At 37.2% G+C, this 64,920-nt stretch overlaps 1 protein-coding gene and 1 pseudogene across 1 annotated transcript; one reads left to right on the top strand and one right to left on the bottom strand.

Annotated features, from left to right (window-relative positions):
* The first annotated feature begins 7,925 nt into the window (after window positions 1–7,925).
* On the top strand, window positions 7,926–29,881 carry LOC116888724 (putative P2Y purinoceptor 10). The gene is made up of 2 exons (XM_032890015.1): window positions 7,926–8,130; window positions 27,192–29,881. Exon 2 carries the CDS (start codon window positions 27,389–27,391, stop codon window positions 28,445–28,447), a length of 1,059 nt encoding a protein of 352 aa, XP_032745906.1. The 5' UTR covers window positions 7,926–8,130; window positions 27,192–27,388; the 3' UTR covers window positions 28,448–29,881.
* Window positions 29,882–30,924: 1,043 nt separating this feature from the next.
* LOC116887955 lies at window positions 30,925–31,753 on the bottom strand (annotated as a pseudogene).
* Between the last annotated feature and the right edge of the window lie 33,167 nt (window positions 31,754–64,920).

Here is a 64,920-nt window from a genome sequence, read left to right as displayed (position 1 = left end):
AAAAAAAAAAAAACAAAACCAAAAAAAAAAAAAGATCTCCCATGCTCATGGATTGGCAGGATTAATATAGTAAAAATGGCCATTTTACCAAAAGTGATCTACAGATTCAGTGCAATTCCCATCAAAATACCAATCCAATTCTTCAGAGAGTTAGACAGAATAATTTGCAAATTCATCTGGAATAATAAAAATCCCAGGATAGCTAAAACTATCCTCAACAATAAAAGGATTTCCAGGGGAATCACTATCCCTGAACTCAAACAGTATTACAGAGCAATAGTGATAAAAACTGTATGGTATTGGTACAGAAACAGGGAGATAGACCAGTGGAATAGAATTGAAGGCTGAGAAATGAACCCACACACCTATGTTTACTTGATATTTGACAAAGGCACTAAAACTCTCCAGTGGGGGAAAAATAGCATTTTCAACAAATGGTGCTGATTTAACTGGAGGTCAGCATGTGGGAGAATGCAAATTGATCCATTCTTATCGCCCTGTAAAAGCTTAAATAGATGTGAATCAAGGACCTCCACATCAAACCAGATATACTCAAACTAATAGACAAAAAAGTGGGGAAGACTCTCAAACACATAGGCACTGGAGAAAATTTCCTGAACAGAAAACCAATCAATGACTAATGTGCTAAGATCAAGAATCTATAAACAGGACCTCATAAAATTGCAAAGATTCTGTAAGGCAAAGGAAACTGTCATTAGAACAACATGGTATTGATCAGACTGAGAAAAGATCTTCCCAATGCTACATCAGATAGAGAGCAAATATCCAATATATACAAAGAACTCATCACGTTAGACTGCATGGAGACAAATAACCCTATTAAAATGGGGTACACAGCTAAACAAAGAATTCTCAGCTGAGAAATATCAAATGGCTGAGAAGTACCTAAAGAAATGTTCAACATCCTTACTCTTCAGGGAAATACAAATCAAAACAACCCTGAGATTCCACCTTATACCAATCAGAACAACAGATGCTGGCGAGGATGTGGAGAAAGAGGAACACTCCTCCATTGTTGGTGGGATTGCAAGTTGGTACAACCACTGTGGAAATCACTGTGGAGATTCCTCAGAAAATTGTATATAGTACTATCTGAGGACCTAGTTATACGAAATGATGTTCCAACGTATAATAAAGTCACATGCTCCACCCTGATCATAGCAGCATTATTTATAATAGCCAAAACCTTGAAAGAACCCACATTTCCATCAACAAAGGAATGGATACAGAAAGTTTGGTACATTTACACAATGGAGTACTACTCAGTTATTAAAAACAATGACTTCATGAAATTCGCAGGATGGAACTAGAAAATATCATCCTGAGTGAGGTACTGCAATCACATAAAACATACATGGTATGTACTTACGATAAGTGGATATTACCTCAAAACCCTGAACTACCCAAGATTCAGCCCACAGACCACATGAAGCTCAAGAAGGAGGATGATCAAAATGCAGATGCTTCAGTCTTTCTTAGAAGGGGTAACAAAAATATTCATAGGAGGAGATATGGAGACGAAGTTTGGAGCAGAGAATGAAGGAATGGCCATTCAGAGCCTGCCCCATCTGAGGATCCAGCCCATATACACACACCCACCAAATGCAGACAATATTGCTGATGCCAAGAAGTACATGCAGCCAGGAGCCTGATATAACTGTCTCCTGAGAGTCTCTGCCAGAAATTGACAAATAAAGAGGTGAATGGTCTCAGCCAATCTTTGAACTGAGAATAGAGTCCCCATTGGAGGGGTTAGAGAATGGATTGAAGGAGCTGAAGAGGTCTGTAACCCCATAAGAACAACAATAGCAACCAACCAGGGCTCCCAGGGACTAAACTACCATCCAAAGAGGACACATGGACAGACCGATGGCTCCAGCTGCATATGTAGCAGAGGATGGCCTTTTTGGACACTAATGGGAGGAGAAACCCTTGATCTGGCCAAGGCTGGATCCCCTAATGTATATCAGTGAATGTCAGGCAGGGAAGCAGAAGGGGTAGATGGTTGGGTGGGGGAACACACTCATAGAAGAATGGGAAGAGGCAGATGGGATAGGAGTTTTATAGAAGGGAAACCAGGAAAGGGAATAACATTTGAAATGTAAATAAAAAAGTGTCTAATAAAAAATAATAATAATTTATAAAAAAGAACTCAAACTTCATGTCTCATCTTTCTCAAAACTCAATTTTAAATGAATATATGGTCTTGTACACTGATAGTGTAGAAAATAGGGAATACTCAAATTCATTAGCACAGGATCATACTTTCCTTTATTCCTCACTTTGATGTATATATAATTATGTTGATTCTCTGGTACAATACATCCTGATGGCAGCCTCCTCTCCCTTCACTTCTCCCAGTCCCCTGCCTCTGGAAAGTACTTTCTTAACAGTACACTGTTAAGATATTAGGCTTAACAATTAAAAAATGTGGCCCAGGAAGCTAAAATGGTTTTGTACCACAAAGGACATCATCATTCAAGTGAAGAGGGAATTTACAGAATGAGAAAAAAATTATCAGCTGTGCATTTGACAGTGCAGTTACTAGAATATACAATGAACTCAGAAAGCTAAACATCAAGAAAACAAATGATTCTGAGTGAGGTAACCCAGACCCCAAAAGACAAACATCGCATTTTTTCCTCTTGTTTGTCAAAGTTAGCTTTGTATCTTCAGATATGAGTGTTTAATTTGGAATACCCCTAGAGGTCAAAAATTACCAAAGGGTCATAATACAACATAAAACTAAACAGAGTTCTCAAAAGACAAAACACAAATGGCTGAGACACATTTCAAAAAAAATATTCAACAACTTTTGCCATCAATGAAACACAAGTTAAAACTACACTAAGATTTCATCTTGTCTCATACAGAGTGTCTAAAATAAAAAAAAAAAGATGACAAATGCTGGCATGGGTTTGGGTAAAGCGGAACACTTATTTCCTACTTGTGGGAGTAAAACCCGTTGCAGCCACTCTGAAAATCAGTGTGAAGGTTCCTCAAAAATCTAAAGATAGATGTGCTACTTAATCTAGCTATACCGCTTTTGGACATTAGACCCAAACCACTGTATTTTTATAAACACAGGCTCATTACTATTCTGTTCATGATAGCTAGGAAATGGAAGCTACCTAAAAATGTCTCAGCTGATAGATAATAAAAACAGGATATATTTACAGAATGGAGTATTTCTCAGTTTTTAAGAAAAAACACAACCAACAGATTCCCTGGCAACTGAATGAAACAGAAAACAATTGTTTTGAATAAGCTAACCCACACCATGAAAGGGAAATGCCATGCTTTTATCTCTTGTTTCTGGAAGTAAGACACGAATTTTCAAATATGTTTGTTTCATTTGGGATACCTAAGATAAATAAATAAAAAGAATTACCGGTAGGTCATGAAGAGTGCTTTGCCAGGAAAAGAGAAAATTTAGTACTTAAAAGGTTAAGAATAATGGAGACAGAACAGAGGAACAATTAAGTATGTGTTGAATATGGGAGAAGATAGAGAGCAAATACTGGGAGAAATCAATAACACAAATGGCCTTTTGAAAAACTTATGTGAAATTCTACTACTGTAGAATCTTCCTAAATATATACACAGACATATATAAGTGCAATTACCCTAAAATAGAGCAACAGTGTCCCTACGATACTGAAGGCTAAACACAAGAAAACCCCAGTGTTAAGAATGAGGAACCTCTTTTGGAGTATTGACCACTGAGTTCCCATAGGCTTCTAAACATTACTTACTATTGTCAATGCTATTGGTTGTCATCGATAATTTGAACATAAGATCCTATTGATGGGGGCATATACCTATTTATAGAACATGGAGAGATCAAGCTGGTATTGCGTCCGAAGCTGGGATACTTGTAGTCCTTGTAGGTGACATTGAGGCTACCAAAGGACAAAGGTAATCATCAATCTTACCGAGATGTGAACTTGGAGATCTACAGTAGTGATTGACCTGACAAGAGATTCCCAATGGTGTAATAATGCTATGGGTATCATGGGAGTAACAAAACTCAATCTGACAAATTTATTGTGGCCAGAAAACTGTGGCTAGACATAATATAGATGCTAGGAGAAAACCTCTCCTATTATTCTGCTAAATGAGCACAGTATTAAATGAACTATTAGTTACTTATTTTATGTTCATAAGTTAGTATATCTCAATCTTCATCAGAGAAGCTTCTCTTTGCAATAAATGACAGTAAACCCAGAGACCCGCAACTGGTCAAGGTTCATAGAATAAGAGAGTGAAATGTTCAGCCTTAAAGGGAAAATCTTTATCATGTCCTCTCCTCCTAATAGCCAGGGATCATTGTGGAAGATAACACAAGAATACTGCCATAGCCAGAGATGATAGGTGCCTACAAGGAAACAGTGGTTTGTGGATGATCAGGGCAGGTGCACATATGAACTCACATGTGAATATAAGCTCTGGGAGCGTATCCAAGGCTTATGTATTTCCAGAGTTAAGCATAATCTGAGTTGATTTATTTATAAGATATGGTTAATGGAATTATTTTCCTATTTTCTTCCCTAGTTCTCAGGTTTTCTATTGGCAGTGGTATGTATGCATATATAGAGATATATAGATATGTGACATGCAGCTGGAACAAAGATTGGGAGAAAAACCAATTTGTAGTTTAATGGGGATAAAATTGGATAGGATATGGATTTAAAGAATGTGTTATATTTATATGAAGATACATTTATGAAATCATTCAGTATATGTAATTAATATAATCCAATAAAATGTATATTAACTGTTTATCAGATGAAGGACATTTAAGTTGCTCACATTTGCTAGGTTGCTGCATCAATTTGCAACCCCACCAATGAGGTTACCCGTCTTCTTCCATCATGAAATTACATTTAGCTGCAAAAAATGAAGACATAAAATTTATAAATAAATGAATTGAAGAAGGAACAATTATACTGAGTGAAATAACCAGACTCAAAAGACAAATAGAACACAGTCTCTCTTATTTCCGGATACTAGTTCCAACTTTGTAGGTTTCTTTAGACACCAGGAAGTAAAAAAGGAGCATGGTGGAGTGGGGAGAGGATCTTTAGAGAGGATGATAGTAGGTGCTATGAAGAGAGAAATAGGCAAAAATAGAAGAAATCTTAATTGGGGAGAGGGGATGGGAGAGGGAAGATGAAGGGATAAATAACTCTAAGAATATTTGAAGAAGCCATAGGAATGCATTTTTCATGTTCACTTAAAATACATACACAGCCACATAGAAGCAACACACACACACACACACACACACACACACACACACACACACACAATTAAAATGAAGTTACATCTCTTGGGGTGATAATGGTCACTCCATAGACTACCTAATAAAAACATCAGTGCCAGGCATTGAAAAACCTCCCTCAGATTGTTGGTCAATGAAGTCCAAGAGATAACCCCAAAACAGCACCAGCTATTTCCATTGCTCTTGGTTGCTTCCTAGAACTTGAAGATAAGACCATGTTGCTGAATACACCTCAAACTTTGGACACGAAAATTGGAAGTTCTTGTGTTGGAACTGACCTTGGAGCTTCTTCTCCAAATTCAGTCTTTCACAAGATCAAAAGGATGCTATTCAAACTGCCTGAGGAGAAAAGTAATCAATAGCACCACTGAGTGGTAAAGCCTGTGGACCACAACAATGACCTTGTAATCATTCTTGGGTTTTGGAATTTGTTGTGGCTGCGATATGGAAGAGTTTTGAAATTTTTGGTTAGCAAAACAAATGAAGGTTGTAGATAAAGTTTAATGAGCCCCTCTGATTGGAGTTTGAAAAACAAATCTGTTAAGGGATATAGCCAGCGGGTACCTGGTTCATAAGGTTTTGAGAGGCAACAAGGACTCTTATCTATCAAGTACTGGTTATTTGAGGTGTAATTTGAGTGGTATTTTAGTCAGGAATCTAGCTTCATTCTGCCTATCTTCTGAACCCCTGAGTGCATTTTGAATGAAGGGGTAATAGTCTAATTTGCTTAGCATGGTGAAAAGGTGCAGAGGTAGGCGCACATCCGCTGTTGATTTTGGATATAATATAACCAGTCGCTTCTGTCTTAAGTCGTTTGGAATTCCTTGCCTTAGAGCATTGTACATTGAACTGTAGCAAGGACAAAACAAAGCAAAACAAAAACTTTCTTCCATAAGTTGTTTTTATGGGGTATTTTATCATAGCAACAGGAAAGAATTATTCTGGCTTTGATAGCTTTACCTTTTGGGGGTCTTTGTCCAGTTTTTCCTGTTCAGGATTCATGCCTCATAGCAACATCATTCTCACTTCTTTTTCTGCTACAATATAAGAAAATAGAAACTACTATATGCCAAAGGGAAAGGTCCAGAATAAAATACATTTCCAGGGATTCCCATAGCGAATTAGATACTGAAACTTTACAATAATAAAACAAAGGTCGGGGTTGGGGATTTAGCTCAGTGGTAGAGCGCTTGCCTAGCAAGTGCAAGGCCCTGGGTTCGGTCCCCAGCTCCGAAAAAAAGAACCAAAAAATAAATAAATAAATAAAAATAAAACAAAGGTCACTTGGAGGGAACTTTCGCTTTCAAAGCTTTGCTTCATGTTTTTAAAAGAAAGTCTGTAGGTGACTATTACTTAACCATTTCAATGGAGCTATAAGATTACAAAATCCTAAAAGGTTGTATTTGAGATTCTTATCACTCCCTTCTGAAAAATCGTGATGCTCTTCAGGCATTTCATTTTTTTTCCAGTCATGCTTGAAGCTACACTAACAATGTCTCTACAAAATAATTTTAAGAACTTAATATGTTAGTATTGTTTAAGTATATGAAGACACAATTCTTAACCTCAAAGAAGACCACAAATCACGCATTAAGACATCTGTTTTGTGGGATCTTACTAATCACTATCTTTTGGTGGTTTCAAGTTATTCAATTTGGGTGGCCCAAAAAGATTTGTCCTAACTTTCAAAGAAGTTCTTATTATTACTTTTTTTTTAATTTCTAAAACAGACAGTATGGCAAAATGAAGCTACATTCTAATTTGGAAATATTAACCTCATGTAGCCAGCCTGAGAGTCATATGTGACTCAGGCATATGCCTGCATGCACATAGAAAGGGGGAGGGGGAGGAAGACGAAAGATGATGATAGAATAAGATGGGCGTGTGCATAGCAGGAAGCTCAGTGCATTCTTGACAAATTCTCTTTCAAAATACCATAGCAAAGGCACATGACCTTTTATGTCTTTAGATGGAAACATTAGCCATTGTAGTCATGGGATGTAATGATATTTGGAAGCACTGTATCTGTTATAAGTTTAGCAAACTGTGGAGTAGTTAGCTACCTAGTAGCCTTCTGAGTTCTAGGAATGGATTTCTCTAAGAAGTAGATGCCGGAAGATTGAAGCAGAAAGAAACCATGGTAAGGAATAAAATATGATGGGAATATGGGGATCAATATAAAATTGATACTGCCTTCTGTAAAAATAAAATTAGGAATATATATATATATGTGTATATATATATATATATATATATATATATATATATATAAATTGATTTTTTTCAATGGTAAAATAAAATTCCAACAGTTAAACTGGCTTTTTTCATAGCCCACAATTTAAATGTTCAGAGTAGACTGAGACAACGACTGTAATACGTGGCAAATTAAAGTCAGATACTCTGTTCCTGATTGAAGAAGTGTACAAATCATGGAAACTCTGAATTTATCAAAGCCAAAATTTGAATTTACTTTGCCCACAATATCCTCTGAGGCAAAGGCTTTCCCAAACAACTGAGTGATGCTGACGGACAGTTCTACCTCCCATTAGAGGTAAACGATTTTGTTTTTTTTCCTGTTTTGCTGAATAAACTACGTTACTTCCTCTTCTAGCTGTAAAAGCCTGCAGTTCACTACAGGATATCTGGGTAGAAAGGGTAAGGTTCTTGGCTTTCTCTTCATACATTCAAAAATAGAACTAAAAAGCCTCTGTGAATTGAAAACGACAGTGAATTTCTGCTGCTTCCACTGAAAACTCAATTCTGAGTCTGCTAATATCTTACCTTTGGGGGGAAACATTGTTATGAAGAATGGAGACTTCAGTGAGGTAATATCTATTTATAAGTTTAAGTGGTGAAAATGTTCGCTGAAACTGCTGCATGCTTTCTGAGAGGAAATGTGGCTGTCTAGATAGAAAGCTCCTTTCTCTACAATTTAACATGTCACTGACAAAAACCAGGGGTCCAGATTTTTATTAAACATTGCTCCTAACAATTCTATGTTAAAATTGAGATTGTGGTTCATTAAATGCATTTTATTAGTGTGAGCCAACAGGAGAAAATAAACTTACAATTTAAACCCATGGTTTGTATCAACCAAAATTAAAAGCACATTCAAGTAGTAAAAGCATCTAAGTGCCTTAATCTTTTCATAAGATGAGACTTGACATGTTTTCTCGGAGTGGGACATTTTCCATGCATGCATTTTCCGGTGGGATGTGATGGCTTCAAATAGCACAAAAGGATTTTCATCAAGCCCTAGAACTTAGCACAGCTGTTGAGTCTCAATGGGGCTGATTCTCAGCTTACGATGAACATTTCTTTGGATGTATTTTTAATTTGAGAACATGGGAAGCATTTTCAGAAAGCGTTCCAAGCATTTTGCTGTCTTTTTTAGAAGGAATGTCTTCTGTGGTTTTTAAAAAATGTGTTCTTTTTAAAGTCTGCTAATTTTACATGTGGAATTTGATTCTTCTCTATGTAAAATTATCCATAATATGTAAAATTACATACGATTCTATGTGAGATTGTAAGCCTTAGTAAAATGGATTTAATGTGTTTATTAGGAAAAATATAAAAGAAACCTATTTACACTAACATTTTCCTTCCCCTGAGACGAGGAAATCAGTGTAATTTGTACCCATTTAATTTTCTCCGAGTGAAGTGTTGAAGAGAGTAAATTCTCCCCTTAAAAAATTCTCCAAATGAAGTTTATTTTTTTTTTCTATAAAAATTTAGGATAAGTGCTTTATTGTACTACTGGTTTTTTTCCAGTAACAAAATGAAACTAACAGCTGTAGACTACAAGAGCATGACTCACAGGATGGCACTATGTGTATATTATGGTTGCCAAGCGGCACCATACTGTCTGCTATTGAGAGAGCTCTGCCTAATCTCTCTGACCACAAGTATGGGTGGGGCTTTTTTCCTATAGCAAACTTGTTCCAAAGTGACTGATACTTGGGCCAGTATAGGAAATCCAGGCAGCTTAAGAAGCTGCAAAGCTCTGGGAACCTCAAGAAAGGCGAAAATCAGCAGCATTCCCTGGACAGACCCTCTTTAGAAACAGTTTTAGTGGGGTTGTGACAAAAGATGTCCTCATAAGACTTAAAAGTTCTGGGTGGAGTTTTGCCACCAGACGGTTTCCCCTTCCCCCACTCCACCCAGGAAGTTTAATGGGAAGAAAGCTAGGTCATTCAAACGGCTTCTGAGACTAGACGAGGGAAGAAGGAAATTAATCATCCATGTGTCCCCAGCAGCAGACTTTAACACAAAGTTGGAGCTTAGTAGGGACTGGATGTTTGCTGAATTGTAGAACCCTAGGGGAAGGGAGAGGTTTCTGTTGGCTGACTCTGTGCTGATGTCTTACTTTCTGCAGCTGTGGATGTGTGTGTCTAGAAGAGAAAATTATTCACTAGAGCACAGAGACATTTTCCACTTGGGTCAAACTTGTTACTCAAGGAATTGGAAAAAATAAGCCTTTTCCTGATTTCTGAAAAAATTATAATATTTGGAGCTTGGCAACTGCCTAGGCATTATTCTGGAAAGAAAAAAGGGACAACACTTGAACTGGAAGTTTTCTCTCACCTTTAAGGAGAAAAAAATGTCACTGCAAATAAGATAATCCAGAGGTTAATGAATCCTCAAAGTTCTCCTTTCTGAAAACACAAGTGATTCTAATCATGGCGAAAGGTTAAGCTGGTGAAAAATTAGCTAATGAGTTTATAGGCTGAGCTATTCAGTCAGTTGGTAGATTTTTCACAAAATAGGAAGGTCTACATTTTGAAATGTACTAAGTAATTCAAAAGGAGGTAAGGAAGCCAAAAAGAGAGTCATTACAGCATAGAATAAAGAGACATTTTCTGACTTCACACATCCTGCCTACTTATTAACCAAGAGTGTAGTTAAAGTACATAGTTAGGTCACAGGAGCAGAATATATTTATAAATGTGGATACTGTCAATCATGGGGTGAAAAATTTCATGTTTGGAAAGTTCTTTTTTTTTAATTGGATATCTTTTATTTACATTTCAGATGTTATCCCCTTTCCCAGTTTCCGGTCCATAAACCCCCTACTCCATACCCCCTTCTTCTATGAGGGTGTTCCCCCACCCATCCACCCACCCCTTCCTGAGGGGTCCAGCCTTGGCAGGACCAAGGGCTTCTCCTCCCATTGGTGCCCAACAAGGCCATCCTCTGCTACACATGCAGCTGGAGCCATGGGTCCCTCCATGTGTACTCTTGGATGGTTGTTTAGTTCCTGGGAGATCTGGTCGGTTGGTATTGTTGTTCTTATAGGATTTTAAACCACTTTAGCTATTTCAATCCTTTCTATAACTCCTCCTATGGGGATCCCATTTTCAGTTCAAAGGTTGGCTGCGAGCATCTGCCTCTGTATTTGTCATGCTCTGGCAGAGTCTCTCAGGAGACAGCTATATGCCTGTCATTTCTTTTTGTTGTTTTTTAATTTTTCATTCTATATTTCTTTACTTACATTTGAACGGTTATTCCCTTTCCTGGTTTCCTGTCCATAACATGTTTGGAAATTTCAATTTCACTTCTTAAACTTTATTACAAACATATGGCTTAATTTGTTTTTGTAATTCCCATATCTTTTCAATCCTTTATTTTCCTCCTAAAACATTTTTTAATTGACAAATAGTGGTGGATGTTTATAGACTACCATATGATCTTTTGATCACAGACTTACCTTTCTGTGGTAAAAATATTAAAGACATGTTCTTTTAGAAATCTTGTCATATATGATGTTATTTACTGTGATGGCCATGAAATGAAGTACATTGTTATAACATTTTCTTGTTTAACTTGTTACCTTTTGTTTTTTAAGTTTTAATGTTTTGAGACAGGGTTTCTTTTTGGTAGCCTTAGGTGTTCTGAAACTTGCTCTGTAGAAGACCTAGCCTCAAAACTCAGAGATCCTCCTTCCTGAGTGCTATGATAAAAGGCATGTAGAACCAGGCCTGGCTAACTTTCTACACTTTAATTTCCATTCCATTTTCTCTGTCTTCCCTTTGGCCTCTGGCAGTCATTTTCTGTTTTCTGTTCCTAAGAAATCAATTTTTTTTTAATTTCACATATAAGCGAGATTATGGGGCATTCTTTTAACCTGGTGTATTTTACTTAGTATATTGTCTTTCATTTCTAGCCATTTTGTTGCATGTAATATATTATGCACTATTTCCTTGTGCATATATGCTACACTTCTATTCATTTTCTGTCAACTTATTGATTTCATATCTTGACTATTTGTGACGAATCATGAAATTAGCACAAGAGTATTGATAGATCAACATAATGATTTCAATTATTTGGATATATGCTCAATTGGATTGTTACCGGATCATACACTTTTATTTAAGGTTTTTGAAAAAATGAATTTTGTTTCAAAAGTTACATACCGATTCACATTCCTACCAGTAGTGCTCAAGTGTTCCTTTTCTGTATGGCTTCTGTGTGTTGGCTTTGGCCTGAAGGGAGGCTGAGGCATTTCTGTAGGTAAGTCAGAGAACTCAACGTTGTGCTTGACTTAGCATCCAGAATTTCTCACATGAGAGCTGGGTCTCATGGCAGATTCAGTTCAATGGCTGTTAGAGGCTTCTGAAGTCTTTGCAGTTGAACTTTCTCCAGCATGAGGGGGATGTTTACAACAAACAAAAGCCAATTAGAAACCCTTTTCTTAACTTTGGATCACACTCATTGCAATCAACAGCGTAGGAGTGGAGATACAATGATTTCCTCCACATACATTCTGTATAAACCCCGAGACCCACTCTTTGCCAGCCAGTTGAGTCTTAATGAATCTTAACAGGAAATGAAAAAGAAATCTTTTTATTGGCGAATATATTTTGTTTCACAAGAAATTAAAAAAAAATGCTACTGATTGTGTACATTTCACCAAGTTTTCCTTAAAGATAAGATCTTAAGAAACTATAGTATATTATCAAAAGCAGGAAGTTGAGTGTGATATAATACAATGAACTAGACTGTGGAACTTATTTATATTTCATCAGTTCTGGCAAGTACTCATGTATGTGAATTTTATCACATACATTCATGTGTTCAAACAATATCACCATCAATTTGAAAATTCTTCATTAGCACAAACGTTCTCCTTACATCTGAACCCACCCTAGACTATAGTACGTTGATAACTTTTCATAGGCTTTCTACAGCACCATTTTATTTTTGTTTTGAGGATACTATACAAATAGAATGAAGTAATATATACCCTTCTTAGAGGGGGGCATTCTCATTTAGTTATTTCCTTTGAAGCCTATATATTTTGTTTTCTGTATCAATAGATGATTCACTTTTTACTAAACATGCCACCAGGACAGGGCTATAACAAATATTATTTATCTATTTACATATTGATCTACTAAAGTACCTGAGTTGTTTCCATTCTGTTTTGGAGGGAGAATATTATAGTTAAAAGGCAGTGAGCATTTAGTTGCAAGTTTCTTATGCCTATAGTTTGATTTTTCTATGGCACCAACATAGAAGAATTTCTAGGCTTATATAGTCTATGTACTTCTGGTTCTGCTAAAATCTGTCAAATATCTTTGCAGAGCAGTTGTACTTTTCTAAAGAGAATCGACGTATGGGAGATCTACTTGTTCTGCCTTCCTGTAACAATTTCGGTTCCAAATACTTTTGTTTTATACAACCTAGCAAGTATAATATTATATCTCATTGTAGTTTTAAGTTGTATTTCCATATATAATAATGAATGCCCCCTTTCTCTCTCCCCATTCCCCCTATTCCCTCCTCCCTCCTCTTGTCCCTTGTCCTCTCTCTCTCTCTCTCTCTCTCTCTCTCTCTCTCTGTGTGTGTGTGTGTGTGTGTGTGTGTGTGTGTGTGTGTGTGTGTGTAAAGTGTATGTTTAATGGTTGCATTTGGTAAAAACAAACTGTCTCCTTTCTCCATTTTTATAGTTATTGTTTTCTTAAATTGTATTTTTTAACATCAAATACAAATTTCTTTTTAGATTTGTAGCATTCAAGCATTTTTCTTCAAAACTTTGCCTTTCTTCATATCTTCTTAACCTCCTCCTTCATAGAACAGAGTTTTGAATTTTCATGAGGTCAAATTTAATTATTTTATTTTGTTTCTTCCTATACCATCATTTTGTGTAATAACTGAGAAAAAATCACTAACAGATTCTGAGCACTTCTCACATCCAGGTGCTTTGTAGTGTATGGTTTAACAAAGTTTGTAACAATAATGCACTTTTATTCTCCTATGAATATTATATAGTTGTCAAAACACCATTTATTGCAGGGCTACATTTTCTTCACTTCTGTAAAAATAGGGAAGTGTGCTTTTTTATATTTGTCTGTTCTTTTTACTTTAACTTACTTAACCAACTTTTTTTAGTGTTCCAAAATACCATGTTGTCTTGATGGCTGTGGCAATCACAACTGGGTAGGGCGGAGCGAGCTTAGAATTGCAGCTGCTTGGCAGGCTGAAGCAAAAGTTAGGAGTTCAAAGTCCACCTGGATTACAGAGCAAGTTAAAGGTCAGCCTCGTTAACTGAGTGAAACCTTGTCTGGAAATTTAAACTAAAGAAGGTACAAAACCATGTTCAGTGACTGTCCTAAATTTGTCTTTCATAATTATCTTATGTGTTATAGGTTTTTTGCCTCATGATAAAAATTTTCAAATAAGCAGCACCATATTCTACAAAAATATCTGCTGGGGTGTGGGATCCTATTATACTATATATCTGGCTGGGGAGAGTGTACATCTCTCCTGTTGATTCTCTGTGGTGATAAAAACAACTTAGGGGAGGAAAGGGTTAATTTCCGTTTAAAACTCTTAGGTCAACTCAAGTGAAGAAAGTCAGGGTAGGAACTCAGGGCAAAAATCAGCAGAAACTGAGCAGCTGCTTACAGCCTTGCAGTCCATGGCTCACTTAGCTTGCTTTGTCATACAACCCAGGGTCATCTGACCAAAGGTGATAACCACCCACAGTGGACTGATGGAGACATTTTCCCAGTTGAGGTTCCCTCTTTCCAGATGATTCTAGTTTGTGTGAAATTGACAAAAACTAACAAGAACACCATCTAGACCTTTAAATATAATTTTGAAAGTTTTCTGAGAATTTCATGCATGACTTCACTTTATTTGCATCAGCCACCCCACCCTTTCCTTCTCCAACTCCACTACCTCAAACTCTGCTTCAAAACCTCATCTTCTAATACTATTATTGTTATATATGTAATATCTATATTTTACAATTATATAAGATATATAGATATATTATTTTCATAATATATAGAGATAAATACATATAGTGTATTGTAAATACAACTGTTGAGAGATGGCCACTTGGGATTGGGTAATAGTCTTTATAATATTCCAATCCATAAACACGTTACATTTTTTAATATAACCCTGGATGTTACCAGCATTTTGTAGATTTCAATATATACTTCCTGTGTATGTTTTGCTAGATTTATATACAACTATGTAAGGAGTTTTCAGCTGTTATAATATGTATCACATTTATGTCTAGCATTTTTAAAGATTACCATTTTTTTTTACTTGTTCTTTTTTATATCCACAATCAATCACTCACTGACCCCTCCTGGCCAATTACCCCACAATCCCTCCCCCCATCCTCTTTTCTTTCTCCTCTGAGTATTGGAGCCCCTGGGTATCCCCCACCATGGCACTTAAAGTCTTTATGAGGCTAGGCACTGCCTAGATTCCTTCATTTTAACCCTTGAAAGTCACTGTTTTCAAGTAGATAATATGTCTTTTTTGTTTTATATTTGCCCTTTATTTCTTCTTTTCTTTGTTATATTATGCTGGCTAGAGCTTCTGGTAGTATCTTGAATGAGGACACTATATGCAGTTGATTTCGTTGAGATGGTTTCTGAATATTTCCAGGTTTTATAAAGTTTTAATATGACTATGGGATTTTGTCCAGTGCTTTTCCTTCACTAGTTGATATGTTCCTGTGATATTTCTTCCTTCACATATTAATGAAATTGATTAGAATGTTTCATTTTAAAACTTCAAATTAGCCCTTTGTTCATATAGTACATTTCATCTGATCCTTTTTATATATCACTGTGCTTTGCCGCCATCCTGATAACATACATTTTTTTCATCCAGCTTTTATCAATGGGCTTGTGGCTTATTTCTGTAATTTATTCCAATGAATGATACTGTTATTAACATTCACACATGAATTTTATCATTCTCGAAGTTTTAATTCCTTTGGTTGCAATACATGGAGATAGAAATCTTGAGTCATGCAGTAATTCCATGTGTAAGCACTTCCAACCTGTTTTAAAAAGCAGCACCATATTTAATGTTCTAACCAGAAATGGATATACTCTAACTGCTTTCCATGTTCTCTAATGTTTCTTATTCCTGACTTGTCATTTTATTCTAGTGGGTATGAATGGTCAGCTGAAGGCTTTGGCTTTTATTGCTGAATCTAGGACAGGTTTCATATGGTCATCTAACCATTTTGCAATTAGATTTACATTAACTCGATAATTCTACCCAGATATTTGTTCATCAAACCCCCTCAGCACAATACACTTACTGAATTACATATCATCCATCTAAAACATCAGCTGTGACACATAAATTCGGATAGGATCATGCCTCCTGGGGCTTCAACTCTTGAGCAAATTGGATAGTCAATGTCACCTCTAAGTGTTCTTCCTACCAAGAGTATTTTCCTACCAAGAGTATTAAGCTTGCTATAATCTTTGGGGCAAGGGGGGTCTCAGGAGGAGGCTATAATATTGCAGTTGTCCACCTTCATTTGTGTTTACACATCATACAGAACCATTTGAAAACCATACAAGAATTTAGTTCTTCAGTTAATGGACTATATCCTAAAGCATAATGGTCCTGACATAAAATTTGATTTACTTTGCATGGGGTATTTTGGAGTGTTAAATCGGGTATATATATTTGCTTTTGATAATGATTATTGCTATACATTTTTTTTCAAATTTAATGGAAAGACCAGTATACTAGTTTATGATTCCAGCCCAAGTGGCATGGCAAGTCTCTAGAAGGCCAATTAACAATTACAACAATATTTACCTGAAAACGATGACAGTTCTCCCCCCAAATTACAATAATGTGCAATGTGATTCACCTATAAGACATCTCAAAAAGAGCTCCTTATATATAGTATTGTCATCTGTTGACACCGTAAGAATTATTTCTGCTACATTGCAATCTTTATTTGCTGTAGAGGGTGTGGCCTGAAAGCCAATAAACATCAGATGTTTGGGGATCATTTAGTTCATTTATTTTCTTAGTTTATTTAGGGATCATAAGCTGAATAACTTATAGTCATGAACTAGAAGGTAAGAAGTGGATATCAAGGTAAAGTACCATGGGGTCCTAGTGCTGACTCTTTTTTTCTAGCACATACTTAGTAGGTTCTCCACACATCTTTACATGGTGGAAGGCAAATCTCTGAGAACATTTTTACAAAGTTGGCAGATCCATTCATGAGAATTTCACTTAACCACTCTCCTCCAAATCCCACCCTTTAGGGTCATTATGTTGGTGAGTAGGTTCTAACATAAAGATTTTAGGGAACCACAAACAGCACAAACAAAAAAAAATAGCAAAGCCTGAGTAGTTTACCCAAATGTGGAAGAATGGCACCTTTGAAACAGCATGTTATCTGTCACCTTTATTGGGTTATGTCAACATAGTCCATACAAATAAATAATTAGACATTCCACAGAGCTAGAAGACTTGTGATTTTACACAATGTGCCTTACTTATTGATACCTACTAAGACTAGACTTAGGAAGGTTCTTTATAAAACATGCTTCTGTAGCTCATATTAATGTCAGTCAATGTCCAATTTATGGGACAGAACTAGTAGTGGACATAAATTAAAAGATAGACCCCAAAGAATTGCCTATACCACAGTAGGTGTTGATTAGGCAAAGCAGAAATTAATAAGTCAGATTGTCCTTTCGGAACAAGCTGGATTAAATGCATGGGCTGAAATCCAACTGCAGGTTTGTCCAATGGCCATGTGTGTGTGTGTGTGTGTGTGTGTGTGTGTGTGTGTGTATGTATGTATGTAAGCCCTCTAATTGTTACAGTTTCTAAATTGGTTGAAAGGTATTCTATCAGCTTATATAAATGATTTCCATAAAGCATGTGTTCAAACATATTAAAAAATCCTGTTATATGCCTGATTATGTGGAATGGGATCTTCTGGAGATTTTAGAGTGAAAAACCAGAGCTCCAGGAGAGCTTAAGAAATTTATATAATTCAATTGTCCAAATTGTTTTTAAAAAAGCAATGGCGAAAAGTAGAAAGAGAAGAGTTCTCTAACATGGCTATACTCTGAACAGGAATAGAAAAATGAGGCCAAGGACTCCAAGACCATGCTTGCGGGCTAATGTGAACTTTAGATTTAAACAGAACAAGAATCAGAGTCAAAAAGTATTACTAAGCAGTCCTTATGGAGGTAAGACCAATGACCTAGCTCTGTGCCATCTGCTGATGTGAAGCAAAAAGACACACATAAAAGTAAGGCAGAGATTTCAGGTTCATTCCATTTTCAGTAACCTTGTGGGTACAAGTGAGTAGTGGTGTTTTAGCAGAAGCAGCTTCCAATTACTTGTTATACGCACAGCTTTGCGTAAGATAGGGTTCCATCTTTGTGAGGAACAAAGATAAAGTGAAATCAATGAGGCCAAGACCCCAAGAATGGAGCCACTCTCCTTCCCTCCACACATACAGACCTACACACCACCCAGTGGTGGAAACAATAAGGCATGAAAAATATTCAAGAGCCTTTAGCCAACCAGGAAATATAAATCAAAATTGCCACTCTGTTTTGATACACCCAGAATAACTGCCACCAAGGCGGGGGGAGGAATATCGGTATCATGTGTATAGTGGTTTGAAGGAGAAATTTCCCACATAGGATCAGATATTTAAAGAGGTGGTCCCAGTTGGTGACACTGATAGTGGAAGCTATGGAATCTTTACAATGCTGTGGCTCTGTGGGAGGAAATATGCCACTGGGATGGGGTTTGGGCTTTATAGGTTTGTTCCACTTGCAGTTCACTCTCTGTTTTATGTTGTTGACTGAAGATACGACCTTTCAGCTTCCTGTTCCAACTGCCTGCCGTCATGCCTCCTCTTGTCATTATGAGATTCAACTCTGGGATTGTAAGCTAAAGATATCTTAAGTTCTGGGTCATAGTATTTTTATCTCAGAAACAGGAAAGTAACCAACACAACATTAAAGAAAGGAATTCTTTTGTCCTGTTAATTAAAATGTCTATTAGTCTAGCTGTTATGAAAATCATTATGGATATTCTTTAAAACCCCAAAAATAGAACTATCATGTGATTCTGCGATACCACTTACATATCTATTGGAGGAATAAATGATACATGAATATTCATATTTATTTCAGTACTATCCACAATAAGCTATATGTGGAATTAGCCAACCTGTAGATCAATGAAAGAATAAAGGAAGTATTATATAATAGGGGTATTAGTCAAGCATGAAGAAGAAATTTATTTCATTAGAAGGAAAATGGGAAAAAAACCTGGAGGACAGTCTGTTAGACAAAATAAACCAGACTAAGAAACACAAGTATAACATTTCTTCCAATGATTGAAGAATTTAACATTATGTATATATAATGAAAGTAGAAAAGAGACTATTTTCAGCTGGGGTGCCCAGTGGGAAAGAGGAAGAAGAGGGAGAGAGATCACTGTAATAAGCAAATAAATTATGTTCATGCATGAAAATATCCATAAAGAAAACTATTCTTTTGAATAATTACTATGCTCTAAAAAGAAATAGCTGCAACTTATGCTTATTTTTACAGTACTATCTACAATTGAAAAGATCTGGAATCTTCTTAGGATCTCATAAAGGTGCACGTGTGTGTGTGTGTGTGTGTGTGTGTGTGTGTGTGTGTGTGTGTGTGTTCATGCATGCATGATTGAATAACTGAATTGATAGATGAAAGGATGAAGGCAGTGATGGCTACCAACTTCATATTTTCCTGTTCAGTTATTCAGTTGGTCCGTGATCATCAAATTATTATTTCTGCTCCCTAACATTGTATTGGTACTCTTCTAGATCACCCCTTGATCACACACTTCACAAATTCCCCAAACAGTAGAACATCATGTACATGCTTCCAGTTGCCTATATTTCTACACTTTAAAATAGATTCCATTCATCTATGTGATGTCTGTCATTATGCTCCAGCCACATTGCTTTGATTACTATCGTTTCAGATGTGAAAGTCTGCATCTTCTAGGTTTTCTCTCTTATTGTAAGCTCTTTTCAGTTTTGGAGAAAGTTTTTTTTTTACATCATTTTATAAATAAAGCAGCTTTGATTTGACAGGCATTGGAGTTAATTTGTAGACCAACATGGCTCCATTGAAATTATATACTTTTTTATTGGATATTTATTTATTTATTTACATTTCAAATGTTATCTGCTCTCCCAGTTGAGTCTTCAGTTTAATTCAGTCATTAGTGAAGCCTTCAGGGCCTACATTTTTCATTCTGGAAGGATTATTGATTGTGAATTTTGTTTCCTTTATTTCTAGGTCCATTTAAATTTTAAAATGAAAATTTAAAGTAAAATTTAACTGGTTTCTGTAAACCAGTAAATTTAGGCATGTAAACATTGGCATACTGTTGTTAATAGTATTTTTATAACCCTTGTTCTACTCAATCAGTAATGTCTTCTCTTTCAACTCTTGTTATTAGCAAGTTCTGCTATTTTTTCCCTTAATTTATTTTTGCTAATCAAATTACAGGCCTCACAGTATTGCTTATGCATTTAAGGAATCAATTTTGGCTTCATTGTTTTTCTATTATTTCATATTCTTTTTTGCTTATTTACATTGTAATATTGCAAGATTTTTATTTTGTGTTTTTTCTATTGATGCTTATATAATCTAGAAGGTTAGGTCATAGACTTCAAAAATGCTGTCTCTTTTAATATATCTTTTAATGTAAAAATTTTCGTCTAATGACTAATTAAAACATTTTTATATTTTGTGATATTTTTACCATCTATTCCTTTTCAGTTTGTTTGTAAATGTCTTTATATTTGTTAAAGTACTAAATTTCCTTCTCTTAATTCATCTCTCTTCTTTCTATTTTGCCCAACTTTGCCTTGAATTATCGAGCTTTTGTCTTAGCTCATCTTCAAGGAGCTAAAATTAAGGCACATGCTTACCATATTAATAGGTTTGTTTCAATGTTTCAGTGCTGAAAATGAACTGTGGGTCTGGTGTGTTGATAATAATTAGTCATTCATCGTATTCCATTTTACTACTGTATATACCTTTGCCCTGATGTGCCTAATTTGTTTGTATTTGATTTAGGACATTTAGGTGTTAAGGGAATTCTCAAGAATACATTTCATGGTATTATGAAATTATTTATTTAATATTCTATTAACTTGTCATTTGTGTTACATAGACATTTCCTTGTGAATATTTGAATTTATTTTATTTGTTTATGTATCTTTGGCTTTCACCATTGAGTGATTTTTATCAGTTGTTTGCACTTGAATGGCAAGTCCTTCCTTACCTCGAAGAACTTCACTTCAGATTAATATCAGGTCAATTTCATTGAGCTTTATTGGAATTAGAGAGACTTAGAAGTTAAACAAGAGATGGAGACAATGGCTATTCATGTCAGACTAGAACTGAGTGAAGCAGGATAAATAAGTCACTATATATTTTAAAGTTCAGGAAAATAGAATTATGATTTGGTGGTTATGTATGAGGCTAGTCATCGGTAAAATGTTCAAGCTATGTGTTATAGGGATTGAGTCTGTGTCATAATGGCCATATAACATCATGTGATATATATATATACTTCCAAAGGAGTAGGAACTATGTTTCAAAAATACTAAGATACTATGCATATTAAGGAGGTTATGCCATACAATCAATTCCCCAGTCCCTATAAACTTATGTACCTGCTTCCAGTTGTCATGAGAATTAAATCATATAAGGTGTATAAGGTACACTAGTAATTTTCAATAAATTCAGTTGTCATGAAATATGTTACCCACAAAGCTGTAAGTTGGCAGATACATCACCAATCCAAAGAAAATTGAGGTTGACAGGGCTTACAAAGTCATGAGTAGTTTCCTGAGCTAAAAGACATTTAAGCTGAGCTTTGAAATGTATTTATATTTTGTCTTCTCTCATGACTCAGAAGAATTTCACAAAACAAAAGAGAATAAAAAGCTGCATGCATCATGACATTACTATATGCCAGATGCAAACATTGTAAAATTAGTTTCCTTCTTTGAACATATAAACAATGGTGTACATTGTGTAATTTACAGGACTGTAGATAAGATAAATCAAGAAAAACAACTCATAAGCACAGATACTTGTTTTCAAACTAAGATTTGTCTGAAAATAGTAGTAGTTGTACTACTATAGTATATTTATGGTCAAGAAAGAAAAATAAACAAAGCCAGAAAACTGAATTTAAGTTATATTGGCACCAGATAAAAAAGAATTTGAAATAGGTGGTTTTGGGACAAAGTTTATGAGTTTTTCCAAATTCTGGGGGAGGGGGTAGTAGTAAAATCAGAAATAGATTTTACTGTTAAAATGAAAATCAGCCACAAATGAGCAATGTGTTTTTACCAGTTATATTCCAAAGCCAAAGAAAGTCTTAAAGTCACTGTGTCCTTTGACTTTTATTGAACCTCCTGTTTTGAAGTTCCTGACACTGGAGGAAGACTAGGAAGTTTAAGACAAAGTAATTTGTTTTCTTATAATGCATGTTTTGTCTTAACGTGGTTTGAATTTTGGGAAACATTGTTTATACAAGTGCTTAAGCCACAGCATGGCGGTGACTCTGAACATTAAAAAATAACTTTTGTGTGGAACTAGTTGTATAAGATGTTTCAGAAATAAGTTCAATAATCTTTGCTCAAAGATGTATTGGATAATAAATAACTAATTGAGGTAACTGAGATTGTTTTCCAATTATTAAAGACTTATTTATTTTTTAAACAGAGAACCCTGACTATTTTTAAAACCCCCAAAATGATGCAGTATTTTAACTTTTTAAAATTAGGTTCCTTTTTATTATTTTATGTGCATGGGTTTTCTGCCTGAATATATGTGTATACATCACATGTGTGCCTGTACGAAGAGGTGGTGTACCTTCCCTGTGGGGACTGGGAATCGAACTCTGGTACTTTGCAATAACAAGTGCTCTTAATAACTGAGCAAAACTTCCTTTAATGTTATTATTATTATTATCATTATTATTATTATTATTATTATTATTATTATTATTAGTAGTAGTAGTAGTAGTAGTAGTAGTAGTAGTAGTAGTATTTTTTCCATGATATCAAAAGGAGAGAGATAATTGAGTATAGATAAGGATGCCAGACTATACTAGAAATTGTTGGAAATTAGACCGGTAACTTGTCAAAAAATTTCCTCATCTCCAATGTGGAAAAGAAAAAGAATGAGTTAAATGATTTAAAAGTGTTTGTGAAAGGGAAAAACAACCCATTTTTCTGAGCTAAAACAATTCTTTCTGGTATTGAAGGTGTGTTGGAGCAGTCATTTTCAGAGTGATCCCTGAATCCCATGAGATAATTGTTAGAAATGTTTATTAGTGGTCCCCATCTCAGATCTACTGAAAGAAACTCTGGTAGGACTGCATCCTAGATCATTCTGAGGAATGATTAGCTTTGAGGACCAAGTGTTAAAGTATTTGGATTTGTAGTTACAAGATGATTAAAAGTTTTACTTTCAAGATTCTTTTTCATTATGAGTTAAGATATCTGTGGTATTTTCCAACTACAGACGATCCATTAGCTGGGTGTTAAGGAATGAGCATACAATGGGGAGGTCTACTGAACACTATCACAAAATAGCAAAAACCACTTCAAATACTAGAGAGTTACTAGCAGGAAATCTTAAACGGTCTCACGAAAATCATAAATATATGAGGTAAACGATATGTTATTTAGATTTATTTGAATATTTGACAAAATATTTGACAATGTATACAGCTATGTCAGCATATGCATTCACAATTTGTCACCTACCATTTGACTGAAACATCCTTAGCTATATCATACTAAAACTAGATAGGTAAGATTTGATGTATTTGGAACACTAACGTGTTTGACATTGTAATGTAACAGAAAAGAACATGGACTTTGAAGTTTCATATGGGAAACCTTCTTGGATAATTTGAATACACATTTAATGCCCAGCAATCCAACTTAAAATTTAAGAAACAACTTGCTCAAAGATATAAAGATGGGTGTGAAATAATGTTATCATAGTTTTTAATTTTTTTGAGAAGAGATCTCACATGGCTCCAGGTTGCCCTTGACATATCTTCTTAATAATGATGGCCTTGAATTCTTGATTTTCCTGTCTGAACCTCCCCAAGTTTGGATTGTAGGCAGGTACCACCATTCTGGACTTTCTAATTGTTCCTAATATCAAAGAAAATGCTAATCTACTATAATGTCCATTAATTAAATAAATAATACCTGAGAATTCTAATAAAAATGTACTTATTAATTAAATTTATGATTTAGATGTTTCTGACATGGAATTTCACACTATGATTAAGTGATTAAAGTTATATGTGTATATAAGTCAAATTCAATTAAAATGGATTTATATGAACTAATTCATAAATCAGCATGCATAAAAAATTGCTTGGAAAGTTATGAATGAAAATGTTGGGCCTCATGACTCTTGTGTATATAAATGTCTGTGTATGGATAAAACCAGACTCTGAGAATCTCAGGCTGAATATTTTACATTAATAAATTTGTTTTGTTTTTTGCTTATCTCTGTTTTCTAATAGAACTCATTTCCTTATGTGTAGAAATAATGAAAGATTAAGAATAACATAATTAAGTTTTTTAAAAAGGCAGCTTCTTACACAATCTTATCATCAGGGACTTGAATTATTCATTCTAGGAGTGTATTTGCCCTAGAAAAATTGGAAGGAAGCAATCCCTCTTGTTTTAACTGTTCAGTGTCAAGGTTAGTGGTCTAAAACCTGGCATTGGTTCATTTCTGAACATTTGTGTTATTGTATAATTACAAAAATGTGCTTTTCATCTTCAATGTTCCTGGAAAAGTAGTAGTGATGAGAGGCAAGAGACCCCAGTTCAGCCATCACCCCTAACTTTCTGTGTGAATTTGTAACTTTTAGTTTTCTGTTTTCTGGCATCATTTTCCTCTTTCAAAAGTTACTGATTCTTATCTAGATGCCTTTACCAGCTCTATAATTTAGGGATCTATAATACATCTAGAAATGTAAATTTCTGGAAACTGATTATGAAGTATGGAAGCTTAAAACAAGAATAAACCAAGTATTCTAGAAATATTGTGGATGAGATTTTCTTTCTGAAGTTCACAGGATGCCTATTGAGCTCTCCTTTAATTTTTCTATTAATGGGGCTTCAAGCAAATCCCTTTCAAGTGTCTATGTATTTGAACATTGGTGTACTTATGACACCTGGTGGTCAGGCCAAACATCACAGCTAAATTCTAATCCCCAGACACTCATTCATTCCCATTCATTCTCTTCCTCTCAGAGACTTTCTCTCGCTCATACTCATTTGTCTTTCATAAAATTATTCATCCAACAAACAGTCAACTGACACTTCACAGATCAAGACACTTTACTAGACTTCTATTTTGGAGGAAAAGGTGCAATAAGAGGATGAGTATTTGGCACATAGGAGATTTCTAGCTGTTTCCCACAGCAATGACACCTAGAAAGGAAAGTCACCTCATCTTGCCAGAAACATTATGTGATACCCACTAAAGAGAATGGACAGAATTATGGAGACAATGAATTCAGAAAAAATTACCTTTTTAACTTGTGGATGTCAAAAAGTGCTTCATGGATGAAGTGATTTTTGTCTTTTGGAAGCCTCACTTTGTTCATCAGACAAAACAGCCATTACATGTCATTGTTTCATAACATTGGGATCAGAGATTGATTGAGTCCACACACAGTTCTTCTTATAGCATCAAAAATGGACATTTAGCAATTGTTATTCATTTTTATAATGAAACCAAAGATTATATGAATAATCTACCTTGTTTGTGTTTGCAAGTATTTTTTAAATTGGCCTTAATATAAACAATACAATATCAATTACTTCACTTAGTCAAGAAAATTATAAAACGGTGATAGTGTTGTCTCTATTTACACTTTACTGAACCAGTTGCCTCATTCAGCTGCATATTTAACTCAGTGGAAAAAATCAAATAGCTGTTTGCCTGAATGACCTGGTTGTTTGACTAAGCCCTGAACTTTCAGCTCAGTAAATACAGTTTACCCAACAGTTACATGCACTCACTGCACAGACATCAAATAGGTTTTAATACTGTATGGGCTTTGTCTGATTGACCACATTTTTATGATTTTTAATTGGCTGTGTCCAAGACCCCTGTATTACTTTCAGACTAAATCAAGAAACATTGCAACGTATGTATTTTACTTGCCCACTTGAGTACTTGTTATCATTAAGACGGTCTCATTTTTTAACTTTATTAAATATGTAGCAAACTAACTGCCCTTTTTAAGTACTAAAAAGTACAAATGAAGCATTAAATCGTCTCTATTCTTTTGTGTTTTTTTTTTTTTGAAATCAGTATATATAAAAACATATTTCATAAAAATTATCAAACGTTTAGCAGTTAAACTTTTGCTTCGAGGATAAAATAAGTTGTACTGTAGTGGCTTTGGGCCAAAAGTAATAATGATCTAACATAAAACAAAACCAAGAACAAGGACAATGTCCTATTAGGAAATGAATGTTTAATCTGGATAAGGAAGATTTGAGAAAAGACATGATTGTTATCTTGAGATGTTTGAAGAGCTTTTATGTCTAACAGGGAGTAGTCTACTTTATCTTTTTGACAGGAATAACTAAGTTGGAACAACATGGGAACAGATTCTAAGCCACTAAATATATGAACGATATTTCTAAAATTTATGGCCACTGAAAATGACATTTCCATGATTAATTTTCACTGGAATTAAAAGCTAAAGGGAAGAAAGCATTGCTTGCTATAACCGGATACCACCTAGAGCCTCTGGTAGTTGACTGAAATGTTAAGAAGAAGATAGTTGCAAAGTATGTGAGTGCCTGAAGCTGCCATGGTATTGCTAAGAAACACAGAACTTTTGTGGAAAGAGCTTATAAAATGTGTTACAAACAAAACAAACCATGCTTTCAGTCAAATTTTGAAGAAGGGAGCTCTGTTTTTCCCAAGACCTTATCATCCAAAAAGCCCGGTGACCTGCCAGCCCTTCCTTAGAGTCTTAATCTACCAGTCATTTATATGAAATTCACCAGTTCACCATAGCAAACCATTTAATAATTTGTAAGATAGCTATTGAACATGGATTAAAATTTCATTCATCCTGAGATGGTGACAATAACTCTGCTAAATCTCAAACATTAGGCAGAAATAGTTATACAAATCCAACATGGAACTTCACAAGAGTGTTGGGATATTTGTCTGGGGGCTGTTTGGCTATGAGCTCTTGGATGCTGGTTAGCTAGGAAACTTTGGTGAGTCTTTGTCAGAGTGAAAACCTAGCTAAATTGTTGTCAAAATAAGGATCTTAAAAGATCATGTAAATGTTCTTGAAAATATCTTCCTCACTACTATTTATCTTTTGGTAAATTGCTACACTATTTTAATTTTACATAGATGACAGCTTTTGAATTTATGAAAGTTCATATTTAAACACCTCTGTGGTAGGAATACAACCAATATGTATATTCACATGTTTTGACATGCCTTTGACTCTGTCTTTGCTCTGTTTTCCACAGAAATCACGATGCAAAGGCTTTTCCTAAGGAAGGAATATAAATGCTAAAGATGGGAAGTAACAGCACAAACAGTATGAGAACAAAGTACATTTATTTACAAATGCTGTTTCAGTTCTCTCTCTTTGCAACCACCTATATCTTTTGGCAGGAGCCATAATTCCACAGTTTTTCTTGATGAACATACTGAGATATTCAAGATGGGCAGCAATAGTACCAGCACTGCTGAGAGCAATTGTAATGCCACTAATTTGACATTTCAGAACTCTCTGTATGCAACCACCTACATTTTCATATTCATCCCAGGTCTCCTGGCTAACAGTGCAGCCCTGTGGGTTCTGTGCCGCTTCATCAGCAAGAAGAATAAAGCCATCATTTTCATGATCAACCTCTCAGTGGCGGACCTTGCTCATGTCCTGTCCTTACCTCTTCGGATTTACTATTATATCAATCATCACTGGCCATTCCAGAGGGCCCTTTGCCTGCTGTGCTTCTATCTGAAATATCTCAACATGTATGCCAGCATTTTTTTCTTGACCTGCATTAGCCTTCAGAGGTGCCTCTTTCTTCTCAAGCCATTCAGAGCCAGAAACTGGAAGCGGAGGTACGACGTAGGCATCAGTGCTGCTGTCTGGATCATTGTGGGGACTGCCTGTTTGCCACTTCCCATCCTAAGAAGTGCTGGCTTAGCTAATAACAGTGACTCGTGCTTTGCTGATTTAGGGCTTCATGACATTAGTATGGCTTCATCCATTGGCATGGTAACTGCAGCTGAACTTGGAGGGTTTGTATTGCCTGTAGTAATTATTACGTATTGCACATGGAAAACGAGAAAATCTTTACAGCAATTCCAAGATCCACCTCAGAATATTAAAGAGAGGAAAAAGGCTTTGAGAATGGTTCTAATGTGCGCAGTGGTATTCATAGTCTGCTTCACTCCTTACCATCTCAATTTCCCGTTCTTTATGATGGTAAAGCAACGTGTCTTCTCGAACTGTTCCTTTATTAAGAGCACTCTATATTTCCACATCATTTCCTTGTGTCTTGCAAATCTGAATTGCTGTCTTGATCCAGTTGTGTATTATTTTATGACTTCAGAATTTCGCGATCAATTTTCAGAACATGGGAATTTGGTCATCCAGTCATGTTTGCGTTGTAAAGACAGTACTTTGGAAATTCGTCAGAGGAAGGAGAATCTTCAGACTATCTCTCTGGAATGTTTGGATGTTCCAACACAATGTGATGAAATGGCTATTTAAAGTAATCTATATACCATTTCAAAGTTATACTGGGTATTGTGAAGAAACTCGGCCACTTCTCTCAAAATAATGTCTACAGGCGTTCTCTATGCCAAGATTATTAATGGACTATGTGAGAAAAAAACTATCTTCAGACAATGTGATAATCTAGAGACATAATCACATATCTGTTCCTCAGTAATGGGACCAATAGTCTCACCTTTAACTGAGAAAAACAAAACACTTTACAATCTAGTGGACATGTACAAGTTATGCCAACCTTAAAAAGTCTACATTAGAATATGACCCTATCTTTATTTAGAAAACCTACACTACTTTAGCCAATTGTTTTACAGAGTGATGGCTTTTCACATTGATACAAATTATAGAAATTGCGACAGTATAACTTAAAATATCTGTAAGATTATCTTTTTTCCCACCTCGAAGAAAAAATATCAATTTAGATGAGCCTCTCAAAATTACCACTGAATCCACAGACCATGCGAACACCTGAAATAGAACTGTGCTCCGCGTATTTAAAAATGAGGTTAAAGGCTTAAAACAAAAACTCTGTCTGAATGGTTGTGAGTTTGTGATATGATACATATTTTTGTTAACTATCACTAATTTGGAAATATTCTCATATATCTTTCTTAAGATCCACCTGGCTAGGTGTATTATTTCATATGTAACTTCACTAGATACATTTAAATTGACAGGTTAATGAAGACTCACACAACTCATACAGTTTTCATTTTGGTAAGATTTAGTTGAGCCTAATTATTTTTAAGTAGAATATACGAATGAACTGAATCAAACTTTATCATTAGTGCAGAACAAATATTGCCACTTAAGAAACCCTGTAGCTGAATTATTACTAATATAAATCATTCACACTGGAAAATTTGAATCTTTCCATTTTCAAATATTGGGTATCATTAAAATGAAATTTTATAAAACAATGGTTAGTTTTATAAATTACTGTTTTTGTCTTGTCTCTCCTTTTTTGGTATCTACTTTTTTCAAGTAGCCTTTAACGTTTATTATATTTTTCGGTTAACATATAAAGGAATGGATTTCATGGTGATATTTTCATATGCATATATCATCATACTTGGTTTTTATTTACTCCCCACAGCCTTCCCTTGGTGACCCTCCAATTCCTGTTGGTACCTTCCTTCCAAATTCTCTTTTTTTGCACTCTTAATACAAGTGTTTATTGCATCTTGTATTTGATTACCTCCTTTATCATATTTTGTATGCATCCTGTTTACATCTCTCCTTCCCCTCTTTACTTTTATGTTTTACATATATATTGTATATTATAAATATATGATTGAAAAATGTGATATTTGTCTGACTTATTTTGCTTAACAAACTGATCTTCAGTTCCCAAAATGTAATTTAATTCTTCTTTACCAATCAATAAAATTCCATTGTTTATACATATTACATTTTGTTGACCCTTATATTCCTTGATGAATATATAGACTGGTTCTATAGTTTTTCTCGTGTGACTCAACATGCATGTGTCACTATCTCTGTGATGTGATTTTTATAACCCTTGAACTATATATCCAGAAATAGGACAAAGATTTGGATCTTCTTTTTAAGAAAAATTAAATAATTTCTTTCTGTTTGTTAGTAAAGGCTGTTTACATTTAACATTATTATGAACAGAGGTCTGTTAATTCATTTAACTTAGTTGGACGTGTTTGGGGGTGCTTGGATTTTATTATTGGTTCTTTTTGTTCTTTCCTACTAAAATTAAAGGTTTTCTGTGTTGGACATGATAGATCCTTTCCTCACTCTCTCATAAAATGTATTATTTGATGTATTCTCATTAAAAGACTGCCCTCTTTTCTGTGTAGTGTATAGTGTGTGTGTGCGTGTGTGTGTGTGTGTGTGCACATGTGCTATATACATGTCTTTAAGTGTGTGCACACTGTGTGAAAATAGCAGGTAGAGTTTTGATATTATATGTCTTCCTTGATCTCTCTCCATTTTATCTTTGAGACAGAATATCTAGTATTGCTTCAGTAGTTATCTGGACCTGATGCCCAATGAGAAGAATCTGCCCTTTTTCTCAACAGCACTGGAGTTGCAGATCTTGCTGCTGTGCCTGGCTTTTGTGTAGGGACTGGGTATCAAAACTCCATATACACACTGCTGCACGCCCACTTACAAATGAAATATAATAATTTCTTTAAAAGTGTATTTAAAAGTGAACTGTTTGCAGGATCACTTGAGGTCATTATTATAAACATCACTTATCACATTGTGATTTTTTGCTTGTTTGTTCTATAATAGAAACAAACAATTATGCAAACAATTTATGCATTCCAGCTCTATCATCATCATCATCATCATCATCATCATCATCATCATCATCATCATCATCAAAGAAATCTGAAGTGATTTCACTTTTATTTTCTTCACTTTAAGCCAATTATTAAATTGCAAGTGGTTTCTGGTGTGGATGAGAAGGAAGGCGTCATTCAGAATGATTGAGGCAGTAGCTGGTTGGCCTGAGAAGGCCGAAGCAGGGAGGCCTCACTGGGAAGCTGGAAGAGCACAGACTGGCCCGCTGGCATGTAGATGTTTCCAGAGCGGCAGAGCTGGTACACAACGTTCTCAGCAGGTTCCAGCTTTCACGGCTCAATCAGGCCATCACCTGTTGTGGCCAGTGAGTTGGTGATCAGCTCAGCTGCCTTGGAGTCACCCTCAGCAGAAATGATGGCTGCCACCTAATACTGTTCATCCTTTAACACCACAAATCCGGCTGTCTCTGCTTCCTGCCGAGCCACCTATTTGGCTTCTACTGCCTCTGGGAACTCCTTTTCCGAATGTTAGATGTGTCAAGGATATGTCATCAAAGTTGAGCTCAGATGTTGCGGCTCATTCTATGAGGTCATCATTCACCTGCCTGGAGACCAGCTCTTACTGAGTGATCAAGTCTTCAGCATCAAAGTGAGCCACCACTGACTTGAGGAGCTCCGTGGTGATAGAGGGCAGCACCTGCTCATCATAGTGCTCACCTATGCTGTTATAGATATGAGGAAGCTGGCTGGGCAATGGCTGCAAGAGGATGCTCTGTGTGATGTTGACATCTTCCAAGTGTTTGCTTCCAGTAATGACTGGTACATACTATGATTGAGAGTGGCAGCCAAAGATAATTGGTTTCTGTACCTAAGGGATGAGAAAGTGAGTCAGTCAAAGATGACAGTTCTGTGCCCAGCAGCCACATTATATAGTAGAGTTATTCACCATACCTCCTGCAATTGCCAACGCAGGCTAAATGATGGACTCAAACTGTTTGGCGGTCATGACTCCTGTTGCAGCCACTCAACCTGCTTTCACTCTGACCTACACATGAACCCTCCCTATTCATAGTGTTGGTTATCTCTAGGTTTTCAAACTAGAAGGTCTCACATTTTCCTCCTGTTAATAAGCCTATTCCCCACAAACCCCAACTTGCTAAGATACTTATAATCTGTGGCTTTGAATCAAGGTATGTAGCACAAATTTTTAACAAAAAAGAAGAAAGTGCGGTTTTTAAAAAATGTTTCATTTGAATAGTTCATCTGTTGTAATGAGAAAATCTCCTATGGAACACAGTGGATGGGTTTTAGTTTATGGACGTTATAGAATCTATCTTGGCAATTCAAGATTATTTTGTTTCCTTCCTGGTTCTATCAGCTGTGTTTAGAGAGAAGTTGCTGGACATTATAGTGGAGGTCTGAAAAGTTAAGGCATGATTAGCTGTTTTTGACACCTAGAACATCTAACAATATATACATACGCATATGTATATACTTACATATACATAATTAACTTTCCAAAACCATTACTTGCTTCATCGAAAACTAGTGAATTTAGAACTACTTCGTTGCTCTTAGGCAGGTTGTTTTCTCGTTGGATGTTTTTTAGGAAACTTCAGTCACTATGGGCACTTCTTCCCAACTCCTTAGAAATAATTTGTGGAAATTCCCCTGCACATTTGAAGTTCTATTTCAGAAACATTAATCCAATTTTGAAAACTGGCCTATTACTAGCATGGATAGTGAACATTATTCACTAGATTAGGAGGGAAAGCATGCTTGGGTCTTGCCAGGTGCACACAGAGAGAGAGAGAGAGAGAGAGAGAGAGAGAGAGAGAGACAGAGACAGAGAGACAGAGAGACAGACAGACAGACAGAGAGAGTGAGAGTGAGAGACAAACAGAAAGAGAGAGATAGAGAAATAAAATCTCTGAACATTTTCGAAGTTGTAAGAACTCTACAGAAACCTATTGTCCAGTAGATCTCTTAGATTCCTGAGGAGGGGCTATGTCAGACATTTTAACCCAACATTTTTGTGGCTATACATTTACTCAATTCTGTCTTTTGATTTGTTTCAAATTGATTGGAACTATGGAATTGGAAATGTGGAATTGATTGATAGTACTTGGACTTGGATCCTAGTACCAATTCTGCCCTTTCTTAAATGTATAATCTAGAGAAAGATATTTTTTTTCATCCTGAAACTCTTTTCTCATCTGTAATATGGTGATAATGTTTGACCTTAGAACTTCCCATGAGAAACCTTTGGAAACTCCCAAAGACAAAGCACTTTTTTTACTATAATGGCTTTTAAAAATAAGAACCGACAACTTTAGTCATCAGGAAGCAAATCAAAACAACCTGAGATTCCACCTCCCACTAGAATGGCTAAGATAAAACCTCAGCATGAAAGATGCTGGCAAGGATGTGGAGAAAAGAGGAACACTCCTCCATTGTTGGTGGGATTGCAGACTGGTACAACCATTCTGAAATCAGTCTGAGGTTCCTCAGAAAGAGAATGGACATGAGTACTACAAGAGGCCCCAGCTGTATCACCCCTGGGCATATACCTAAATGATGCTCCAAGATAACAAGGACAATATGCTCCACCATGTTCCTTGCAGCCTTATTTATAGTAGCCAGAAGCTGGCATCAACCCAGATGTCATTCAACAGAGGAATGAATATAGGAAATGCAGTATACTTACACAATGGAGTAGTATTCAGCTATTAAAAACAGTGACTACATGTAATGCATAGGCAAATGGGTAGAACTAGAAGATATCATCCTGAGTCAGGTAACCCAGTCACAAAAACAAAACAAAACAAACAAACAAACAAACAAACAAAAACCAAATCCATGCATAGTATGCACTCATTGATAAGTGGATATTAGCCTAAAAGCTCAGAATATCCACGATACAACTCATGAACCATATGAAATTTAACAAAAAGGAAGGCCCTTGTGTGAATACTTCAAATGCACTTAGAAGGGGGAACAAAATAATCATGGGAAGCAGTGGGGGGAACCTGGGTGGGAGAGGGGAGGAGGAGGAAAAAAGATGTCCAGGACCAGGTATGGGAAGAGACAGGAGAGAATTCCAGAGGGCCAGGGATTGGGGAACTTGGGAAAGCACCAGAAAGTCCCAAACATCAGGGCTGCCAGGGATATGAGAGGCTCTCGGGACCAATGGAGATGACTTTCACTGAAATACCCAACAGCAGGGAGGTAGAACCTAAAGAGACCACCTCTAGTTGATAGACATAGATGGGGCCACCCACCCTACTCAAAATTTTTATTCCAGAATTGGCCCTGTCTAAAGGAAATGCAGGGGCAAAATGGAGCAGGAACTGAAGGAAAGGCTGTCTGGAGACCACTCCACTGTGCAATCCATTCTATTTGCAAATACCAAACCCTAACACCATTGCTGATCCTAAGATGTACTTGCAGACAGGAGCCTTGTATGGCTGTCCTCTGAGAGGCTCTGCCAACACCTGACCAATACAGATGTGGATACTTGCAGCTAATCTTTGGACTGATCCCAGGGTCCCCAAAAGAAGAGTCAGGAGAAAGACTGAAGGAGATTCCAACCTCATAGAAAGAACAAGAATATCAACTAACCAGACATCTCATATCTCCTGGGGACTAAATCACCAACCTAAGAGTATCCATGGATGCGTCCATGGCTCCTGCTACATATGTAGCAGAGGATTGCCTCATCTAGCATCATGAGAGGGAAGCCTTCTGTGGAGGCTTGATGCCCCCAGAGAAGGGGGATGCTAAAGGGTTGAGGCAAGAGTGGTTGGGTGGGAGAGCACCCTCTCAGAGGTAAAGGGGTGGGGGTGGGTTCATGGAGCAGAGAGCAGGAAGGGGGATGAGATTTAACATGTAAAAAATAAAATGATTAATAAATAAAAAATAAGGACAGAAGGAACATGTTGTTACAAATTCAAAAAGTCAGTTAGATGGCTTAGCAGAGAATAGTGTTGTTGTTTTTTTTTTTCCAAACCTATGATTTGAAATGCAAAAAAGAGAACCAATTCTAAAGTTTTCTCTGTCCTTCCACATGCATGTAACTTGCCCACTGATACATTACACACACACACACACACACACACACACACACACACACACACACACACACACACAATCTTTAAAAGGAACTGTAACCAATGAAAAAAAATAGAACATACCCCCTCATTTCTTGAACAACAAAGAGAACATTGGTGATTACTTTAAACTACTTATTAATATCCCAAAACATAAACATTTGACAGCACTGACAGTGACAAAGCACTGTTTCTTTGAAGAGAACTTATCATTTTCTAGAAACTGTGTCACCAATTCCCTAGTTTCCATCTTCTAGCAGGCAGAATTATGATTATGGCTAAAGATCTCTGATAAAATGAAAATACAAATATTGACCCACCTTGATGATAATGGGCTAAAACTCTGAACCTGAAAGCCAGCTTCAGTCAAACATTTTTTGTAAGAGTTTCCTTGGTCATGGTGTCTTATCATAGCAATTATACCCTACCTTTGATGGTTTGTATATGTTCAGCCCAGAGAGTGACCCTATTAGAAGGTGTGGCCCTGATGGAGTAGGTGTGGCCTTGTTGGAGTGTGCCACTGTGGGTGTGGCCTTTAAGACCCTTCTCCTAGATGTCTAGAGGTCAGTATTCTGCTAGCAGCCTTCAGATGAAGATGTGGAACTCTCAGCTCTGCCTGAATTGTGCCTGTCTAGACACGCCATGCTCCTGCCTTTTTGATAATGGACTGAACCTCTGAACCTATAAGCCAGCCTCAATTAAATATTGTCCTCCTAAGAGTTGCCTTGGTCATGGGGTCTGTTCCCGGCAGTAAAACCCTATCTAAAACATTAACCTAAGATAGAAGTTGGTACCAGGCACTGGAGTATTGCTGTGCAGGCCTGACCATGCTATGTTTTTGAAGAATGCGGATTTTGGAAGCAGTGGAATGGTTTAAAAATGGTCTTAATGGACCATGGAAGATATTGGTGCTGAGAGTTCTATATCTTGATCCAACTGCAGAGAGGAGAAGACTCTTCCAGGCAGGTAGGTGAAGGGTCTCAAAACCAACCCCCACAGTGACACACTTCCTCTACCAAGGACACAACTACTACATCAAGACCACACTGAATGGCCTTGTTGCCAATGGTGTTACAAAATATGCCAAGAATATTTAAACCATCACATTGCAAAACATTTTATAATCCATCAAGCCAATTTCCGCTATTCATAAACTGATAATTATATAGCCACGCACTGGAACAGGGTAGACCTACAATGGGGCTACACCCTTTAAGAAAACCAACTCTTTCTCTTTTTTTTATTCTAAAGGCCATCATCTACATGTAGTTCTTCATCAGTGACTGGGCTAATGAGCCAAATGCTCCCAACTAGACTGTTGACTGGGTTGATTTTGCGACCTCATAACTGCAGGGTCATGTCAATCCAAAAGTCACTGTTTCATTCTGTCCCTCCCTGATCACTGGTTCTTTCTACTTATATTCCACATTGGTTCCTGCTCCATGGCAAGAAGAAGTGCAGCCTCCAGAAATTACGTTGGAACTCACACAACCAAGGAGAATTAAAAAGTAATACAATGTAAACTTAAAACCGCAAAGAAAGTAATTGACAAAGATACCAGAAGATAGAAGTACCTTCATTCACTGAGAATGGTAAAGAGTAATACAATGGCCATATTACCCCAAAAATTCTAATAATTTAAGGCAATCCCTGTCAACATTCCAAGGCAAATTTTCACAGAAATTGAAAAATGATTCAAAATTTATATGGAAATACAAAAAAAACCCCTCATAGTATATTGTTGAATAATAAAAACATGCCTGGTTATATCAATATATGTGATTTCAAATTTTACTAGTAATAATAAAAGTACCATGGCACAGGAACAAACAAAGACACATTGATCAATGGAGAGATTATCTGCATAAGACTCTGGTCACCCAGGAAATAGGAACGACAATCAGAAAGTGAGAAGTTATGAAATTAAAAAGTGCCTTGGAGCGTGGTGCCCCATTGTAGGGGAAGGTCAGGGTGGGGAGGCTGGAGGGAGTAAGAAGGTGGTTGGGGGAGCACCCTTATGGAGGCGGGGTGGAGTAGGGATGGGGGATTTCTGGACGGAAACCAGGAAGGGATAACGTTTGAAATGTAAATAAAGAAAATATCCAATAAAAGAAAGGGGGAAAAGGAGAAAAAAAGTAGCTTGGAAGAATGAAAACTGCTTAGAGGGTTGGAAGAAATCTTTACCTGCTATACAGAGGACAGAGGTTATGGTCTACAACATACAGTGATAAATAAAGTATGAAGGAAACAAACAACCTAGTAAACGGTTGGGTATAAAACAGAATAGAGAATTCTCAGAGGAACTAGAAATGCTTAAGAAATATTTTAAAAACTGATGATTTACAGGAAAACACAACCAAACAGCTGAAGGAATTGAATAAAACCATCCAGGATTTAAAAATGGAAATAGAAACCATAAAGAAATTGCAAAGGGAAACAACCCTTGATATAGAAATCTTAGGAAAGAGATCAGGAGTCATAGACAAAAATACGACCAACAGAATAAAGGATGTAGAAGAGAGAAGCTCAGAGGCAGAGGATACCATAGAAAATATTGACACGACTGTCAAAGACAATGTAAAACACAAAAAGCTCTAAAATGTAAAATACAAAAGCTCCTAACCCAAAACATCCGGAAATACAGGACACAAATGAGAAGACGAAGAAGATTCCCAAACTTATATAGGCCAGTAAATATATTCAACAAAAATATTATTAATAATTATTATTAATAGAATACTTCACATAGAAAATCATGCCATAATTATTATTATCATAAGATGCAGATACCAAAATTTTCATTAGATCAAGATAGTGAATAAAGACTTACTCTGTCAAAGACCATTTCACATTGTCTGTGTTACATTTATGCTCTGACTTTGAGGAATTGTTTATTTTACCCACTCTTAGTAATGCAATCCCAAAGGAAACTGTGGGGTTTCAATTTTTGGAAACTATGGAGTTAAATGTCAACTCAATCACTAATTATTTGACTTTCAGTGAGTTATTTGGTTTCTCCAAGATTTTATTTCCTTAGTAGTAATTGAAGCTATAATTTCTTACCTTGTAGCTCTGGCATGGGGACAGAGAGAAAATATATATTACAACTCTTTCTACCACAGGCAGTCCTTTTTACATGGAAGAGGTACCTTAGGAACGGCAATCTATTTCATGTTAAGTTAGATTACTACAGATGGCATTTTGCCATTGTAGACTTTTTATATATTCTTAATATTGAATTTATTGCACTTGTGAATAGGTTTACAGTCTGGAGGGTATGTATGGTGACAAATCTTGGAAACACTATTTTCTATTTGATGTCTCTTTCCCATATGGTGAAACAATTCAGTGTTAAATTTTCTGTTAGATTTAGTGATGTGTTGATGTGAGTTTTGACTGTATGCCTGTCTATGTGCTTCTTGTATGTCCAGTGCTCGTAGACATCAGAAGACAGAAGATACCCTGGAGCTGGAGTTACAGATGATTGTGGACCACAATGATGGGCTTATGAATTAAACCCAAGTCATCTGCAGGAGCAACAACAGATCTGGATCTAGTAGAGCGTCAATAGTTACTCTAATGAGAATTGGAATTACCTCCATTTCTCCAAGACTTCTGGCCTAAGCTTTTCTTCTCAGTAGCTTGGAATGCTATGTTAATGGACCTGTTCTGGTAATGGAAATTCTGCTGATACTTTTCAGAGAAGCACTGCTGCTGTAGGGAAAAAACGATCACTGGTCCGGCCTCTCAAAATTTAGTGCATGTTTTTCTGCTCATTTGCTAAAACTTCACACAAATCACTATGTCTTTCTGGGCCTACATTTCCTCTTTACCAAATGAGGTGTTGAAATTTATGGTGACTGGTTTCCTGTTTTATTTCTGTTGCTCAGTTGTTCTCACATGAATATTGAGTTTTTCTCAACACACTCCAGGCACAATGATGCAACTGAGACCTGGGGGAGGGGAGAACTGTGCAGAAAGCACAAACCTTCTTGGGGTAGAGGAAAGAAAACTAGACAAGGCTAGGATTTCTATTTTGTTGCATGCCTGTTAACTCTCAATGCATTATCTCTATTGTTTGGACAGATTTAGACAACAAGGAACAGTATTTTGGCAGGGGGAAACAAAGTGAGGACAGACTCCACACCAATCAAACTTAGGTATAGAAAATGCCCATAAATTCTTGCTTCTCTTATGAGAAGTTTCTATTGCAAATATCTCCAAATCGTTAATGAAAGGAGGAGGAATGCAAATTAATTCAGAGGTTACAGTGTAATTTTCATTCATTTAAGTAATTAAAAGAAAGAGATCACCTCCAGTAGATAGACATGGCCCCCAGTGGAGGTGATGGGGCCTCCAACCCAGGTCAACTGTTTGGGTTTTTGTTGTTGTTGTTGTTTTAATTTTATTCAATTTTTATTTTTTTTACACTCCAGATTTTATTTTCCTCCTGGTCCACCCTCTGACTGTTCCACATCCCATACCTCCTCCCTGCCCCCCCATGTCTACACAAGGATGTCCCCCCCCCACCCCCACCCCCCACCCCCACCAGATCTCAAACACCCCAGGAGACTCCAGTCTCTTTTAGAGTTTGGTGCAACTTCTTTGATTGAGTCCGGATCTGGCAGTCCTCTGCTGTATTTGTGTTGGGGGCCTTATATCAGCTGGTGTGTGCTGCCTGGGTGGTGATCCAGTGTCTGAGAGATCTCAGGGGTCCAGGTTAATTGTGCCTGCTGGTCCTCCTACAGGGTCGCCCGTCTCAGCTGTTTCCAGCTTTTCCCTAATTCAACCACAGGGGTCAGCAGTTTCTGCCCATTGGTTGGGTGTAAATATCTACATCTGACCCTTTTTAGTTGCCTGTTGGGTCTTTCACAGGGAAGTCATGATAGGTCTTTTTGTGAGTGCTCCATAGCCTCAGTAATAGTGGCAGACCTTGGGGCCTCTCCTTGACCAGGATTCCACTCTGGGCCTGTCACTGGAACTCCTTTGTCTCAGGCTCTTCTTTATTTCCATCTCTGCAGTTATTTCAGACAGGAACAATTATGGATCAGAGTTTTGACTGTGGGATGACAACCCCATCCCTCACTTGATGTCCTGTATTTCTGCTAGAGGTGGGCTCTACAAGTTCCCTCTCCCTACTGTAGGGCATTTCATCTAAGGCCCCTCTCTTTGGGTCCTGAGAATCTTTTACCTCTCAGGTTTCTGTTATATTCTCGAGGGTCCTCCAACCTTCTACCTCCTGAGGTCGCCTGTTTCCATTCATTCTGCTGGCCCTCAGGGCTTCAGTCCTTTTCCCCCACCCAATACCAGATCATGTCCTTCTCTTCCCCCTACCCTGTTCCCTTTCCCTCCCAGGTTCCTCCTTTCCTCTTGTGATTGCTTTCTTCTCCCTTTCAAGTGGGACTGGGGCGTCTTCACTTGGACCTTACAGCTATTGACCTTTGAGTTCTGTGGACTGTATCTTAGGTATTCTGTACTTTCTTTTTTGACCAATATGTACTTATTAGTGAGTACATACCATGCATATTCTTTTGGGTTTGAGTTACCTCACTCAATATGACATTTTCTAGTTCCATCCATTTACCTGCAATACTCAGGATATCCTCGTTCTTAATAGCTGAGTAGTGTTCCATTGTGTAAATGAACCACATTTTCTGTATCCATTTTTCTTTCTTGGGACTTCTGAGTTGTTTCCAGCTTCTGGCTATCTAAAACAAGACTGCTATGAACATAGTGGAGCATGTGTCCTTCTTATATGTTGGAGCATCTTTTGGGTATATGCCCAGGAATGATATTGCTGGTTCTTCAGATAAATATTTCTAATTTCCTGAGGAACCTCTGGAATGATTTCCAAAATGGTTGTACCAGTTTGCAATCCCAGCAGCAATGGAGGAGTGTTCCTCTTTCTCTACATCCTTGCCAATAGGTGCTGTCACCTGAGGTTTTGATCCTCGACATTCTGACTGATGTAAGGTGGAATTTCAGTGTCATTTTGACTTGTATTTCTCTGATCACTAAGGTCTTTGAACATTTCTTTAGGTGCTTCTCAGTCATTTGAGATTCCTCTGTTGCGAATTCTCAGTTTAGTTCTATACTCCAGTTTTTGATTGGGTTGTTTGATTTTTTTGGTGGTTGGCTTCTAGAGTTCTTTATATATTTTGGATATATGCCCTGTATCAGATGTGGGGTGAGTGACAATTTTTACCCAATCTAGAAGTTGCCATTTTGTCATATGACTATGTCCTTTGCTTATAGAAGCTTTCGAGTTTCATGAGGTCCCACTAATCAATACTTAATCTTAGAGTGTGATCCATTGGAGTTCTCTTTAGGAATTTTCCCCCTATGCCAATGATGTCAAGGCTCATTTCAATTTTCTCTTCTCTTAGATTCAGCATATCTGGTTTTATGTTGAGGTCCTTGATCATCTTGGACTTGAAGTTTGTTCAAGGGGCAAATATGGGTCTATTTTAATTTTTCTGCATTCAGACAGTCAGTAAGACCAGCACCACTTATTGAAGATACATTCTTTTTTCTATTGTATATTTTTGGCTTCCTTGTCAAAGATCAAATGTGTGTAAGTGTGTGGTATTCTTTTGATCAACATGTCTGTCTCTGTACCAATACCATGCAGTTTTTAATCACTATTGCTCTGTAGTAGAGCTTGAGGTCAGGAATGGTGATCCCCCTAGCTGTTCTTTTATTGTTAATAATTATTTTTGCTATTCTGGGCTTTTTGCATTTCCAGAAGAATTTGAGAATTGCTTTTTTTATTTCACAAGTTTTATTCACATTCTACTATATTAGGAAAGGACTTCTCCAGAGCTCTGTATATGGCCATGGAGACCAGAGATTCTCTGGATCACCAGTTATAGGTGGATGAAAACTTCTGTGCATTCTTGTGATTGCAGGTGACATGTTCTGTCCAGGCATGCTCGGACCTTAACCAGAGTTCTCTGAGAGAGCAGTATTTGCTTTGCAGCTGAGTTTCCACAAACTGAATCTTTAAAAAGTCTTCTGTCTTTTCCTTCTGATGAGTAAACATGTTTGATTTTTTTCTTTTCTCTGGGTTCTGGTTTCTGTTCTGCTTAGTCCAATGTGGACAGGTTTCTCTGAAGAAACTCAGTTGGGCTGTGCTTCTGGCCAGTACCTAATTGGAATCCTAGTTTCCCAGACATCAGACAAATATCAAACAAGAACATCAACAGGGTAGATATCAGGTACAGTGTCCTAGACTCCAATGCTGCCTTTCTCCCACCTGCCGTTTTAACATATTACAACTTTTTTTTTTTTTAGGACTTAGCAGGACCCAGGGCTTCCCCTTCCACTGGGGCTCTTACTAGGATATTCATTGCTACCTATGAGGTCAGAGTCCAGGGTCAGTCCAATATTACAACTCTTTTAAGTCCAGAGCCAACATACTGTCTTCCCCCAAAGTCAGTGTAAATGCTCCAGCAATAGTTAGCATTATCTAACCAGGTGTAATTGTTAACAATACTGGTGTTTGATTGTGGAAGTCAGCTGTAGGTCATTGCTTACCAGGTCTTTTTTTTTTTCATCTTTATTAACTTGAGTATTTTACATTTCAATTGTTATTCCCATTCCCGGTTTCCAGGCCAACATGCCCCTAGCCCCTCCACCTCCCTTTCTATATGGGTGTTCCCCTCCCCATCCTCCCCCCATTACCACTTCCCTCCAACAATCACGTTCATTGGGGGTTCAGTCTTGGCAGGACTAAGGGCTTCCCCTTCCACTGGTGCTCTTACCAGGCCATTCATTGCTACCTATGCAGTTGGAGCACAGGGTGAGTCCGTGTATAGTATTTGGGTAGTGGCTTAGTCCCTGGAAGCTCTGAATGGTTGGCATTGTTGTTCATATGGGGTCTCAAGCCCCTTCAAGCTCTTTCAGTCCTTGCTCTGATTCCTTCAACGGGGGTCCCGTTCTCAGTTCAGTGGTTTGCTGCTGGCATTCGCCTATGTATTTGCTATATTCTGGCTGTATCTCTCAGGAGAGATCTACATCCGGTTCCTGTCAGCCTGCACTTCTTTGCTTCATCTTATCTAATTGGGTGGCTGTATATGAATGGGCCACATGTAGGGCAGGTTCTGAATGGGTGTTCCTTCTGCCTCTGTTCTAAACTTTGCCTCCCTATTCCCTGCCAAGGGTATTCTTGTTCCCCTTTTAAAGAAGGAGTGAAGCATTCTAATTTTGATCAGCCGTCTTGAGTTTCATGTGTTCTGTGCATCTAGGGTAATTCAAGCATTTGGGCTAATAGCCACTTATCAGTGAGTGCATACCATGTGTGTTTTTCTGTGATTGGGTTAGCTCACTCAGGATGATATTTTCCAGTTCCAACCATTTTCCTACGAATTTCATAAAGTAATTGTTTTTGATCGCTGAGTGATATTCCGTTGTGTAGATGTACCACATTTTCTGTATCCATTCCTCTGTTGAAGGGCATCTGGGTTCTTTCCAGCTTCTGACTATTATAAATAAGGCTGCTATAAACATAGTGGAACATCTGTCTATGTTATATGTGGGGCATCTTTTGGGTATATGTCCAAGAGAGGTATAGGTGGATCCTCAGGCAGTTCAATGTCCAATTTTCTGAGGAACCTCCAGACTGATTTCCAGAATGGTTTTACCAGTCTGCAATCCCACCAACAATGGAGGAGTGTTCCTTTTTCTCTACATCCTCGCCAGCATTTGCTGTCACCTGAGTTTTTCATCTTAGCCATTCTCACTGGTGTGAGGTGAAATCTCAGGGTTGTTTTCATTTGCATTTCCCTTATGACTAAAGATGTTGAACATTCCTTTAGGTGTTTCTCAGCCGTTTGGCATTCCTCAGCTGTGAATCCTTTGTTTAGCTTTGAACCCCATTTTTTAATAGGGTTATTTGTCTCCCTGCGGTCTAACTTTTTGAGTTCTTTGTATATTTTGGATATAAGGCCTCTATCTGTTGTAGGATTGGTAAAGATCTTTTCCCAATCTGTTGGTTGCCGTTTTGTCCTGACCACAGTATCCTTTGCCTTACAGAAGCTTTGCAGTTTTATGAGATCCCATTTGTCGATTCTTGATCTTAGAGCCTAAGCCATGGGTGTTTAGTTCAGGAAGTTTTCTCCAGTGCCCATGTGTTCGAGAGTCTTCCCCACTTTTTCTTCCATTAGTTTGAGTGTATCTGGTTTGATGTGGATGTCCTTGATCCACTTGGACTTAAGCTTTGTACAGGGTTATAAGAATGGATCGATCTGCATTCTTCTACATGCTGACCTCCAGTTGAAGCAGCACCATTTGTTGAAAATGCTATCTTTTTTTCCATTGGATGGTTTTAGCTCCTTTGTCAAAGATCAATTGGCTACAGGTGTGTGGGTTCATTTCTGAGTCTTCAATTTTGTTCCACTGGTCTATCTGTCTGTCTCTGTACCAATACCATACAGCTTTTATCACTATTGCTCTGTAATACTGCTTGAAGTCAGGGATGGTGATTCCCCCAGAAGTTGTTTTATTGTTGAGGATAGTTTTTGCTATCCTGGTTTTTTTGTTATTCCAAATGAACTTGCAAATTGCTCTTTCTATCTCTATAAAGAACCGAGTAGGAATTTTGATGGGGATTGCATTGAGTCTGAAGATTGCTTTTGGCAAAATGGCCATCTTTACTATATTAATCCTGCCAATCCATGAGCATGGAAGATCTTTCCATCTTCTGAGATCTTCCTCAATTTCTTTCTTCAGAGATTGAAGTTCTTGTCATACAGATCTTTCACTTGCTTGGTTAAAGTCACACCAAGATAGTTTGTTATTTGGGACTTTTGTGAAGGGTGTCATTTCCTTAATTTCTTTTTCAGTCTTTTTATCCTTTGAGTAGAGGAAGTCTACTGATTTGTTTGAGTTAATTTTATACCCCGACACTTTGCTGAAGTTGTTTATCAGGTTAAGTAGTTCTCTAGTGGAACTGTTGGGATCGCTTAAGTACACTGTCATATCATCTGGAAATAGTGATATTTTGATTTCTTCCCTTCCAATTTCTATCCCTTTGACTTCCTTTCGCTGTCTGATTGCTCTGGCTAGGACTTCGAGTACTATACTGAATAAGTAGGGAGAGAGTGGGCAGCCTTGTCTAGTCCCTGATTTTAGTGGGATTGCTTCAAGTTTCTCTCCATTTAGTTTGATGTTAGCTACTGGTTTGCTGTATATTGCTTTTACTATGTTTAGATATGGGCCTTGAATTCCTGATCTTTCCAGGACTTTTATCATGAAGGGTTGTTGAATTTTGTCAAATGCTTTCTCAGCATCTAAGGAAATGACCATGTGGTTCTTATATTTGAGTTTGTTTATATAGTGGATTACATTGATGGATTTTTGTATATTAAACCATCCCTGCATCTCTGGGATGAAATCTCCTTGATCATGATGGCTGATCATTTTGATGTGTTCTTGGATTCGGTTTGCAAGAATTTTATTGAGTATTTTTGTGTCAATATTCATAAGGGAAATTGGTCTGAAGTTCTCTTTCTTTCTTGGATCTTTGTGTGGTTTTGGTGTAAGAGTAACTATGGCTTCATAGAAGAATTTGGTAGTCCTCTGTCTGTTTTCAATTTTGTGGAATAGTTTGGACAGTGTTGGTATGAGGAGTCTTCTATGAAGGTCTGATAGAATTCTGCACTAAACCCGTCTGGACCTGGGCTCTTTTTGGTTGGGAGACCTTTAATGACTGCTTCTATTTCCTTAGGAGTTATGGGGTTGTTTAATGGTTTATCTGTTCTTGATTTAACTTCGGTACCTGGTATCTGTCTAGGAAATTGACTAAGAAGTCTTTAATTTCTTTATTTCTTCCTTGACCATTGAGAGAGCATTGTTCAACTTCCATGTATATGGGGGCTGCTTTTGAGCTCTCCGTGAGGGCGGTAACCAGGAGGCCCTGTGCCGCCTTTTCCCCGCTGGGCCCCCCTGTGCCCAGGGGTCCCAGATGGCGTTAGGTGTTTTCCTCTGGAGTCAGAAATGTGGGCAGAGTGTAGTCTCTTCTGGCTTCCCAGGCGTGTCTGCCCCTCTGAAGATTTAGCTCTCCCTCCGATGGGATTTGGGTGCAGGGAGCTTTTGATTGGGTCCCTTCAGATCCCCCTTTGTGGTTTCTTAATTCTTTCTGGTTCCATTTTCAATTTCTTCAGTTCTTTCAATTCCTGTTTGGTTGTGTTTTCCTGTAATTCTTTCAGTGATTTTTGTGTTTCCTCTCTAAGAGCTTCTACTTGTTTACTTGTGCATTCCTGCATTTCTCTAAGGGAGTTCTTTATGTCTTTCTTAAAGTCCTCCATCATTATCAAAATATGTGATTTGAAATCTAAATCTTGCTTTTTTGGTGTGTTTGGCTATCCGGTATTTTCTTTGGTGGGAGTACTGGGCTGTGATGATGCCAAATAGTCTTGGTTTTTGTTGCTTAGGTTCCTGCACTTGCCTCTAGCCATTGGGTTGTCTCTGGTGTTTGCTTGACTTGCTGTTTCTGGGAGTGACTTGACCCTGCTGTAGGCCTCTGTGTCAGCACTCCTGTAGAACTGTTTTCCTGGTTTCTTTCGGCCTTTCCTGAGAACAGGTGCTCTGCTCTCAGCTGTGATGACACTCCTGGATCCTGCCCCTGATTGCTTGTGTAGGTCCTTGCACCCAGGGGGCACAGTCGGCACTATGCAATTCCCTCTTGGGTCTGGCCAGAGGGTATTGTCCTCGGACGTCTCAGGAGTGTCCACACTTCTGAGGGTCCAGTTCTCTTCCCTCATGGCATTTGGGTGCAGGGAGTTGTTTGGCCGGATCAGTTCGGTCCTAGGAGCAGACCAGAACCATGGGTACCACCGGCTGTCTGTTCCTATATCCCTGTGTCCAGAAGCACTGCGCAGTTTCCCCTTGGACCAGGGATGTGGGCTGAGGTGTGCAGAGGTGCCAGTTTGTCCTGTGGCCTCTGGATGTCTGCACTCCTGGGTGGTCCCCTCTCTTCCCCACTAGATTTGGGTGCAGGAAACTGTGGGATGTTATCAGTTCACTTCTAGGCAGAGCCAGGAACAGGAAGTGCCCTGACCCAGAGGACTTCTGCCTCTGTGTATCCTGTATCCACCAGGCAGGTCACTTGGTAGCAGAAAAGTGGGTCTTACCTCTGCTGTCAGGTGTGTCGGAGCTTCCTGGAGACTGTCTTCCAGCTCTAGGTGCAGGCAGGAATCAAAGGGTCCTGCCCCTGATTGCATGTAGGTCCTTGCACCCAGCGGCACAGTTGGCACTATGCAATTCCCTCTTGGGTCTGGACAGTGGGCAGAGGGTAGTCTCCTCTGACTTCTCAGGAGTATCCACACTTCTGAGGGTCCAGCTCTCTCCCCCATGGGACTTTTGTGTGGGAGCTGTTTGCCTAGATCTGTTTGGTATTGGGCACAGACCAGAACCGCGGGTACCTACGGCTGTCTGTTCCTATATCCCTGTGTCCAGAGTCACTGTGCATTTTCCCCTTGGACCAAGGATGTGGGCCGAGGTGTGCAGAGGTGGCAGTCTGTCCTATGGCCTCGGGATGTCTGCACTCCTGGGTGGTCCGCTCTCTTCTCCAAGGTATTTGGGTGCAGGGAACTGATCCTGTTGCATCTTGATGCCCTAGAGTAGGGGATGCTAGAGGACTGAGGCAGTAGTCCATTCTTCTATGTCTTACTAATTTGTAAGCTTTTGTTCACTTGTCTCTCTTATTTATACCTCAATTTCTAGTGTCTAGAACTATGCATAGAACATATTAGGAGCTCAGTGCTCATTGTACAAATAACTGGATGAATAATTTAATTGCATGAGATAGGGATGAAAAAGTAATGTCCTAAGTATCCTATGAGGATTTCATCGCTGCATTATCTTCAGTGGTATAAAGGGCTCCATATAGACAATTTTCTCCAATCAACAGGGAAACAATGAGTTGAAATGCTAACCTCTTAAAGCCATTATACTTGACAATTTGGTTCACCTCAAAATGCTGATTTTAGCATTTCTCTTCCTGTGAACATTAATTCTATGTGCCATAACAGCTTGTCAAGGCCAAGGCATGTTAAAATTTAAAACAATATTTCTAAATGTATCTATAAGGGTGTTTCGGCATGTGATTAGCACAGGGATAAACTGACCAAATAAGATGATTTGCTGTTTTCCAATGTTGTTTGGCAGCATCTAGTTATCTGAAGATCTTAGAGAAGTAAAGACAGAAGAGGCAGGGAATATGCCCTTTGCCTCCTACAATTTTGTATGGAGTACAACAACAGCTTTCTCTTAACACTGGAAATTCAAACTATTAACTCTATCCCTAGGATGTCTGGTTCATTAACTTTTCTGTGTCTCCAGCTTGCAGATGGCAGACTATGAATGTTTTCAGTCTACATAATCATATGCGATTTCTTCATAATAAATTTCTTCCTTTATGAAAGTAATACTACTGATTCCGTTACTGAGGAACTATGAAAATGCACATGCTATTGCTATTTTTCATGCAAAGTACACACAGCCATTTTGTTTATGTTTTTCAGATGGGCCCATTTGTTCACTAGAATCTAAAATGTTTATACCCATATTATTTGAATTACATCATGAACGCAACAATAGCACTAAACTTGTTTTTAAGGTTTATTTCATTTTTAACTTCCCCAACTACAGTGTTTGCATTGATGTGATACCTTTCCATATTCAAGAAGGTAATGATATGGACATTATAAGCAATTAGTTTTATGTCTACTTTACAATCACTTTAAATGTCATATAAGCATCCATTTTCTTCTTTAACTCTATTAGTTGTTTTGGGTCTTACCTTTACCTATACATTTAAAGTCATCTGATAAACATCTATAAGAATGTAGGGTTGAGGTCAGTGACGGTTAATTTTGGTTGTGAATTTGATTGGATCAACTAAATTATACTCATTTATGTGACTCTATAAAGATGTTTCCTAGATGGGTGTTCCTTCTGTCTCTGTTTTAATCTTTGCCTCTCTATATTCCCTGCCAAGGGTATTCTTGTTCCCCTTTTAAAGAAGGAGTGAAGCATTCACATTTTGATCATCCATCTTGATGGATGAAGCAAAAAGTGCAGGCTGACAGGGCAGGATGTAGATCTCCTGAGAGACACAGCCAGAATACAGCAAATACATAGGGGAATGCCAGCAACAAACCACTGAACTGAGAATGGGACCCCCGTTGAAGAATCAGAGAAAGAACTGGAAGAGCTTGAAGGGGCTCGAGACCTCATATGTACAACAATGCCAAGCAACCAGAGCTTCTAAGGACTAAGCCACTACCTAAAGACTATATATGGACTGACCCTGGACTCTGACCTCATAGGTAGCAATGAATATACTAGTAAGATCACCAGTGGAAGGGGAAGCCCTTGGTCCTACTAAGACTGAACCCCCAGTAAACGTGATTGTTGGGGAGGGAGGCAATGGGGGAGGATGGGGGAACACCCATAAAGAAGGGGGGGGTTAGGGGATGTTGGCCCGAAACCGGGAAAGGAATAACACTAAATGTAAATAAGAAATATAAGTTAATAAAAAAAAAAAAAGAAAAAAAGAAAAGATGTTTTCTAGAAAGGTTGGCTATAGTGAGAAAATATCTTAAGGAAAGATGAAACACTTTGCTGGCAGCCCATGTATAAAGAAATCCAAGAGAAAAGCAGTGGATTGTAGCATCTGTTTTTATACACACCTGGTTTCTGGCTATTGCGTACCTCTTACTCTTTTATTGCTGCCATCTTCACTGACATTGGAACCCACTTTCTTCAGTCTTATAGTACACACTAAAGACCAAGGACCCTCCAGGAATCTTCCACGGAGTCAGCACCAGAGTGTGACCAGAGTAGAGACATCTAGCTTTGTATACTACTATATAAATTGCTAGGGTCTTAGCCTGCCTAGCATGCAGGTAGCCAATTCTAAAACACACAGCCTGAATTGTGTAAGCCACTCTATTGAATTTTCCTTGTAATATATATTAACAATATTGGCCCCGTTCCTGTATAGAATTCTGACTAATTTAAGGTTCCAATCCATTCATCGGGTTTACATGGTTTTGAATAGAGTTCAAGGATAAGTTATTTCAGATTGATGTAAAAATTTCATAATATAGAAGTAATCCTGTTAAAGTAGACAGCTCAGCAGCATCTAGTTCTTCATTTATGATGAGGTTATATCCTATTAATCTCAAGGTAATTTTAAAATATCATAGATCAAATATGCATTAAATGCATGCTAATTTAATAACTTTGCAGGAACAGAACTCTGTAGAGTATAGATTATTTACTGTTGCCATGGTTACAAGACTGTCATGGAGCTCACTGTTACTGCTGAATATCACAAGAGATTATCATACTACATATTGGCAGCCTGAATTTATAGTGTATATTATGGCTTTTACTGCGTATGCATTATACCTTGGTAATGTAAAAAAACATATTTTGGGTGTATCACAAAGTAGGTTGCCTTTTACATTTACAATGGGTGCAACCATAACTCCCATCTACTTATAAATTATTTTCAATAACTCAAAGGTAAACTCATATTAGTCAAGCCTCTGAATTCACAAATTTTCTTTTCCTCTTTGAGTTTATCTATGCTAGATATTTCATGTAAGTGGATTCATAAAATATGCAATTTTTTATGTGTGTCTGTACTGATACAGAATACTATTTTAAAATTTAACTTGTATTATGCATGCCATATTTCATTCCTTTTTATGGTAAAGAGTATTAAGTATACCAGCATCAGCAAAAACAACAACAGCAGCAGTCAATTACAGCTCAGCTAGGAGTAGCACTGCCTTCCCACCTTCTTACATGCTGGGTTTTGTTTCTTTTGAGGTCTTGATACTACTATCATATATGTTTTGTGTTTATATGTCCAATTACCCCAATTGTGTCCAGAAAAATATTTTTGCTTGCAGACATTCTCTGTCTTTGTCTCCTAGAATCTTTTTCTCACTATCCCATAATGATTTCTGAAGCTTGAGTGAAGAGAATATGATATAAATATACCATTTAGGGCTGAGTACTTATCAGTCACATATTCTCTGTACATTGACAAGTTGTGGATCTCTGTGTTAATTACTATTTACATATATTGAAAAAAATCTCTGAATAGGCTCAAGTCTGTGGCACTAACCTATGGGCATAATGAATGATGGGTGTTTAGGAATTGTCTTAATACTATATCCTTTTATCAGAATAATAGAAATACATTCTCCCATATGGTTCACAGCCTATCTAATCACAGGTTCTTGGTAAACGAATGAGCTGGAAACATTATGAACATGGTAAAATCCAAAATGACAAATGTCATGATTTATTTTATTTATGGATATAAGCTTTAAATATTAGGGTATGTGTCTTTCATTTGGAATACACACAAAGGTTAGTAAATGTGTAAGTAGCCATAGAGAATGGACTCTTTTAAGGGAGAGAAGGCAGAATACAGTGACATAAAGTGGATAAGAAGAATAATGGAACAGGAAGTATTAAATGGGTTAGGAGATGGGAGGACAGGACAGAGAATGGAATGGGACACAGGATAACTAATACTAAATATTTTTTGAAAAAGTCATATGAAAAACCACTACTGAAGAAGTTTACAAAAATACAAACATATAAATATAGAAAGTACTTTAAATCATAGTTATAATGTGATTGGGTTGTAATTTCTCTACTAGACATCACAGGGGAACAATATGCATGCCATATTCCATTCCTTTTTATGTATGCATGTATGTATGTATGTATGTATGTATGTATGTATGTATGAAACAGAAAGGAAGAAATGGAGTAATGGGGCTATTAAATCTCAAAGCCAATAACATAATTCCTCCATTAAGGTTGTGCTACTTAAACCTCTACAAACAATATCACCAAGTGGGGCTAAGTTTTCAAATGCCTGAGATGATAGGAGACATTTATTATTTAAGCCACCACACTGTTCATTATGAAGTTTATTCCAAAGTATTTCATTCTTTTGATGTCCCTGTAAATTATTTCCTTAATTTCACCTTCGGATTAGTTCTGCTATAGACTGTACAAAACATTTTTATACTGATACTATTACATACTACAATTGTGCTCAACTGGCTTATCTCTATTCCTTTGTACAATTATGATCATTTCACTTGGGTTGTGACCACTGTTTCTTCAAATATTTGTTTTCTTACTTTTGAAAATTGGGATAATTTTGCATCTTGCTTTCAGATGTGAACGTGTTTGCCTTTTTCAATGTCTATAATTGGAATTTAAGTACAAGATTGAATAAATGCTACGAAACTAGGCATCTGTGCCTTGTTTTATCTTAATGAATGTTCAGTCTTCCAACATAGAATATAATGTCAGACATAGATTTTTTTCTTAAATGCCCTTTGTCATATTGATGAAACAAATGTCTAGGTTGTTGAATGTTCCTGGCATGGAATTGTATTATATTTTCCCAGTCACCTTTCAGTATCAAATTTGATCATCTAGATTTCCCCTTTCATTCTGTTAGTACTGCTTTCCATGTGTTTACAATTCCACATACTTGGGATAATTCTCACTGGCTACAATGCATAGCCATCTAAATATAGTCATATATTCGTGGTATTAATATGATGGAGATTTTCATATTTATTGCAAAGAATCTAAAGGAAATAGTGTATAATTTTGTTTCTATGTGATTTCAGTATCTGGATATTTTATTACAATAAATGTAATCCTCACAAAAAAGAGAAAGTGTTCTTTCTACTTATTTTGAAAATGTTAAGAATGATTAAGTTTGGTAGAAATGATTAATGAAGTCATCTAGTTGTTTTATTTTAAATTGTTTGTCCTTTTTCTTTTTGGTTGGAGGAAAATCTTGATTAATGTTTCCATCTCTCTACTTGATATGTATAAAGTTTGCTCATATTTTGCCTTGCTTCTTGAGCCAATTTTGATAATTTGTGGGTTTTCAAAATTTTCCATTCCATCAACTTTATTCAATTTCCTGATGAACAACCACTCATGACATTTTCTTCTAATACCGTCTCACTTTGATTTTTTAAATTTTAAGTGATTTGAAAATTGACTTTCTTCACTAGGCAATCAAGATTTTCAATTTAATTATTCTCTATATTGCTCTTAAACTAATAAAAATTACATTTAAAGTAGCTACTAGTTAAGAATTTATAAAAATTATGCTATTTTCAATATGCTTTAATATATTTTGTTCTAAATTTCTGTTTGCTATTTGCTTTATGATTTTTTTTAGTACTGTGCGTTGAATGAGTTTACATTTCCCAGTGTTTTTTGTTGTTGATGTTTTCCTTTTAAACTGGTTACCATGAGCATAACAAATGGGACCATCCTTTTTCCACTTCTAGAAGATTTATGGTAAAATGTATGTAAAGTTCTAATTGTTAGCAGCTTACTTTAATAGTGTATAGTGACTCTGGCACAGACTTAACTTTTATCATTTATATTTTTTGTAAAAAAATTATTATACATTTTGTTGTCAACATAATTTTATGCTTATTATTTCATGAAATAACATTTTTATTGGATTTTTTTACTTACATTTCAAATGTTATGCCCTTTCCTGGTTTCTTCTCCATAAAGCCCCTATCCTATCGCCTCTCCCCCACCTTGTATGAGGGTGTTCCCTCACCCAACCACTCACCTCTGCCTGCCCTCCTACCCTGACATTCCGCGATACTGGGGCATCGAGCCTTGGCAGGACCAAGGGCCTCTTCTCCCATTGATGCCCATCAAGACCATCCTCTGCTATATATGCAGCTGGAACGATGGATCTGTCCATGTGTACTCTTTGGGTAGTGGCTTAGTTCCTGAGAGCTCTGGTTGGTTGGTTGGTATTATTGTTCTTATGGGGTTATGTTTAGGTATGGGCCTTGTAATCATTCCAAACTTTTATAATGAAGAGTTGTTAAATTTTGTCAAATGCTTTATCAGCATCTAATGAGATGATCATGTGGGGTTTTTTTTTTTGAGTTTGTTTATATGGTGGATTTTGTGGATGGATTTCTGAATATTGAACCATCCCTGCACCCTGCAATGAAGCCTACTTGATCATGATTGATGATTGTTTTGACATGTGTACTGGCTAGTTTTGTGTGTCAACTTGACACAAGCTGGAGTTATCACAGAAAAGGAGCCTCAGTTGTGGAAATGCCTTCATGAGACCCAGCTGTAAGGCATTTTCTCAACTAGTAGTCAAGGTGAGAGAACCCAGCCCATTGTGGGTGGTGCTGTGCCTGGGCTGGTGGTCTTGGGTTCTATAAGAAAGCAAGGTGAGGAAGCCAGGGGAAGCAAGTCAGTAAGAAATATCACTGCATGGCTTCTGCATCAGCTCCTGCTTTCTGACCTGCTTGAGTTCCAGTCCTGACTTTCTTTGTTGATGAAACAGCAATGTGGAAGTGTAAGCTGAATAAACCCTTTCCTCCCCAACTTGCTTCTTGGTCATGATGTTTTTGCAGGAATAGAAACCCTGATGAAGACAACATGTTCTTGGATTCAGTTTGCAGGAATTTTATTGAGTATTTTTGTGTTGATATTTATAAGGAAAGTTGGTCTGAAGTTCTCATTCTTTGTTGGGTCTCTGTGTGGTTTATATATAAGTGTAATTGAGGCTTCATGGATAGATTTGGGTAGTGTTCCTTCTGTTTCTATTTTGTGGAATAGTTTGGACAGTATTGGTATTAGGTCGTGTATGAAGTTCTGATAGAATTCTCCACTAACCCATCTGGTCTTGGGCTTTTTTTTTATTGGGAGACTTCTAATGACTGCTTCTATTTCTTTTGGAGTTATGGGACTGTTTAGATGGTTTATCTGTTCCTGATTTAACTTTGGTACCTGGTATTTGTCTAGAAAATTGTCCATTTCCTCCAGATTTTCCAGTTTTGATGAATATAGGCTTTTGTAGTGGATCTGATGATTTTTTAATTTCCTCAGTTTCTCTTGTTATGTCTCCCTTTTCATTTCTGATTTTGTTAATTTGGACGCACTCTCTGTGACCTCTGGTTAGTCTGGCTAAGGGTTTATCTATATTGTTGATTTTCTCAAAGAACCAGCTCCTGCTTTTGTTGATTCTTTGTATAGTTCTTTTTGTTCCTACTTGGTTGATTTCAGTCCTGAGTTTGATTACTTCCTGCCCTCTCCTTTTGGCTGCATTTGCTTCTTTTTGTTCTAGTAATTTTAGGCATGCTGTCAAACTGCTAGTGTATGCTCTCTCCAATTTCTTTTTTGGAGGAACTCAGAGCTAGGAGTTTTCCTTTTAGCATTGCTTTCATTGTGTCCCATAAGTTTGGGTATGCTGTGCCTTCGTTTTCATTAAATTCTAAAAAGTCTTCAATTACTTTCTTTATTTTTTCCTTGACCAGGTTATCATTGAGTAGAGCATTGTTCAACTTCCATGCAAATATGGACTTTCTATTGTTTTTATTGTTATTGAAGACCAGCCTGAGTCTGTGGTGCTCACATAAGAAGCATAGGATTATTTCAATCTTCTTGTATCTGTTGAGTCCTGTTTTGTGACTGATTATATGCTTGATTTTAGAGAAGGTATCATGAAGTGCTGAGAAGAAATTATATTCTTTTGATTAGGATGAAATGTTCTATAAATATTTGCTAAATACATTTGGTTCATAACTTCTGTTAGTTTTCCTGTGGTTTTGTTTTGTTTCTGGTTCCATGATCGGTCCATTGATGAGAGTGGAATGTTGAAGTCTCCCACTATTGTTGTTTGAGGTGCAATGTGTGCTTTGAACTTTAGTAAGTTTTTTTTTGTTGTTTGTTTTGCTTTTTTTTTTAATGAATGTAGGTACCCTTGCATTTGGAGAACAGATATTCAGGACTGAGAGGTCATCTTGGTGGATGAATATGAATTGTCCTTCAGTATCTTTTTTGATAACTCTTGGTTGAAAGTCGATTTTATTCAATATTAGTGTGGCTATTCCAGCTTGTTTCTTTGGACCATTTGCTTGGAAAATTGTTTTCCAGCCCTTTACTCTGAGGTAGAGTTTGTCTTTATCTCTGAGGTGTGTTTCCTGTATGCAGCAAAATACTGGGTTCTCTTTACCTATCTAGACTATTAGTCTATGTTTTTTTTTTGTTTTTGTTTTTTTGTTTTTGTTTTTTGTTTTTTACTGGGGAATTGAGTCCCTTGATGTTGAGAGATATTAGGGACCCATGACTATTGTTTCCTATTAGTTTTGTTGTTAGAGGTGGAATTATGTTTGTGTGGCTCTCTTCTTTTGGACTTGTTGAAAGTAGATTACTTTCTCAAATTTTCTAGGGTATAGTTTCCCTACTTGTGTTGGAGTTTTCCAGCTATTATCCTTTGAGGTGCCAGATTTTTGGAAAAATATTGTGTAAATCTGTTTTGTCGTGGGATATCTTGATTTCTCCATCTATTTTAATTGAGAGTTTTGCTGGATATAGTAGCCTGGGCTGGCATTTGTGTTCTCTTAGGGTCTGTATGACATCTGCCCAGGATCTTCTGACTTCCATATACTTTGGTGAGAAGTCTGGGGTACTTCTGATAGGTCTGTCTTTATATGTTACTTGGCCTTTTTCCCTTATGGTTTTAAATATTCTTTCTTTCTCTTGTGCATTTGGTATTTTGACTATTATGTGACAGGAAGAGTTTCTTTTCTGGTCCAATCTATTTGGAGTTCTGTAGGCTTCTTGTATGTTTATGGGGATCTCTTTCTTTAGGTTAGGGAAGTTTTCTTCTATGATTTTGTTGAAGATATTAACTGGTCGTTTGAGTTGGGAGTCTTTAGTCTCTTCTGTACTTATTATCCTTAGGTTTGATCTTCTCATTGTGTCCTGAATTTCCTGTATATTTTTGGGCTAGGAGCTTTATGCATTTTACATTATCTTTGAGAGTTGTGTCGATGTTTTCTATGGTATCTTCTGCCCCTAAGATTCTCTCTTCTATCTCTTTTTCTGTTGGTGATGCTTGCATCTAAGATTCCTGATCTCTTCCCCAGGTTTTCTATCTCCAGAGTTATCTTCCTCTGTGCTTTCTTTATTGTTTATATTTCCACTTTTTAATCCTGGATGGTTTTTTTTTCAATTCCTTCACATGTTTGGATGCATTTTCCTGTAATTCTTTAAGGGATTTTTAAGTTTCCTCTTTAAGAGCTTCTACCTGCTTACCTGTGCTGTCCTGTATTTCTCCAAGAGAATTATTTGTGTCCAATCCCCTAACATCATCATGAGTGCTGATTTTAAATCTAAATCTTGCTTTCCAATGTCTTGGGGTATCCCAGGCATGCTGAGGTGGGGGAACTGGGTTCTGATGATTCCAAGTGGCCTTGTTTTCTGTTGCTTAGGTTCCTGTGCTTGCCTCTCACCATCTCGTTATCTCTGATGTTAGTTGGTTTTGCTGTTTATGACTGGAGCTTGTTCCTCCTATGGACCTATGAGCCTGTGATCTTAGGAGGGAGATGGCACATGGGAAATTATTGGTAATTTCGCAACAAAAGAATGAGCAAATAGCAAACTCTCTGATCACTTCAGCCCTAGGGATAATAATTATAATAACCTCTAGGTAATTTAACATGTCTGTTTTATTTTGTTAACTCTGTCCAGTACTCCTTAAAATGTCACTTCATTAAACTACAGTTACTTGTCCATCTGAAGCAAACTGTTTCTTACTTGCATTCTCATATAGTTAATGGAAATTTAGTAGATTTCCTTATTGTAGGAATTTACAGAGACTATATTATGCTAATTGAATTACTAATGTCCCAGTGGAGACTATTAGCTGGCAGTATTTCCCAAAAGCATTTGTCAGCAGAGCAATAATAGCTATTTGTATATTCATTTACTTGTAAGGACTAGCTATTAAAGTACCATTCACAGAAACTTACGTTTGACAACGTTGCTTAATAATTAACACAAAATTATTATTTATCAATTTATAGTGCATGTATTTTTATGCATTATCTCACCTAATCTTCATCAAAATCTCACAATTTAGAGTTTGTTATTATGATCCTATTGCTATCAAGCTTGAGTTTAGATGAAGAAACCAAGTTGTAAGAAGTCAAAAGGTTGTCAGTTTATAAATTGTGAAGATAAAATCTAGCCCAAGTGTTATTTATTTTTTTATAATCTGTGTCCTTAAACTTATAAGAACCTACTTGAGACTGCTGCAGTTATTATGAGAGATTAGAAGATCTCCAGTTAGCAGATGGATGGTTTACTTAATATGATCTGTCTGCCTTAGTGGATTGTCATTTGTCACTTACTAAATTAATCCCTGCCCATGTCAATGCCTCACATGAATATTTTTGTAACCCAAGCAAATTATTTTAATATTCTAGGACCCAAACATAACCACCTACCTAGCATTGTAGATGATGTCATCCAGTGTTATTTTAAATCTCTTTAGAATGAGGTCAATTTTCTTAGCCACTGTGGTGGTTTGAAGGACAGGGCTCCCATTATTTTGGGCATTTGAATACTTGTTACTGTTTCAGGGCATATAGACTGTGTGTGGATTGTTGGTGGCAGGCTTGCAAATGTAAAGATTGGCACCATTTTCAATTTACCCTCTTTGCTTCCTGATTATGGTTGAAGATGTGAGTTTTCAATTGCTACTCCATCTCCCATGCTTGCCACTTCTCTACTATGGTAGACTCTTATCTTTTTGGAAGTACAAGCACAAATAAACACTTTTTTTCTATAAATTGCCTTTGTCATGGTGTTTTATTAAAACAATAGAACAGTAAGTAATTCAGCAAGTTAGGGCTTGACAGCAGTGACAAATTCAGGTTTTTCTCCAACTTGAATAACCGTTGCTCAGCATAAAATTGTCACGTGGTAAGTACTAAATAAATGCTGTCTATCGTTCATGATTTTTGCCAACAAAGAAAGCTGAAAATGGGCAGTATATTGGTAATTAAGCAAGGATGTCTACTGTATTCATCGCTCAGATTCTTTGGATTTAGTTGTTTAAAAGCAAAAGTATGTAGAAAACAAGAAACTTCAAATATATTTATAGATCATGTTAGTTATTTTCAAACTCCCTTCTATAAGTCTAGTTAAGACATTTACAAGTTTTTTTTTAAAGTATATGTTACTGATTTTTTTTTAGTTTGAATCTTTATCTTAGTGGATTATTTTTATTTTTTTTCCACATTTAAATTACCATGAAATTAAATTGGGTTTTTATTTCTTTATTTTAGTCAAGCCTGCCCCCCTTTCTCTCTCCTGCTCTCCTTCCACCTTTTCTCCTTCTCTCCCTGATTTCCTTTCTTTCTTTGTTTCTTTCCATACTTTCTTAGACAGGGCCAACTATGTAGAACATGCTGGACTTAAACTTATAGAGACCCGCCTGCTTCTTACTCCCATGTGCTGGGGTTAAATGCATATACCACTACACCTAGCTAATTATTTATTAATAGAACATACTTAAAATCACTTACTGGATATGTCAATTCAGTCACATGCATTCCCAGGGGATGGGACTGCATGTGCAAGACCTACAGATCAAGCTAGCCAAAATCTCAGCATGAATAGAGGAGGGGATTCTAAAGTCTTACCCTCAGTTGAAGAGCTTATTGGTAATTTATGGCTGCTATGAAAAGGAGAGACAGTTTTCTTTAAGGACAAATTTCCTGTAATACTATCCACCCACATACACACAAGAAACACTAAGTGGACTCATTATGCTTTTAAAAAAGAAAACATAAAATTTGGAGGAGTTAATGATAAAGGGTAAGGTAGGAACTGAAGAGAAGACAATGAGAGTAGATTTGCTCAAAGCACATTACATAGAGGAAGGAGAGATATCTTGGTAGTTAAAATTACTGGCTGTTCTTGCAAATAAAAGCAGTTCAGTTTCTAGCATGCACATGAAAGCTTACAACCGTCTGTAACTCCAGATTCAGTGATCCATTGTTGTCTTTGGTCTGTGAGCATCAGACACACCTATGGCACATGCACATGCATCCATGCAGAATACTTACACATAAAGCAAGAATAAATGTAAAAACATGCATTCATGGGTAGTAAACAAATATTTTTAGAAATTATTTGAAAGTATATGGTAGTATAATATATTATTACTTTCTGTGATTTAAGAGATATATATATATATATATATATATATATATATATATATATATTCCATGAACTTTTAAGTTTGGTCTCCAGTGTGGCAATGCTTGGATGTGTAAGACTCTTTAATAGCTAAGACCCAAGAGATACAATTATCCCATGGGTACTTACTTATAAATGATCAATGTTATATGTCAGTAATTTTAGCTTTCATGCATATATATATATATATATATATATATATGCAGGTTGTTATAAAATAAGATCATCCCACACGACTAAATACCTATACATTTCACCACTTAGCTCTTTTTGTTGGTTTAAAATTTTGCAATGAAACAAAATGTTCGCTCCAGAAATAAATACCAGAATTGTTAACCAAGGAAACCTCTTCATAAAGTACCCAAGTATTACAGAAGTTCAGAATGGACTGATATACTACTATACATGAAAATTGAGCATACTTTCCTATAAGTAGAATTTCAGAGTTCTGTAAGTATATTGCCAAATATAACATTGTAAAACCAAAGCATGGAAATGGAAAGTTCTTGAAGATTGTGGTGTTTGTTCAAAATTCTCAAATGCCACTTTATTAAAGCAGAAAAAATTAGCAAGTACTATAGAGATAGTAAGAATAAAAAAAGATACTTGATATAATAAGAAAGTTGAAAGAAAAGTGAGAAAGACATGCTTTTGTAACTATATGTTTCAATATTATCGTGAAATTATGATTAGAAAAATTATTTAACATTTTGCAAAAGAGAAGTATAACTTACTATGCAAGCAATTTATTTTTAGCTGCAATGAAACACACTTGTCATTTAGGATAGTTTCAAGTAGAAATATCTAAAGGATATTTGTGTCCTTTTTATGTTCCCCATGGAACAGAATTTTTTTATTGGATTTTTTATTTACATTTCAAATGCTGTTCCCTTTCCCAGTTTTCCGGACATAAGTGCCATATGCCATCCACCTCCCCTTCTACTATAAAGGTGTTCCCCTCCCCATCCACCCCTCCATGCCACCCTAAAATTCCCCTACACTGGAGGTCCAACCTTGGCAGGACCAAGGGCTTCTTTCATTGGTGCCCAACAAGGCCATCCTCTTCTACATATGCAGCTGGAGCCATGGGTTGGTTCATGTATTATCTTTGGGTAGTGGTTTAGTCCCCTGGAGCTCTGGTTGGTTGGCATTGTTATTCTTATGGGTATTGCAAGCCCCTTCAGCTCTTTCAGTCCTTTCTGTAATTCTTCCATCAGGGTTCTCATTCTCAGTTCAGTAGTTTGCTGCTAGCATTCGCCTCTGTATTTGGCATGCTCTCGCTGTGTCTCTCAGGAGACATCTATATCCAGTTCCTGTCAGCATGCACTTCATAGCTTCATCTATCTTATCTAGTCTTGGTGACTATATATATATTACATGTGGGGCAGGCTATGAATGGATGTTCCTTCAGTCTCTGCTCCAAACTTTGCCTCCAAGTTCACTCCTATGAATATTTTTGTTCCCATTTTTAAGGAGTGAAGCATCTGCATTTTGGTCATTTTTCTTGAGCTTTGTGTGGTATGTGTATTGTATCTTGGCTAATATCCACTTACCAGTGAGTGCATACCATGTGTGTTTCTCTGTGATTGGGTTACCTCACTAATGATAATATTTTTTAGCTCCATCCATTTGCCTATAAATTTAATAAAGCCATTGTTTTTGATAGCTGAGTAGTAGTACTCAATTGTGTAGATGTACCACATTTTCTGTAGCCATTCCTCTGTTGAAGGGCATCTGGGTTCTTTCCAGCTCCTGGCTATTATAAATAAGGCTGCTATGAACATAGTGGAGCATGTGTCTTCGTTATATTTTGGAACATCTTATGGGTATATGCCCTGGAGTGGTATAACTGGGTCCTCAGGTAGTGCAGTGTCCAATTTTCTGAGGAACCTCCAGACTGATTTCCAGAGTGGCTGTACCAGTTTGCAATCCCACAAACAATGGAGGAGTGTTCCTTTTTCTGCACACCCTTGCCAACATCTGCTGTCACCAGAGTTTTTTATCTTAGCCATTCTGACTGGTGTGAGGTAGAATCTCAGGGTTGTTTTGATTTGGATATCCCTGATGACTAAGGGTGTTGAACATTTCTTTAGGTGCTGCTTGGCGATTCAATATTCCTCAGCTGAGAATTCTTTGTTTAGCTTTGGACCCCATTGTTTAATAGGGTTATTTGGCTATCTGGAGGAAAATTTTGTGAGTTCTTTGTAGATTTTGAATATTAGCCCTATTTCAAATGTAGGATTGGTAAAGATTTTTTCCAAATCTGTTGGTTGCCAATTTGTCCTAAAAACAGTGTCCTTTGCTTTAGAGTAGCTTTGCAGTTTTATGAGATCCCATCTGTCAATTCTTGATCTTAGAGCATAAGCCATTGGTGTTTTGTTCAGGAAATTTTCTCCAGTGCCCATGTGATCGAGACTCTTCTTCACTTTTTCTTCTTTTACTTTGAGTGTATCTGGTTTGATGTGGAGGTCCTTGATTCACTTGGACTTATGCTTTGTACAGAGTGATAAAAATGGTTTGATTTCCGTTTTTCTACATGGTGACCTCCAGTTGAACCAGCATCATTTGTTGAAAATGCTATGTTTTTTCCATTGGATGGTTTTAGCTCCTCTTTGTCAAAGATCCAGTGACCATAGGTGTGTGGGTCCATTTCTGGGTCTTCAATTCTATTCCATTGGTCTATCTGTCTGTCTCTGTACCAATACCATACAGGTTTTTTTTTTTAATCACTATTGCTCTGTAATACTGCTTGAGGTCAGAGATGGTGATTGCCCCAGAAGTTATTTTATTGCATTTAATCCACAGAGTGCTTTTGGCAAAATGGCCACTTTTACTATATTAATCCTGCCAGTCCATGAGCATGGGGGATCTTTCCATTTTCTGAGAACTTCAATTTCTTTCGCAGAGACTTGAAGTTCTTGTCATTCACATCTTTTACTTGCTTGGTTAAAGTCACACTGAGATATTTTATATTATTTGGTACTATTATGAAGGGTGTTGTTTCCTTAATTTCTTTCTCGGCTTGTTTATCCTTTGAGTAGAGGAAGGCTACTCATTTGTTTGAGTTAATTTTATACCCCAACACTTTGCTGAAGTTGTTTATCAGGTTAAGTAGTTCTCTGGTGGAACTGTTGGGGTCGCTTAAGTACACTATCATATCATCTGCAAATAGTGATATTTTGATTTCTTCCCTTCCAATTTATATCCCTTTGACCTCCATTCGCTATCTGATTTTTCTGTTTCCTCTTTAAGGACTTCTACTTGTTTACTTGTGTTCTCCTGTATTCCTTTAAGGGAGTTATGTCCTTCTTAAAGTCCTCCATCATCATCATAAAATGTGATTTTAAATCTAAATCTTGCTTTTCCAGTGTTTTAGGATATCCAGTATTTGTTTTGGTGTGAGAACTGGGTTCTGATGATGACATGTAGTCTTGGTTTCTGTTGCTTAGGTTCCTTTCCTTGCCTCTCACCATCAGGTTGTCTCTGGTGTTAGTTTGTCTTGCTGTCCCTGACAGTGCCTTGACCCTCCTGTAGGCTTCTTTGTCACCAGTCCTGTAGGCCTGTTTTCTTTTCTTTTCTTTTCTTTTTTTCTTTTCTTTTTCTTTCTTTCTTTTTTTTTTATTAACTTGAATATTTCTTATACACATTTCGAGTGTTATTCCCTTTCCCGGTTTCCGGGCAAACATTCCCTTCTCCCATCCCCTTCTTTATGGGTGTTCCTCTCCCCACCTTCCCCCCATTGCCACCCTCCCCCCCAACAATCACGTTCACTGGGGGTTCAGTCTTAGCAGGACCAAGGGCTTCCCCTTCCACTGGTGATCTTACTAGGATATTCATTGCTACCTATGAGATCAGAGTCCAGGGTCAGTCCATGTTTAGTCTTTAGGTAGTGGCTTAGTCCCTGGAAGCTCTGGTTGCTTGGCATTGTTGTACATATGGGGTCTCGAGCCCCTTCAAGCTCTTCCAGTTCTTTCTCTGATTCCTTCAACGGGGGTCCTATTCTCAGTTCGGTGGTTTGCTGCTGGCATTCGCCTCTTATTTGCTGTATTCTGGCTGTGTCCCTCAGGAGCGATCTACATCCGGCTCCTGTCGGCCTGCACTTCTTTGCTTCATCCATCTTGTCTAATTGGATGGCTGTATATGTATGGGCCACACATGTGGGGCAGGCTCTGAATGGGTGTTCCTTCTGTGTCTGTTTTAATCTTTGCCTCTCTATTCCCTGCCAAGGGTATTCTTGTTCCCCTTTTAAAGGAGTGAAGCATTCACATTTTGATCATCCGTCTTGAGTTTCATTTGTTCTATGCATCTATGGTAATTCAAGCATTTGGGCTAATAGCCACTTATCAATGAGTGCATACCATGTGTGTTTTTCTGTGATTTGCCTCACCAGGATGATATTTTCCAGTTCCAACCATTTGCCCATAATTTCATAAAGTCATTGTTTTTTGATAGCTGAGTAATATTCCATTGTGTAGATGTACCACATTTTCTGTATCCATTCCTCTGTTGAAGGGCATCTGGGTTCTTTTCCAGCTTATGGCTATTATAAATAGGCTGCTATGGACATAGTGGAGCACGTGTCTTTTTTATATGTTGGGGCATCTTTTGGGTATATGCCCAAGAGAGGTATAGCTGGATCCTCAGGCAGTTCAATGTCCAATTTGCTGAGGAACCTCCAGACTGATTTCCAGAATGGTTGTACCAGTCTGCAATCCCACCAACAATGGAGGAGTGTTCCTCTTTCTCAGCATCCTCGCCAGCATTTGCTGTCACCTGAGTTTTTGATCTTAGCCATTCTCACTGGTGTGAGGTGAAATCTCAGGGTTGTTTTGATTTGCATTTCCCTTATGACTAAAGATGTTGAACATTTCTTTAGATGTTTCTCAGCCATTCGGCATTCCTCAGCTGTGAATTCTTTGTTTAGCTCTGAACCCCATTTTTTAATAGGGTTATTTGT

This window comes from Rattus rattus, chromosome X, assembly GCF_011064425.1.
Source record: "Rattus rattus isolate New Zealand chromosome X, Rrattus_CSIRO_v1, whole genome shotgun sequence".
Taxonomy (NCBI): domain Eukaryota; kingdom Metazoa; phylum Chordata; class Mammalia; order Rodentia; family Muridae; genus Rattus; species Rattus rattus.
Note: the sequence above shows the minus strand (reverse complement) of the source record. Positions and strands in the feature narration are given on the sequence as shown.

Bases quoted from the DNA above. Each gene is read 5' to 3' on its own strand.
- LOC116888724 (XM_032890015.1), top strand. From the start codon at position 27,389: ATGGGCAGCAATAGTACCAGCACTGCTGAGAGCAATTGTAATGCCACT.